Source organism: Thermobia domestica, chromosome 3 (assembly GCF_964235325.1).
Source record: "Thermobia domestica chromosome 3, izTheDome1.hap1.1, whole genome shotgun sequence".
Lineage (NCBI taxonomy): Eukaryota > Metazoa > Arthropoda > Insecta > Zygentoma > Lepismatidae > Thermobia > Thermobia domestica.
Genome location: NC_137456.1, coordinates 235289589 through 235350536, shown reverse-complemented (window position 1 = coordinate 235350536; position 60948 = coordinate 235289589). Strand labels below are relative to the sequence as shown.

The 60948-nt window shown below is 36.0% G+C and overlaps 1 protein-coding gene across 1 annotated transcript; it reads left to right on the top strand.

Moving 5' to 3' along the window:
• Positions 1 to 485: 485 nt before the first annotated feature.
• On the top strand, positions 486 to 43414 carry LOC145681595 (uncharacterized). Its single transcript, XM_081753219.1, has 6 exons — positions 486 to 614; positions 18359 to 18498; positions 24457 to 24552; positions 33292 to 33405; positions 38052 to 38168; positions 43170 to 43414. The coding sequence occupies exons 2-6, from the start codon at positions 18376 to 18378 to the stop codon at positions 43242 to 43244; spliced, it is 525 nt and encodes a 174-aa protein (XP_081609345.1). The 5' UTR covers positions 486 to 614; positions 18359 to 18375; the 3' UTR covers positions 43245 to 43414.
• Positions 43415 to 60948: the final 17534 nt, after the last annotated feature.

Sequence of the window (60948 nt, the reverse complement as noted above, 5' to 3'; positions counted from 1 at the left end):
CTCACGATGCTGCGTTGACATAAAAAATTCGGGATTCTCATTAAAAATCGAATCCAACAACGAGGTTGTGAGGAATATAAAATCACGATAGTATGCTGATTAAAATAATTGAATAATAGGATATGATACTTCATAGTTTCGCCCTTATACGCTCATTTACGTTTCCCTACTTCACACGAATCTAGTAATCGTCTGTAACATATTTGGAATCAAATTTGAGTACACATGTAACATACTTGACTTTTCCAAGTTGTTTACATTCAACGCAGTTTTCAATTAACGTTATTTTCGTAATTCAAAATTATGATTTAATGATATGATACACATATAGGCTGAACAACACCCAGTTCTTTTCTTTGATGCCATTTAAATTATTCTCTTCTGCTATTGTTGTAATAACAGAACTTTCTGTTTTAATTAGAATATAATTATGAGGGAAATGTTATAACCTTTGAGTCTTTACAAAACAATCTCAGTCTTCTCTCTTTTGTTTTCAACTTAATAAGAAATTCATTTGAAAGTTACGTAATTCGATTAACATAAAAAAAATTAGAGATGATTAGGTTTAGTTTTGTTCAGATGACTTCATATCGGACTTCATAAATACCATTCAGGTTAGAAAAGTTTATAATTTTTTATCTCTGTTTAGTTTACTAACGGTAATATACAATTATAGAATTAATGTTATGCATAAGGTTGAAATAATATAAAAATTAGCTGAAATGCTTTCAATTGATTATCTTATAATATTTAAGTTAGAAAATAAACTCTGAGGAAAATAAAGACAGTAAATGAAATGACGCGATTCTGTGTAGGTGATATGGGGCATAGCCACTTATCTACATAATTTTATGATAAGCAACCAACACTTCTTTGCTGCTGTGCATGTTGCATAGAAACTAGGAAATGTAATATACTATTTAAATGGGCTATGGATAACTATCGTTAAAGTCATTGTTACCCGTAAACATGTTAACGGATTAACTTAATTAATGAACTCAACCAAGACAATCGATCTAACTGTCAATTGCAAAAATAAATAAATAAAATTAAAAAAAAATCACTTTCATTCGAGAGTTATCATCTGGTGTAACAGTCGGAGTAAGGCTAGTTTTAGACCGAAGCATTTATTGTAGTATTTCTCGTAGCAGATGTGCTGCCAAAAATCTCATATAATATTCTATGGCAACGAAAGTATATGGTTCTTTTACATGGTAGTAGTTTGATAAGCATCTTGTCGTGACGTTCGTGTAATGAGGGACACAAGTTTGAAACAGAAGATTTGTTCCTGTATATTATTACAATCATTAGTTCTCCCATTTATTACCACTATTATGAATTACTAACACTACCATTATAGTACTAACAAGATATATTCGCGAAGTGTCCCCTCGGGATTCGTGTAAAATAGATCCAAATGGAAAGTTCTCCTCGTCCCAATGTATTGTACTAATTTTAGGGGCCCATACCGGTAATTTGGATATTTATGGGCCTTCATAAATCATACACTACTATAAAGTTCGACTACAAAATTGCTTTTAGATTCTTTAGATGTAACTCGACATGAATCTGGGCATATGCAAACAAATTGGATCAAGTACTGCTTCTCTGACACATGTTATCCACTCCGGCCGCCATCTTGGATCCGCCATATTGGATTTAGGGATGGGCACAAGCGAGTTCAAGCGAGTTTTCATTGAAACTCGACTCGACTCGAAACAGACATCTTTGAGCTCGACTCGAGAACTCGGCTCGAAAAATTTCCTCCAACTCGACACGAAACTCTACTCGAATTGGACTCGAGTTTCGAGTCGAGTCGAGCCAAAACGAGCCAAATGCTATGTGTAGTTTAGAGATGCAAAAAAGCCGGCTTTTTTGAATCGATGTTTTTTTTTCACATAAAAAGCCGGCTTTTTTGGGAAAAAAACGAGAATTTTGGAAATTTTGGCTTTTTTCAACTTCATGATTTTTCTATCTAAATAGCTTTCTTATAGTATATTCTATAGTTAGATAAGAATTCCATGATCTGAATGTGATATTTCGCTCTGAAATTCACCATCAAGATGGATGGAGCACATGTTTTACGAATTAAAGCTAACATGAAGAATGTAGTATTTGAGGGTAATTTTAGAGGCTTTTAAACTTTATTTTACTTTTGAGTTATCGACATCTTTTTTCTTCTCTAGTTTGTCATCCGTGTTTCATTTCTAAGAGCTTTTAGCACTCTAGTTTCTAGCGCAAAAGTTAAAGTTGCCCGTTTTTCTATTTATCGGTCAAAGCGTACGTTTTTCAATATATCCGTCAAACCGTACTTCCACATTTCTGTTAGGCCTATGCTGTAGCTGTGAAGTGATTTAGCAATAATTTTCCGGACACAACCTTGAATACCACTTTACACAAATAATCAGTAGCGGATTTAGAAAAGTACTTTAGGAGGGTTTTTTCTGATTATTTCGTTTCCTAAAAAGTCTTAATTTTATTTGGGAGGTGCTTAAAGTTTATGAGTACAGGCATAACTAATATTTCGTTTCGTTTATATGTTTAGCAATAATCTTACGGATACAACTTTAAAAATCATTTTATACTGAGAATCAGTGGCGGATTTAGAAAAGTATTTTGGGAAGGGCTTTTCTTACTAATGTTTAGTTTTTTTAAACATTCGTAATTTTTATTTGACGGGAGCTTAAAGTTTATGAGTAAAGGCATAAATAATAGATATTTCGTTTGTTGCAGACATTCCGTAACTTTGGGGAACGGACTTCAGTCCGAAAAACCGCCCCCCTAACTTTCGCAAAACCGTCACTGCTGGTAATTAGTAATAATAACGATTTAAAAACAATAAGAAAGGAAGTCGCCCAACTCTCAGTATACGCACTATTTCTACATTCACATATGGAATGAAGAAAAGCTTTGTCAGAATGGTCGAATGCTGGTTGAATCCCGGACTTCCCGATAGAAGCGCAAAAGCTAATCACTCAGTCATGTTTGTTGTGCAGTTGTATTTATCTTAACCTAAATATATTCCGTAGTCCTTTTTTTTGGAGGGGGGGGGGGGGAGTTCCGTAATGATATATTGAATCCCTCTTGTTAAAAATTCAGAAAACTTGAGGATTGGGTAAACTGTGATGGTGGTTCTATAAAACTTAACTGTAGAATTTCAAGAATATACAGAACCAAAAGCTCTAGATGTGCAGCCTTTAAGTGTATCATATAAATCTAAGTATTTTTCTTGTTTTATTTTAATTTTATTTTGTTTCAAAAAGAGGGTATGGAATATTTTGAAGTAAAAATACTACATACTATTTTGCTAGTTATTTGTGTATTCTTTTAAAAGAAGTGTTTACTTTTAGGGTTGGCTGGTTTACACCAACTTTTTTTTTTAATAACTGGTTTAAACCACAAAAATAAAAAGAATGAAAAATGCGAATCGTGTGAACTTCATGGTGACGTTTCCAAATATCATACCACCTGCAATAGTTTTATTTCCCTTTCACCTTTTAATCAAGGTGTCCCATGTTCAATTCTGAGTCGAACCACAAACCTTCTTTCATGCGTAACCCAAGTAGCGGTTCGGATGTCAGTTTAAGCGAAAGTCTTCTCCTTGATAACCTCGGTATTTTGTAAGGATGTTAAGCCTAAATATGCGAAACAAACCAAATTGTATATTTCTGCATGCCTAAATGCGTGTTGTTTTATAAAGAAGCCAAGATTGCTTAGACATATTGATAGAAATTGGCAAAATTTATCGATTGCCTACGTAGCTTCCAACATTAGCTTGGATTGGACTTTCAATGACATCTACGTACTAAATTTGTAATTTAATACCTCAGTTTTAGCGTACTGATTATGGTATGTTGACCTTTAAATTTTACATGCAACGCAATAACAGGATTTTCCCGTTATTGTCTTACATTTCAAGTAATGACGGGATTTTCCCAATGGCTAGGGCGGGAGATTCTCAATTTAAGAAATTTACTGACCGGACTTCTTTAACCTTATGGGAGTTCTTCCGGCATAACCCCGCTGTTGCATAATAACATCAAGGCGAAACAAACCTATTTCTGTGAATATGTAATATAAATACATAATCTAAATCAAAAAAGCCTGGTTTAAACCAAAAAAGCCTGGTTTAAACATCCTCCCCAAAACGGGTTTTTGGCATTTTCAAAAACAACCACGGTTCTTGCCAACTCTGCTTACTTTTGTATATAGGAGGTTAAAAATTTCTTATTATATATTTGGTCTAGGAATTAATTCGTGCGGTTGGTACACACACATTGAAGCTGTAGTACAAACACAAAATACATAAATACCTTAAGAAAAATATTGTCCATCGCTAGCCACCACTTTCGCCCATCTGTCAGGCAATGTACGGATTCCGTGGCGAAAGAAGTCCTCATCCTTGGAAGCGATCCAGTCAGAGACCCATGTTTCGATATCTTCTGAAGAAGTAAACCGCTGTCCAATCAAATCGTTGTTCATGCAATCGAACAAGTAGTAGTCCGAAGGAGCAACGTCTGGTGAATACGGCGGGTGGGGTAAAACTTCCCATCCGACATTTTCTAAATAGGTTTTGACCGGTTTTGCGACATGTGGGCGAGCGTTATCATGTTGAACAATAAGTTTATCACGTCTGTTCTCCCATTCTGGTCGTGTTCTGGCCAGAGCTTGCTTCAAACGCATTAATTGTCGTCGATAACGTTCTCCATTCATAGTTTCACCCGGTTGCAGCAGCTCATAGTACACCACAACTTTCATATCCCACCATATGCACAGCATAACCTTTGCACAGTGAATATCTCGTTTTGGTTGTGATGGACCTGGTTCACCTGGTTTCACCCAGGCCTTTTTTCGTTTAGGGTTCTCATAATGGATCTACTTCTCATCACCCGTAATAATTCGATGCAGAAACCCCTTTCTGCTCTGTCGTTGAAGCAGCAATTCGCAAATGGTTTTTCGTCTTTCAACGTCTCTGTCTTTCAATTCATGTGAAACCCAATGTGACATCTTTTGAATCATTCCCATGGCTTTCAAGCGTTTGGAGACTGTTGTTTGATCAACGCCTAATGCTGCTGCAAGTTGTTCCTGCGTTTGACACGAATCCTGCTCGATGTAATATGCCATTACAGTCTAATGAGATTTCAGTGAATCGAATAGTTAAATTTCCCTCTTGCCCCTCCTGAAGATCAGTGTTTCCCATCATATTTCCACCTTCCAATTTTCCTGCTAATTGAGGGTTACAAGACCTGTCCATATAGAGATTTGTTTATGTAGGTAGCGAGTGATTTTTTTTTAACATACATGGCGGTATTTAATTTTGTTGTAGTTAGAATAGTAATCACAATGTACGTGTAAATTTACAGTAAGGGCTCCTATCTGACTCCCAAATTGGGAGTACGGCTTCCAGCGGGATGAGTTGAACATTTAGTTTGTTTCCGGGTTCCTGCCCCTTCAGGGCAGGGGTCCTATTGTTAGCTAATACTCCGATATGTCCCCTCAGGGCATTGATTAAACAGGTTGAGTAAAGAATGTGATTTAGTAAATATAAGGGCCAGTTGGCCCTGTTCATTTCTTTCCTTTCGTTACTTTTCATAGAGCCGATTTGACATGGTAAAATATGAATGTTTTCTGTGTATATTTATTAGTATAACATGTATTAATGTAGTGTGTAGTATGAATGTGGCATGTATGTGTTCGTAATGTAGAAACATGTTGTAGTAGTAGTAATTGTGATAGTTAAGTGATGAAAGAGTGTGTGAGATAATGAAATATGGACAGTGTAGTATTTACTATGCGATAAATTTTTATTTTTCCGTCATTAAGTGAACGTAATATAGTACAATAATTCCGTGTACAAGGTCACATTCAGTTGTTCAAGGGTTGATTATATCGTCGCTAGCCCTAGTGTCAAAAGTCAGTACTAACCGCCATTCTTCCGTCGAGGTGCTTAGTGATTTAGTTTTCATGAAATTGACCTTTCTTTCCGAAATAAAACCTAGAAGGTATAATTCACAGCCCATATGAATGTACAGTTAGGTCAAGTGACCCAAAATTAATATATTCTGAAAATTTCAACATTCTGCCTAGTCTAGAAATCGAGATATTTAAGTAAATAAACAATACGTAAATTTTTAACGGAAGTCGGGCGATATGATGCTAGTTCTTCGCTTTGAAATTATAATAAATGTCCATTTTTCCTTCGTGGCTGCAGAAGTTCATTGTTGCTGCGGAATTTCATAAACATTAAACATTATCGCAGATAATTCTATTTTCAGTGAACATACGTAGGATTTTTTTTCGTTCTTAATAAAGCTACCAGGTATTACATAGTATTGTGTGTGTGTGAAAGAGTCTTGAGTTCGAGTGAGGTTGTCGTGCGGTGATCGGAATGGGAAATGTTTGTAGTGACTATAGATTTTAAAGTGTTATGATGAAATGTGTAAATAGGCTGGGCGTAGATAGAGGAAACAGGGTGTTTGTAGAATATAGCGTCGTGGCAAATGAATATTATATGAATATTAATAAGTATATGAATATTGTAGTAAATGAATATAGAAGATAGGACACCCTTATAGTTAAAAATATATATAGTAGCCCAGTGAATACTTCACCGCGTGTTGATATATAGATATTGAATAGATACGTGTAGCTACAAACATCTCGGGTTCTGACCCCTGCACCATGATATCACTCGGACAGGAGGGCGATATATATTCGGACTATGGTAATGCTTTGTAGTTTTATGTGTTATAATAATAATCAACCATAGTAATACCATCTGATAGAATGGGTAGCATCATATAATCGTTGACTAGACATATTGAATAATATATTATGAAAAGACAGTAGTAGTTATACAACAGGGCTGTAGTGAATTATATTTTCTGGTCGGTTTTAAAAATAGAATATCCTGCTCTGTGAGATTTTTTTTTCTTTTCTTCACGTTACCTACTCGGGCTAGCTTACAATGTTCATGGAGGCGACAGCTCTGATAGGGTTACAGAATCAAAACAATTAGATATATATATATATATATATATACATCCCGTACCCGGGCATCGACCTCCCCCCTTGAATATTTTCGTTTTCTTTTCTTAGTTTTCAAACTAGATAGTGATGGAAATTAATCGATGCCTCAGAATTTAGCGCATTCTGCGAAGGGGAGCTATCGGTGAGGTTTGGCAATAGAAATCACCGATCCAAAATTCAGTTTATTTAATTTTTTATTTTTGGCAAATCACTAATTAGGGATATCTTTGCTATTACTCTAATTTCATTACTATTCTGGAATCTTCTAGTTCCCAAGAGGTCGGATGATTTTTTTTTCTTTCGAAATCCTAAATTAACGCCGTCTCTAACCTTCCGGAGGATTTCGGAGTCTGCAAGGGTGTTGACCTGATACGGTGAGTGGTGGGATTTCCCTAAAGCCTTTGTCTTTCCGAAAATCCCATCGTGGACACAGACTTGTCTCATCTTCGCAGACAGCTTTTTCGGCTATTTATTTGGTAAGCCGAACCCCTTTTGGCATATTAAGGATATTTTGGCTATGGATTTGTTGAGAGTGAAATTCGACTTCTATCTTTGTAGCGTTAGTTATTTCTCACTTGTCTTTGGCGCCCCTATTCTTCGTCTTCCTTCTTCTCTATCTCTCTCTCTGTCTTCATTACTTCGAGATTTTTTTTTCAAATTTTCAACCTTCCCCCCCCGATTTTGAACTTGTCACTTACGATTTATTTAACGTACAACTCTGATCTGAAATTACCAGCTGAGACGTTGCAAGACACGATTCATGGATAAAGTAGATAGTGATTGGGTCCTCCATCACATTTTGACCTATCGCCGAAATGAGCAAAGACTTCGTAGTTGACGACACTTCGATTACGTTCTCTCACCGTCGTCCCTCTTAAGTTTTTTTTTAATCCGTTGGTCACTTTCCTTTCTGTTTTGGTTTTCAATTACCTTGTAGTTAACCTGGGCCCAGAAATTGTACTTTGGTTTATCTAGTTATATCTTTAGAAATGCTCTGTGTTACGTGCCTGCCTCACAAAGTTTTTTTTTCATTATTTAAGCACGAATTGAATATATAAAAGTGAAAAAATTTATAGATGCGCGGTATCAGGTAGAAAAGCGATTTTCTTTTTCATATGTAATATCGGAAGTCATTTGTTTTGGGACAATGTTTGCAACCTTGTAAAAAATTTTATTATTGGGGTGATTAATTTAAATGTGTGCGCATTTATTGAATATAAATATATATATATATAGAGAGAGAGAGAGAAATGAATACGTCGAAATGTATATGTACTTAATATGTGAATATGATTTTAAAGTAAAAGTATGATATTAAATGTATTATGAATATATGTAAGAGCGCTCGTGTCTGTCCCCCTAAACGTGTATTGGTTGCTATAGTTTGCCAGTGAGTTTTCCGACGAATTTGAGAATGTAGATTTTGTCATGAATACCGCCGTGCACTTAAGTAATTTTCCTTTTCTTTTGAATAAATGTAAATGATTATGTAATTCTGTAATGGCATGTATTGGAAAGTAACGGCAGGTCTAAACGTAACCCACATCATAACGAATATTATCCCTGAACTACCAACCAAAAACCATTGTGGAAAGTGTACCTTGAATCCTTCTCACCTTCATATGTATCCTGTGACTTGACCAGTTTTTTTTTTTTATCCTCAATTTGAACCTTTATACTCCGTACACCTGCGGGAGATCGTTTTTAAAAATCCGAATTATATACACATATATACGAAAGTGATCTTGAAGAAAGGTCTCATGACGTGTCCCTGTGTTAAATAAATAACTTAAACTATTCAAATAATAAGTTTGGAAATGGATCGTCTAAGAGGAGGAACATCCTCTAGTGAAAGTTATTTTCTCAAAATCCCTGGATGGGTATAAAGCGTCGCAGTGTGCGATTGCAGATATAAACTGTTAAAAGTTATAAACCAAGTATAGACGACGAATGGTTTTGTAAACCAATAGATATATATATACATATAGAGATATATATAAACACGAACGAAGTTAAATGGAGCGAAATGTTCTGGACACTACGAGTAGTGCGTGATTTGTGATTTGAACGCTCAAAATCATTAATATCTTATTACCCAATGTGAGGTAGAGACTCATATAAGATCTAATACACCTAAAAGTTTTTTTCTTTTCTTTCCTCTTTGTTCATATTTTTTTTTAAGTGAAATAAGTGTCTTCTTTGCGTATGTCGCAAATCATAATTTTGCTTTAGCATGTCTAAGATACAATATATGTAATTATTTTTATTTGTCAAGATGATTGAATATATAAAAATTTACTAGAATATAACACTATGTACTCTATTAATATATAACCAAGAACTTGTGCTTTTAAGATTTTCGTTGTAATTAAATTTTTTTTCTTTTCACTATGAATGTAATAAACTATTTGTATCTTTGTAGTTAGTTGGTTTAGTTGGTTTCCTTTAAACATATATACACTGTCCTGAGTGAGTGAGCGTGTGAATGCATGATAGATTTAATATAAGTAATTTTAGTGATATCATTTGTTGTATTAACATCTATAATATATGTGTCGTGTTTAAATATATGTGTTAAGGTAAATAACCTAGGTCATGAAGGACCGCTACTAATGGTTTAAATCGGCTCTAGGAGTGAAACAAAAATAGCAGGATGAGCCTAAATACATCTTTCTTCCAGGAAGTTGAAATTTTTATTGATACGATACATAAATTTATATTGAGTTCATAAGTCTGATTTTTTTTCCTCTTGGCTAATTCATATGTGTGGTCGATCCTAGAGAACAGAGTTCGGATGCTGGATGGTTATCAATCACCGGTTGGAATAACAGTACAAAGAATGATTTCACTTTTCTCATCTCCAGGTCTAGGTCTGAGCAACCCCACGATCGTGGTGCCTGGAGCTAGGTCTGGGTGGTATGAGGGAACATGTGTCTATTTCGAAGCATTCCAAAATTGATTAGTCGTTAATAACATTTAGAATGATTCATCTTTCGAGGACTTTCTCGACTTCTTACTATATTTCCGGAATTATCCAGTAATCTGTTTCTCATTAAAATACCCTATTTCTTTTCTTTTTTCTTTTCCTACCTCCTTTTTTTACCCTTCTACTTTCTTCTCTTTCTTTCCTATTTCTGAATGAAAGAAAACGGAGTCATGACAGAGTAGTCGCTATTTGCACGGTCAATAAGTTGTTTCGATGAGTTTTCTTCGGGAGTCCGATATGGAGTAATTAACGATAATAAGAAAGTTTATTGAAATTTACTGTATTGGAAAATAATCATGACTTCAATTAGTAGATGATGTTTCGTAAATCGTCCTCGTTAAAGAGAATTAATTTTAGCGACTTCTCTCCTCTACATTAGCTCTTTTATCTTCGTTTTTTTTTTCGTTTACGTTTTCTTTCATCGAGCAATGCTGTCAATTCTTCGTCTTGAAATTTTTTTGGGTGTCCAGCTCGCTCTTGGTCTGCCAAGCCGAAATCACCACTTCTAAACCGTGCAAACCACTTCTGATACGTTCGCTCAGCTAGAGCATGGTCACCATACACTTCCACCAAAATACGATGACTTTCAGTCGCACTTTTCTGCATGTTAAAGTAATGCAGCAGGACACCCCGCAAAAACACTTTATCAGGCACAAATTGCGCCATGTTCACTTAACTACAAACTGGTGTTGTTGAGGCTTTAATCCACTGCCCTATACTACGAACGATACGCGATGACAGGGGTTTGCAACACATGTGTGGATACACGGAACTGTGGGACGCTCCGTTCGTTGCGCCATCTCTTGTCCACCCGCACGAATTAATTCTTAGACCAAATACATTGGTTAATCCTGTGGAATTCATAATGTAAATATGTTGAAGAAAAATTGTTTGAAATATCTTTTCGAAATTCATAGTTTATTTTCGATGTTTTATATTATTATCAGCATCAACCACTAATTAAATGATTTTTTTGTGTTATAGAGAAGCGATACAAAGTCTGTTTTATCAATTTAAAGCAGTATTTTGAAAAAAGCCCAAAGTTTCCCAAGCAAAAAAGCGAAGCAGAAAAAACCGAGTTTTTTTCCAAAAAAGCCGGTTTTTTTCCGAGCCCTTGCATCTCTAGTGTAGTTTCAAGTACTTTCTTCAATTATCCTACATAGACAACATAATTATAATTTATCAATAATGCTTACTATTATTACAACTTCTTCTTCTTCTTCTTCTTCTTCTTCTTATTATTATTATTATTATTATTATTATTATTATTATTATTATTATTATTATTATTATTATAACACCATCACCGTGTATAAACATGAAAGATAGGCGGTTTGTATCTGAATACTAAAATCTAGTTGACTGCTGACCTCAGTAGTCATGAAGTCTAGGAGGCAAGGACATCGTTCACGATTTTCTGGGTTCGAGTTCCGGAGGAGCAAGTATCAGGACTCGAACCAAATATCGTTAAAACATAGAGGGCACCAACCAAGCATGTTCAAAAGTGCTCGATCCGGGTTTAGAGTTATCAACGGCTCTAGCGGCTCGGCTCACAGCTCATTCATTATTTAGCTTAACCAACAGCTCACCCAACCAAGCCGGCTCGAGCTGATGGCTCCCCTGAGCTGAGTCAGTGCCTCATCTCAACTGAGCCGGCTCGAGCTGTTTCTCTCAGTTGAACCGAGCTGAGCCGGTTAACATCACTACCCGGGTAGGGCTTCTGCTTCGGCTCAAAACTTCGACCGTGCAGGTCTTAGCCTTGGTAGTAAGAACTACAGTATATACTGATATTGGTGCTCACGACATTTGAGGTTGTCCCGTTATAAAAATCCATTGCCGTCTTGTTAATCAAGATGAGACGAGATGTGAGCAGTGTCCCATCTCGTAAGCAACACTAAAAATATTCCACATTACTGCTTACATTTCTCATAGCTTTCGCTTTCCAGTCTAATCAGGCCATGATTTCAAAACGACTTAAAACGAGCTAAACAAGCGAGCCATTTATCAAACTCGACTCGAATCGAAACTCGACCTGAAAACAGTCAGGCTCGAAACTCAACTCGAGAAAATTACCTTTGACTTGACTCGAAACTCGACTCAAATTCGCTCCGAGTTTCGAGTCGAGTCGAGTTTTAGCTCGATTCGTGCCCGACCCTAATTGGATTCAATTTTCGTTTTTTCAAATGAGAGTAGGTGCAAGCAGAGGCGAGGCGTAATCCCACAAGTAGGGTAGACCCGATAAACTAATAACACAAATAACATTTAATGTATCATAAACAGTTTAAAATTTTAGTCAAAATATTATTTTCCTCTTTGAGTTAAACAAAAGAGACTATCAAATTTATTTATTTTAAATAAGTTTCTTAGCTGTATTTTTAACACTGTTTAGAGTTAAAATATTTGTGCATGTATACATGGTAGTTTTTGTTTATTTTAACAAGAAAGAATAAATATTTATATTAGCAAAAATAGTCGAAAGTAGTCCATTATTATTATTATTATTATTATTATTATTATTATTATTATTATTATTATTATTATTATTATTATTATTATTATTATTATTATTATTATTATTATTATTATTCAACAAATATTTACATGAACGGAAACATGCAATGTGCACTAATAGAATATTTCCATTTCGTTCCACTACAAATATTTGGAACTGCAGTTCATATTTTCTTCTGTCTGGGATTTGCAGAGGGGAAGAGGGGAATTTCCTCCTCACTTGCAGTTTTCATTTCCTGCATATTTGAAAATGGAGGAAGAGGAAAAGTAAATACATTCTTCAGGCACGTAGCCAGGATTTCGTGAAGGAGGGGTCCGTGACATGAAATATTGTTGTCATCACACCAGGGGCTCGATCATTCTAAACTATTTCACTGGAACATATATTGGTTCGTTTAGCCAGGATTTCGGGGGGGTGGGGGTGAAATGAAATTCTGAAGGCCCAGGAGCTCGATCAATCTAAACTACTTTACTATCAACATGTATTGGTTTGTTGGGACAATAACATGAGGATATGTTGGTAAGTACTTTAATAACAAACTATGAAGAAATCTCAAGTAAAATAAAAAAAAATGTATTGAAAAAGATTTTATAATATTTACGCCCTTCCTCTGTTCATTCAAATATAACAATTTTCCTTTCATTATGATCTCAATTATTATAAAACGTACATATTCACTATTATGAAAAGTACATACACAATAATGTCTTGTAAAATATTTTACAATATCTGCGTCCCTTTCTCTGTTAATCAAATGTTAACAGAACTTTCTTTCCGCATAATTTTTTGTTTTTATTTTTCCATCAACTACTGTCTGTTCCAAATGACAGGTTAAAGGAGCAGCAGAAATTCATTTGAAATAACATGTTTGATACTGCAAGGATGCGATGACGAAAAATTATGATAAAAAATCAGAAATCAGTGTGAAATATAAGTTATTCATATGCTACATACGCACTACCCTTAGGTGTTACATTATGCCGTTGCAGGATGTGTGACTTCTAACAGTTTTCCGTATATCACATACATATACTTATGTTACATTCGTCAGCTATATGTTATATACGTCCATTTGTATGTGAGACCGGCTATATTGTTTCATACGGAAAGTATGTATAGATGGAACACTTATACGGAAAGTATTATAAAATATGCGTTTTTAGTTATACGTCTACTGTACGTTAAGTCCAAAAACTACTGGAATTACGCATGTAACCTTTTACACATGTAATCGTTTTAAGTACGCCACCTACAATTTTTTTCTCAGTGTATTAGCGATTATAGACGCCAACCTTTTTATGCATACTTTTGGATCACCTCGCTGCTGTAGCAGTTCTATTTCACTGAATACTTGTGGAAAAGTTGTTAAGGTCATTTTCAAGTTCATTGAGACACAAATTTCGGCCACCACAAGTTACGTTGACATTCTGTTTCGTAACTAGATAAAGGTAAGATACTATCCTGATTTCCCCATGTGCTCAATCATCCTATCTCGTCGCTTTCAAATACTCTTTAAAATACTTTTTTTTTTCTCCTACCATTTTCAATTCTCTGTTATTTATTTCTTTGTCCATGTATCTAATTTCCACACCACATTTCAAAGGCCTCCATTCCTCGTTTTTCCTCTTCTTCTTGTAACAATCATAATTAGGTGAAGAACGAATCATATTTATCTACTTGATAAGAGCAAACTGAGAATTTAAATAACATAAGTCCTATATCATATAAATACAATATTAGACCCTAAATATCAGAAATTTTAGTATGTAACCTATGTATATGTTACATACATACTTGATGCCATTGTTCAGAGGTTTCCTCTTAGTTTAAAGGCTATGAATAATTACGTATAATAATAATAATAATAATAATAATAATAAATAATAATAATAATAATAATAATAACAATAACACTGTTTAACATCAACACACAACATGTTACGGAAATAAGACTTTGCTAATTTTGAGCCACTGAATTCGAAAATGACAAAATTTGAAGGTTGACTCGGGTTTCCGAGTTACAGCCTTGGTCTGAAATTACGATTTTTAAAATAAGGCCTATTATTCAACATATATTATCAGTTGGCAACATTGCTAGAGCGTATCATATTTTGTATAATAGGCCTACTGTATCTTCACGTTATCGACAACTCCCGCTATCACGTGATATGTAACACTGTTGTCCGATCAGAAATTTTAGTTTCTGTAAGTGAAACGAAACTTCTATTATTCTGATATTATCATGGTGGCTCTGCGAAGTGCTTTGAAATCCTTCAATGATAATTTGTTAGTGAATGTTTCAGCTGGTATTCTTGTGTTACGAACAAGTATAAAAATATCTCGGAAGCGTGTTGATATTCCCAATAATTTGTTATATTTGCACTGAAATTCACTTCGAGAACATGTTTAGTCACACCGTCTATTAAAAAAGGCATTTTGTGTGAATCACTTTCGATTTTAGTAGAGAATATGGTTGGAGATGTTATCTTTTCTTGAGACTCTGAATTGATTCCGAAAAAACCTCTTATCGCTATCTATTACAGTTCTCGTTTTATGACGATTAACCTTAAAACCGGAAGTTGGAGAACTGAATTGATTCCAGAAAGCCGCTTTTGGTGTGGCTTACCGTTTCAGCTTTTGATGCTTGTCGACTGACAAGGAATGTTCAGATGGACATAGTCGCTTTTTAAGCTTTTCCATGCTTATGCAGAGAATAATTTGGAAGTTTAGAGACTCAAACTTAGTAGGACCAGAAGTGACAGAAGAGAATTAAATATTTTGTTCCACATATGAAGGTAATTATGAGGAATCGTCAGCTAGATGAGAGTACATTTCCGTTTCCGTTCCCGTTTCTGTATGAAAGTATGTTCTCAAATTTTACTCTGTCATACTTTAGACGTTTCACATCCCAAATTTTAGAACCACAATCGTTAAAAAATAAAGTAAGTCGAGAAAACGTATGGGTAATTGTACTATATGTTTCGTAGAAAAGAAACGAAAAATTAACCTGGTAAATCTGGAGATTAAAAAATAACCTAATGAATGGTACTTAATAGCAAATTTAGAGGTTAAGAATTATTGTGATAAACTATAAAGGTGACCAACAAAGTTCTGTCGCTTTTTCACCCATTACCTTTGATCATCAATATGTCACCTAAGACGTACCTGGAAGATCAAAAGTTGTCCCATCAGCATCGACGACCTTCTGCCAACGTTCTGGAAGGCCATGGATTCCATCGCGGTAGAACTTACAAGGAGAAGGCAGACTTTGGTAAGTGAACTTCGGGGCCATATTTTGCGATGTGGTAGTGCACATTTACAGAGTTAATATTACAAACTGGGAGAGCGGAATGCCCAAAAATAACCGAGAAAAACAGTCTCAAAGTTTTCTACTCGTCGCATATATCGCAAGACGCGCAAACTTATCAAGTGACGGTGTAGCAGAGTGAGAAGAACCTCAGGCTCAAGTGTAAAGGGTTACGGGTTCGATTTCCATTCGAGTCAAACTTTTATTTTCGTTTTTTGCTTCAAGCAATAAAGCAGCATTTGTAACTATAAGTAAAATATTAATTCACCATGTGTTTATAATGTATTAAAACAATAGAAATTTTCAATCATTTGTAAAATCTTTCAATGCTCCATGTTAACTAGCAAGAAAATTTAATCTATTCCGTAAATGTACTGATATCACGAGTTATATTATGGTTACGACAGTCGTTGTGTAACAAATATTCTTGTCGCTTCGTGTCTAAATATGTTGACAGTGTGCGATTTACAAAGGAATAGAGGGGGAAATCCTCTTTGCTAATATTGGATGTTGCTATAACCAAAGGAAATTTTCCCCTCATTCCCCTTGTAGCACACTGTCAACAGATGTAGACACGAAGCTTCAAGAACATTTTTACACAACGACTGAAGTAACAATAATATTTACGGAAGAAATTAAATTTTGTTCCTAGTTAACATGGAACGTTGAAAGATTTCACAAGTGATTGAAAATTTCTATTGTTTTAATACATTATAAACATATGGTGAATTAATATTTTACTTATAGTTGCAAATGGCTACTTTATTGGTTGAAGCTCAAAACGAAAATAAAAGTTTGACTAGAATGCGAATAAAACCGGGACTCTTTGCACTTGAGCTTCAGGTTCTTCTCACTCTGCTACGCCGTCACTTGATAAGTTTGCGCGTCTTACGATACATGCGGCAAGTAGAAAACTTTGAGACTGTTTTTCTCGGTTATTTTTGGGTATTGCGCTCCCCCACTTTGTAATATTAACTCTTTAAATGTGCACTACCACCTCGCAAAAAATGGCCCCGAAGTTCACTTACCAAAGTCTGCCTTCTCCTTGTTAGTAGGCCGTGAAGCGAAGAAAGTATCAAGTGTATTTTGTATTTCTACTAGGGATTTGAACTTGCGTCCTCTAAGGTATTGTCCAAGGAATGGGACAGGTGATAATCAGACGGTGCAATGCCCGGGGAGTATGACGGATGCAATAGTGTTTCCCATCCAAGGCGCAGAATGGTGTTCCGGGTCATCCTAGCCACGTGGGGCTTAGTGTTGTCTTGTAACAAGAGGACCCCTTTGCGATTCAGAAGTGCTGGCTCCAGAGTTTTGAGTTTTTCTTCAACATGGATCAATTGCTGACAGTACACAGTTGCATTGATGCTCTGACCAGCTGGTAGCCATTCCCGATGCACGTTGCAACGAGCAGTCCACCAGACACACAGGAGGACCTTCTTCTGGTGTGGTTCTGGTTTCGGCTGTTTTGGAACCGATTCGTGGGATGCTAACCAATGATGATGGCGCCGTGGAGCTTCGTACAAGACTAATTTCTCATCCTGTCAACATCGTGTCCAGAAATGGCTCCTTCCTCAGACGAAACAGCAAAAAAACACAGATGTCTGCTTGCGTTGCCTTCTGGCCCTGAGTTAAATCTTGTGGAACCCATCGACCCAACTTGTAGTGCTTCCCAAGTTGATAAAGGTGCAGCCGGAGGGTTTCTCCACTCACACTGAATTGTAGTCCCAGTTCCACACGTCTGGTGGGTATTCACCTCAATTGCTGCCTGAAGATCTTCATTTTGTACATGGGTTCGTCTTTCGGCTTCTGGCACGTGATGCGTCTTCGAGTGTTTGGTCACCGTCCTTAAACTTGTTAAACCACCGCTGCACTGTCCGTGTAGTCAGGACACTCTCATCAAAGGTCTGACATATCATCAGCCACGCCGCAGCGGCGTTTGACCCCAGTTTGAATTTATACAGCGCACACGCCCTTATGACGCTCTGTGGAGGTCTCATGTACAAAATGAAGACTTCAGTCTTTACGCAAGTTCATGGTGTAACTGAACTGCGACAACCAGGTAGTATGTTGGATATATCCACACTAACAATTGTGTAATGGAAATGGAAAAGGCTGAAAGTGCCACAAAGTAAAATTTCCAGTATTCAATAAAAACTTCCTAAAACTGTACTTTATCCTTTAAGGTGCTGCTCCTTGCGAGTGCTCTAGAAACTAGTAGGAATTTTTCTGGCACTTTGGACCTTCTCTAGGTTATTGGCGATGTCGTTTACAACACATTCCATGCAAAAAATCGATTTTTTTATTTTTTGGCACTTTCAGCCTTTTCCATTTCCACTACACAATTGATCTTCGCCTTATCGCCATTCGCAGTCAACTCACAGTGTGAGGGCCAATTGAACACAGATCTACACAAAAGTTACAGAACTTCCTTGGTTACCTGTATAATAGCGACTTTTTTTGTTTCATCAGGATAGAGGTTAAGAATTATTGTGGTAAGCAATAGCGACTTTTTTCCTTTTTCCAGGGCAGAATACCAAACATATGCAACAAAAAAGAATAAGTATCGGGATATTATCCCTTTGGTTCATTTTATTTCAAATAGAAAATGCAAGTGGATTTCCAGGAATAACAGAACAGATTGAAGAAAATGTAACATCTCAACTTGTGAGTATTACCTTTTTCTTTTATATTTGTAAAAAGTTGACTAAACTCCATATCTATCTATATATATAAAAGAGAACGTACAAATCCTTTGTCCGCTCATCACGCTAATACGGCTGAACCAATTTCTTTTATTTTTGGGGGGTTATTAGGATTTGGACCCTAGATGGTTTTTATCATATCACTTTAATTTTCAATTACTAGTGTCTTGAGATAATTGACCATTCAGGTGTCCATTACGTACAAATCCTTTGTTAGTTCATCATAGGTATAAAAATAAACGTATTTATATGCAACCCGCATGACCGTGTCACTCGGCGGGTTAACATAAATGACAGGCGTTATAATGGTTTTTATCATATCACTTGAAAGCGAAAAAGTAAAAATTATCTAAGTAACAAAGTTTATTGCGTTCGGGGGTGACCGCAGCGAAGCGGGGCGGGTTAACATAAATGACAGGCGATATAATGTTAACATTTACTGCAATCTTCTATGGTTTTTATCATATCACTTGAAAGCGAAAAAGTAAAAATTATCTAAGTAACAAAGTTTATTGCGTTCCGGGGTGACCGCAGCGAAGCGGGGTGAACGCTGCTAGTTTTTTAATAATTGTTTGCGAATGAAGAACGGCCAACCTGTGAATACCCACAAAGTTAACAAATGATAAAGAAGTTGCTTCCTGTTCAATACATAAATCTCCCTCATTATCAATTGTAGGTGTTGAAAGGAAATATAGTAGAACAGATGGTAAATTTTTGGTATTTACCTTGTAGTAGTAATGCACAAATAAAATGGAGATACGAATGGCGAAGAACCATTTTTTGAAGAATAAAGATCACAGAAACAAGGATTCGGAACAAGACTCACCAAACATTTTGAGTGAAGTATTGTTTCATGTGAAGTGGAAATACGAAATATTGCTATAAAATTGGCCTTTTTGGATTTGGATATGGAGAACAAGAAAGAAAGTTAACTTGGTGGAACAAGAAATCGTTGAGGAAATGTTAGTTGAAAAGTATAAACACCGACGGTAATGATGAACTTATATGGAGGAGTATAGGACAAAAAATTGGGAATAAGGACCAACGAAGAAATAGGAAACTGTAGGAAGCAACAGACAAAGGAAAGTACAATAGTGGATGTGCATTTAAGAACGCTCCATATTCACACAAAATTCGTACTACAAAATGTATCTCTGTAGTTGACAGGTGGATCCTTTGTTTGAATGTCGTAAAACAGGGATAGCCAAACTTTTTTATCCAGTGATCTACCCAAAGTGTAAAAGTCTTCGATGACGTATCACAACCCTTTTGCGACCTACATATGCGTAATTTCCATTATCACTGCATTTTCATTTCCGTTAATTCACTTTTGGGAGGAAAGTCTATTAGATTTCTTTTTATGCAAAATGGAGTAATCCCTTTACATTTCTTTATCAGAGCAACACAAACGTTTGCACAACGAATACATTTATCATTTCACTTAACAAAGGAAAAATAATAACATCCCTCATTCTTTTATCCGCAGTCATTTTACCTCTATTGAAAACTTATTTTTTAAAAAAGACAATTAGTGTGTAATATTTATTTTCGAATATCCTTTTGTATTTACAAAAAGTTTCGCGATATACCCGATGTTCAGCGTCGATCGACTATTTGGCTAGCTGTTTCAGCACACCGATCAGCGTACGCAACAGGCTAATAGTAGTATCTGTAGAGGGTATTCTGCTAGTAACTACTGGATGTAAAGGACATTCTGCTAGTAATTACTGTCTGTAAAGGGCAAGCTACTAACAATTACTATCTGTAGAGGGCATGTTGCTAGTAGTTCCTGTAGAGGGAATATTGCTAGTAATTACTGTCTGTGGAGGGCGTGCTACTAGCAGTTACTGTCTGTAGATGATATTTTGCTGGTAGTTATTGTCTGTAGAGGGCACATTGCTTGTAGTTATTGTCTGAAGAGGGCATGCAGCTAGTAGTTACTGTCTCTAGAGGGCATGCTGCTAGTGGTTTGAACACAACGAGTGTAGTTGTGAGCGAATCCATTGTGTGTATTAGATCACAGGCTGTGTTTGAAGTGCCGAGACAAAGAAGTTTGAGGTGCCGCTATCTGCCGGAAATGTGATGGCCACAGTGTTTTTGGACAGTGTCTGTGTCAAACTCGTGGAGTTTTAGGAAAGAGAACGCACAGTGACCACTGACCGCTACCGTGAGACCTTTGCACGATTCGTGAAGCAGTCAGGAGGAAATGGCCAGGACTTCTCACCGAGGACGTCATCTTCCTTCACGACAACGCGCGCCAGCATACGTTCCAGAAGACCACCACGCTGTTGAAGCAATTTCGCTCGAACATCATCGACCACCATCCCTACAGCCCTGACCTCGCTCCAAGCGACTTTCACCTGTTCCCGCACTTAAAGGAGCATCTAGGAGGCCTTCATTACTTCGCTTCCGACGAGAAGGTGAAACACTTCGTGACAATGTGGCTCAACACGCAAAAACAGGATTTTTACCAAGAGGGAATCTTCAAACTCATTTCACGATGCGACAAATACCTCAGTCGATATGAGGACTATGTTAAAAAATAACCTAATGTAATGTCTGTTGGCTGTATTGATTATATGAAATAATATATACACGATTGCATACTTTGTAACTTTACTTTCATCCCTCGTACGTAGACTACATCAAGCGTAGCTGTATAGTGGGAATACGAAGTACCTGGTTGTTTCTCATGTGACGTATCAGTGGTCTAGCTATGGTGTGCACGATAGGGGACAGGATTCCCCAAACTTGTCCCACGATACTCGCGACACATTCTGTGGGACAAAAGAATAATTCGGACCTCCCAAACTGACACGGCAAGGCAATTAGAGCCACCGTGGCCCAGAATGAGAGCACACTAACACTAAATCTTCAGAAGCTTGAGAGAGGTCTATCTTCGTGCATTTCTATCACACGATTACCCTTGATTCATGCTCACTGTCGACAATACCTTCGGTGGTTTTGGGAAAGACTGTTGTAGCAAGGTGAATGGAGGACTGATATATTCAGCGATACGAGTACCATAACCTTTGTCTTACACACAGTGACGACCTATATATATCCGCAGACATGCAGGTGAGTGGGGTTCACACTCATAATTCAGATCTACGTATGTCATTCTGCTAAGGGAGTATATACTAATACTATTCCGTTCGTTTCTAGTCTTCATTTAGGGGAGTACACCAAGTACATTGTACATTCATAATGTCAACAATTCTGTCTTCCAACCTTATCTGGATACTACGGGACACTATCTTTCACAATGACAACGCGCATTGCCATACATCAAAACATCCCTTGTTCTCTACGCGTTATTCATCTAGGCCTTTAGACCTAGGCCATATCGACCACATGTAGGACGTGGTGCGATTTCGCTTAACCCCAACTGATCTTCAACAAATACTATCGCCCAATTAGATCAAGACTTACAGCAAAAATGAGATAGGCCTACCACACTCCCAAAACACTTTCAGCACTATATGACTAGATACCTAGTTCAACAAATGATTGTGTGACCACTGGGAGTAGTTAAAAGTGTTTATGTTTTATGAATACCCGCTGAGAGATGTTTCATGTGTTTAAGTCTTCCAACAAAATAACATGCGTTGCCATGTCGCCAGTGCTATACTCGTAGTACCCTAAATCTTCGGACCTAAGCCTTATCGAACACAGATAGGACAAAGCAGTACCGCGTCTGACTGCAATCAGCTCTCAACAATCATCGCCTTTAAGTGGGATACCATACCCCAGAAATATGTTCTTCATCTGTGTGACCGGTTTCTTTCCAAACAGTGACCGGTTGTGCTACTGCTTAAATTACAAGAGTAGGGAAAAAGTAATGACAATAGTTATTACAATTTGTACCTGAAGGAACACTTCATATATTTCTTTAATGTAAATTACCTCCCATGTTTATCTACTTTCTGCCACACGCAGGGCTGGATTAACCGATCTGGAAGCCCGGGGCTAGAAAAAATATGTGCCCCTGCTGACTTCACCTGCTACATTTCTGTGAAAGTACAGTAGAAAAGTTAAGGGAATATGTTTCATATTTTTGGTCATTTTTATTTTATGGTAATGATTGTATCTTCATGACTGTTTTTAGATAGCCAGTTGAGATTTTGATAAGATTGAAGGCCCCTGTTCACCAAAGGCCCGGGGCTATAGCCAACAATCCTCCCTTTAATCCGGCCCTGTTCACACGTGTGGATGGCGTCGTACACCGAGAGCACGTTCATCTTTGTCAATGTCCCTCAGGGACCGCGGTGGCTCAGTGGTAGATCGTTCACCTCTGGTGTGTAATGTCCCTGGTTCTGTCCCAGCTCGCGCCAAGTGATCTTTGTGGTGGACAAACACCATGTACTTGGATTATTCGGGATTCTCAAGTTTCCTCCCACTTTATTCATTTTATTCATTTATCATCATCATCGTCTCCTTTAGCCTAGCCAGCATACCGTAGGACTGAAATATGTAACAAGCAAATACATTACACTCACAAATTAATTATAATGTCACTGATATATGGTGTTCATTGGGCAAAACACTCCGAACAATAAAGATTCATCTTAGACTGGAGAAATGGTTAGCCTTCGTTTTTCATTATCACTTGGTCATGAAACAGACGCCTTAAGAGATATACAACCCTAGCATACAAATATATGTGTTGGAATGTATAACACGCCGCATATGATGTTTTAATTTTTTTAAATTTCAACATTTCCAGTGTTCCTCTAAAATGTAATAAAGAAATAATGGCCATTTTTTTAAAATATTCAATTAGAACTGAACAATCTATGTAAAATTTGCGATCAGTGAAAACGGAATCTTTCTAGAGCCTGTGGTTCCCGAGAACAAAGGATTGACCACAAACATGTAAACTTTTCTAGCATTTTAATATATAGATTTTACATCGTATATTTTATCTCATTTGAGACGAGTAAAGACACAATCGTCGAGTCGAGACAGAAATCCTATTTTTGAGTCGGGACAGCATTTTCTCAAGTCAAGTCGAGGCCTTCTTATATCTCGATTAAACTCGTCTCTTCCACATTCCCAGTAAAGAGTTCTAGAGAACTTGTAAGCTCTAAGACAATAATTGTAGACTGAATATAAAATCCGTGATAAGTGCTAAAACTGGAAAAAGTTCGGTTTAATGTAAAAATATGTCCTATGTGCCTAACACTACTCAATGAAAAACTGGCTATCTAGTATTCAATGTGGAAATAGTTCAAATGACCCTCAGAACAACGCGTGTGCGTATATGTTCCATTAGTTCTGAAGTAACATCTGGGTTGTTTACTCAATATTTTCGTTTTAGCATTTAGCACGGATTTTATAGTCAATCTACAATTGTCTAAATACGAGAGGGAAGGAATTGAACCATGATTAAAAAATAAATAAATAAATAAAACCAAGTGTACATTAATACTAGTAAATGTCCACTTACAAGTATTACGAAAGTATAATTGTTTGCTTAGACCATTCTATATGGAGGAAGTTAATTCTCTTTGAATATAATACTTGCCATATAAATTAACGAGTTGATTTAAGTCTCTGGGTAAAATTTAACGATGGAAATATAATGGTTGTTTAAGTGTTGTTGAAATGAATTGAAATCTTTAATTTAACGTTCCGTAGTTATGCCTCATAGGTAAAAGAAAATGTGTGATTAATGAGAGTAAATTATTATGAAATAATTCATAGAATGAGAATGTGGGAGTAAACCCCGAAGACCATTATTCCATTAAGATTTCCATAAAAGAATGTTTTACCTTATCGAATACAGAGTAATATGTTAAAGTAGGAGATCCGCAGTATTACTGTATTATCAGGAAAGGAAACAGAAAATAGAATTGAGTAATATATTATTTTTATATACTAAGAAAGACAATAAAATTTTGATTTCTTAATTTCGTAGGATTTGACTGAAAGGTTTGATGAGAATGAAACAGTATCTGAAAGACAGAAGCGAGTAGTAAATACATTGAGTATACTCGGTCCACGGATTTTGAAGGTAAGTATCGATTTATTAGTAGTACTGCATTCCCATCGAATATTATCTGAACATTTAACTTCTATCATGGCTAAACATGACATATTGATCAAAGCACGATCTCTAACGTGTAATGAGCTTTATTGTTGTCTACTCACCTTCGGTCCGAGAGACATGGATCCGACTCCTGGTAATGGCTCATTTGGTTCGAATATCGTATTAAGTTGTAAACCCACGTCTCATATAACCTCGGTGCTGAAAGGGACGGTAAATACAAAAATAATCAATCTGACATGAATAAGAGAAAAGTAATTTTTTATTTTTAAAAAATGTTAGATTGTAAGTTCAATGCAAGATGGTTGGAATTGCCCCGTAACACTTGTCTTAAAGCTGTAAATACAAGCAAGTGATAGAAATGAAAATAATGTAAGTTTGTTCATATGAAAACCATATTGGATGAGGAATTTTTGGATACATATGTATAGTAAAATTAATTGTAAGATCTAGTAGAACTTATTACTATGCATGGAACATGAATTATCAAACTGATTAATAATACATTCTGTTTATTATTACGATATCATTTATTTACATATTTTTATCAGTAGTGATCATAGATGCTTGGGGTTATGTCGAACATAGGGGGGACAAATTAAGTACTGACATAATTTAAATTGAAGTAACAAAGCTAATTTGACCTAACCTAAAATAAACTACCTTACCTAATCAAAATTAGGCAATTTTTTTTAAAGTAACATTTTCTGTTAAAATTGCTGGCCCCCCTCAGACCAACATATGCCGATGCTTCTCTTGGGCTTAATTTTTTGTATTAAATAAAATATTATACTCTTTCTAATTTAGCGCTTGTCTTAGATGTATAATTCCTTACAATCCCACCTACGTTAAAGAAGCGTGAGAGTCTAATACAAATAGGGTAGAAGGGGGTAATTGGGAGCTATGTTTTTTCAACCTTTTTTCCTCACAGGTTGTAGGTGTTTTTCTAGTTTTTAAGAATGTTGCAGGTTCTTCTGCACCTACTGTGATAGTGATAAGCTTTCGGCATCTTTACTTTTGATGCAGCAACGTTTTTATTGTTGTTAGTCTGATTTACCAAGGGGGTAAGTGGGTGCAAAATGATTAAAAGCCAGTGGTCAAAGTGAGGCGGTATGCGGTGGTATCCCATACTGCCTCTGGTTTACCCGTGATGAAGGCATACCGCCGCCTCTGGTTTTTCAGTGATCAAGACATACCGTCACTGGAGTGTAGATGCTAAATACCTTTAATAAATCCACTTTTATACACTGTAATTGACGAATAGCTTTGCACATAAAAAGAATTTATTTCTTATGTGCGAACAAATTCTAAGTTGACTACACCGACATTTTTGTTACCTTTTCCCTATTTTTTGTTTTTAAACTGAGGTGTCTTCAAAGAAGTTAATCTAGTTTATAGTTTAATGTGCCGTATTGAATTGTCTATTTCGTATTTTGTGTATGTCTTGTCTTAATGCATATAAATGTCGTGTTTTGAGCATGAGCAGATCTTCCGAGGGTTTGGAATACCCCTTAGTCGAGTGGGGGGTCCGGTAGTTTTCCCACAGGAAATTGTTAATATAAGAACTTGGTTTTTGAGCATTAAAAGGAATAATTCTCTACAATACAACATAAGGGTATGTATTTTATTTTATTTTATTTTATTTTCAGAAAGTTGTTGGCGGGGGATCAAAGTGTCTCCATGTCCCTCCCCCGTAAATACAGAGAAACTCTTGAATTTTTTAAGTCATTATGTAAATAGAAATGCAATTTTTTAGGCAACATACCCTCACTGTATTTCAACATTTAGATAGCAGGTACGTCGAGTCAAAATCGAAATAAAACATACCGCCTCTGTTGTTTTTTTTCCCACTTCGAACACTGATTAAAGCCATTGCCGGTGCACATAAACCCATCGGGGGGGGGGGGGGGATTGGGTATAAATGAAGAAAACTCAAGCTTTCATTTGATGTATAAAACTTGTATTTCACTTAAAAACTAATAGTTTTATGTGGCCTAGAGAGAATTGTACCTTTGTTCACGCAAAATAAGGAGTAACTTATTTCCAAATCTCAAAGACATTTGAATGCCTTTTCAAGCTTTACAGTTATTGTTTATAGTATAGTATAGTATCCTGTGAACTTAATGCAAAATGTATCACATACGAAAAAAAAATTAAGCGGTCAAAACTTTGGCCTAAAACGTACAAAAAAAATTAAAAAACAACAAGAAAATAGGCACTGTAATTCAAACAAACATAGGAGGAGCTAATAAGATTAACGCTAAATAACTATAAACTATTACAATAGAACATGTATTGGAATTCTAGATTGATAAACAGGTCCTATTTATAGGACCAGCACTATTGGCATATGTAACCGCCACTAGAGGCCTAAGTTGAATAAAATAGCTTAATAAGCACAATGCACTAACACAAAAGTGTACACTGTACACCACAAAAGATAAAGATAGCACAACATTCAAATGAATTCTAAGCAAAAAATGTTCGCTTAAGGCATTCCACCCATTTACCCCCACATCATGCTCCCAAGGTACAAATTTTAACAAAATTTTAACTGCCTTATAGTGAGGACCCAAGATTGCTGCTCCTCACGGTACCATCCGTATGATGTTTTAAAGCAGCAGTAAAAAATCTGGCTCAAAACATTATCAGATGGGCGATTGATTGTGACAAACCAAAACACGCACAAATCTAAAACTCGGTTTCAAATATGTTATTTCTCAATCAAATCAGTTTTTGGTTTCTTTTGTCACTACTACATCCTCTCAAAATTCATCTAAGTTTTTTTTTTCTGATAAACATCTACCCACCCAAAATTTGGGTGTAATTAAATTCCATAAAAATGTACTGAAATGCAAAATATAAATTTTTAAAAATGTTTTCCACCCAATTACCCCCTTCTACCCTAAATATTAGTATCTGTGCTGAAAACATTCTTTCGATTTTACCAACACTTGTCAGGATCAATTCGTCTACGCCTAATATCGTAGCTGTAGAAGTCACTAAATGCAAACTTTTAACGATAACTAAGTAACATTATTTTAAATGGATAATTGTTTTAACTCTGTGTTGAATCAATTATTAAACACATAAATCCCGTTGCCATATAAGGGAATTTACAAGTATAATACCTTTTTATCAATTATCTACTAATCATTTATTGCAACCTGCATTTTCAAATAACACCTGGATTACATATTACTCGAGTAGCTGGTCGGCTGTCTATTTTGGAATTTAGCCGGATTGAGGCTACGTTGTATCTACGTTGTTAATGTTAAGTGTACGTTAAACACTTAAGTGATCTTAGAAACACTTTCAGAACGTCTTTTACTGTTATAGGTGTCAGAAGGAGGTGAGTAAATTGAAGGGAGAAAGGGAACACTGGGTTAGTGATACTCCTTATTACTTTTAAGTATATTGGCTTCTAATTCATAATGCTGTAAATTGCAAGATCGTTCTGTAGTTCAGTTCAGACAGGTTTTGATGTCCTTTGATTTGTCACATTTTCAATTTCGCTCTGGAGAGTTTGCAGGAAATTTAAAACAAGCGAGTGTCGGATCCATGTAGCGAAGTGTTAAAAAAAATAATTGGACAATTCATTTTCGTTCCTTGCTCGTCAACAACCAAAAGCAAGGCGAATTTAGCTGTTCCTTGATGCACAACAGGATCGCTTTTGGTGTTTTGCATCTTAGAGGCTAGACATGTGGGTGTTTCATTTTTATTTCTGTGGAACAGATGATATTTTCCGCATCCATCGCGATAATAGGTGGAAGGAGGAAAGAATAAAGAATATGCCTTTGTAGCTAATAAAAAATTAAGACAGATTTTTAGTTTCCGGTGTAAGGATGCGAGAGTTTATATCCGGTTGTCTAAAAAGTACTGAGCCTCCTCTGTAAGCCAAATTCAGAGTACATTTATTGTTATTTGAAAATAACATTTTAAAACCACATTTTGAAACCACAAACCGATCTGCCATCTGTGGCTGTAGTATGGTTTGTGGTAAAAAAAAAAAAAAAAATTGTGGCACGTGGTTTTCTCAGATCTCCTTTGAAACTAACTTTCTACACTTCAGAGTTCTGCAGAGAAGAAAATAAATGACGGTCCGATTGTGCCAGGTCCTGGCTAAACGGTGGATGTATTAAAACCTACCAGCGAAGTTCTCTTAATTTCTGACGGATCGTTAAATGTGTATGAGTCTGGTCTTGTCAGCGTGAAATACGACACACTTTCTGTTGACTAGTTCCAGTAATTTCTTTTGAATTGCTAGGTGTATTTGTGCCATCATTACAGGTCGGAGTATATCGTTCTGTCCAGTTCGTGACACACGTTGCCCTTCCACCCCTACCAAAGGCACACCACAATTTTTCTAACCGTCAGAGAGCTCCTCGCTTCTACCATGATTTTTCTTCGCACGTTATTGTCGTAAGTTATCCAATTTCCATCACTCGTAAGTAAGCGCTTCAGAAACGACTCGACTTCGTTATGTGTCAGTACAGATCGAGAAGAAATGCGATTGAGTAAATGTTTTTGAGCAGATCATGTGGTACCCAAACGTCGAGTTTCATTTCGTAGCCAGCTTGCTCCAAATGGATTAACACTGTTTGGTAATGGATATTTAGGTTCTTGGTGATGGCATTGACTACTTACATACATGTCTCACTCTAATTATGCCGGTATATCATCTACTTTTACTCTGATCTGTCGCTCACTGCAAGGAGCATCTTGCACGTCGAAATTTTCAAAACAAAAGTGACTGAACCATCTTTCGACTGTTTCTTTTAATAACGCATCTTCCCCATAAACAGTACAAATTTCTTTACGGAATTGAGTAGTATTTGGCCTTTACCGAAATAAAATTGTAAAATGTGACTCAATTTTGCTGAAAGTTCACTCATCTTCACGGTGCAATACCTTACGTCTGATAATAAGAATTCCAACATTTTCTGAACATCACGCCAGTTGTCAAAAATGACGTTAAGCCTATCCTTATGCGACTTATATACCCTGAGATTTGTGATACCAACGCCATTTCGTGTGCAAAAGGCTCACTACTTTTTAGACTACTTGAAAGTTTCACTCCAAAGGTGTATGTTCGTATGTCATACATTTTACGTTATTTCTAGGTAACTACTGATCGGATCTAAACGAAATTTAGTGAGCCGATATCCCATTGTACAAGGGAAAATAGTCGCTATATATATTTTTTCTATTTGTTGACCGATCTCGACGGGCTCGAGCCACCTTGAATGTGGTATTCTATTTCTCAATAACTATTAGCCGAATCTGAACGAAGTTAGGTGGGCAAGTTGCCTATTGTCTGAAGAATATAATCATTATATTTGGCAGCCCAACTCGATCAGGAAGCAAATTGCACGCCGGAAGTTTCTAAGTTCTGTTCACAGACTGTGCTCCATTTCTTATTACATACAATATTTTTATACTGCACAACTAATTGTAGTATAAAAGCTACGTATTGAAGAAAAGTAATATTTGAGGCGTTCAGAGCACAATGGACCCAAGTCCATTTTCAATAAAGTTCAGTTTTGCTCGGCAAATGAATTCTATTTTAAAATATAATATCTTCGCAGTGAAAAGTCCGAAATAAATGTAATTAAAACGACGTGAAATAGCGTGGGATAGTTTCATTTGACAGCCTGAGTCAGTGTCAGTGTCAGTGGGGCAGGAAGGCAGCCTGAATTTCAGACTTTGGGAGCAGTAAGGCAGTTTTAGAAATCTTTTGGTAAGCAAAGTCCAACAGATACAACACAAGCGTGTGGTCCTTACACTGAATAAATACAGATGATCAAAACTGCAAAGTTGCTTACGACCAACTTCCAGAATTTTAAGCATGCCCCAAACTAGAAAGTAGAGCCACCATTATAATCCTTGGGCCCAAAAATATACAAGGGAGCAACATAGGCCTATAGCTCCTCACGACAATTGGAAATCTATTATAACTGATCAAAAACCGTATTTATTTGGTGTAAGGACTTCAATTTTTTTCTGTTGGACTTTGCTCAGCAGAAGTTTCCAAAATCTGCATTACTGCTCAGGGTAGGGGCAGATGACCTCTAAACGGACGTCCCTCTCTAGCAGCAATCATATAAAAGTTTAGATTGCACCTTGTCATGCAGTTTTTCTTTCTTTCATTTCGGATTCGTGGTTGCTGTTTTCCGTCGGTGTATTCTCTTTGACACACCCTGCATTTATGTAACATAATTATGCATCATTGACTATGAAATTCGAAGCATTGTTTCTTCCAGAAAAATGTTCCGGGGTGTACACTTAGTATTCCGGGGGACACTGATGGAACTATTCTATTTATTGTTATATTATAGACGTATTATAGTCACTCGGGGGAATATGCACGCATTAAGCCTTTTGATCATGTATTATCAAGTGTAAAGGGTTCTTCAGCGTGAAAAGTTCAGACAACATACTGTAGACTTTCCTTTATTGTTGTGTACAAGTAACATAACGATAATGTTTCAAGTGACAATATTAGTGCAGCTTAAACTGAAGTCTACGAATTGGGCATTTCCCCCCAATATAGGGGTAATATCCGCAAATATGTATAATATGCACACATATAGCAAATTATACATTGAAAGAGAGATATATATACCTATAATATTTGGTAGAAGTAACTTGAAGAAAAGAAGAAGGATTAGAAATACAGTAACATTTCAAACTTTAAAGATAACCAAAAATGTTCTGTCGCTTTTTCATCTACCACCTTCGAACATCGATATGTCACCTAAGACGTGTCTGGAACATCAAAAATAGTCCCCATCAGCATTGACGACCTTCTGCCAACGTTCTGGAAGGCCATGAAATTCATCGCGCTAGAGCTTAATGCACTGTGAAGCGAAGAAGGTATCACGTGCATTTTCCACCTCTACTAGGAAGAACTGGCGTCCTCTAAGATGGTAGTCAAAAGAATGTAATAGATAATAATCGGACGGTACAATGTCCGTGAAGTATGACGGATGCAATAGTGTTTCCCATCCAAGGCGTAGAATGGTGTCCCGGGTGATCCTAGCCAAGTGGGGCTTAGCGTTGTTCTGTAACAGGAAGACCTTTTTCGATTCAAAAGTGCTGGCTCCAGAGTTTTTACTTTTTCTTGAACATGGCTCAACTGCTGACAGTACACAGTTGATGCTCTGACTAACTGGTAGCAGTTCCCGATGCACAATGCCACTAGCAGTCGACCAAACGGACGGCGCCGTGGAGCTTCGTATAGGACCCACTTCTCATCACATGTCAACACCCTGTCCAGAAATGGCTCCTTCTTCAGACGAGGCAGCAAATAAACGCAGGTGTCTGTTCGCGTTGCCTTCTGGCCCGGAGTTGAATCATGAGGGACCCATCGACCCAACTTGTAGTGCTTCCCAAGTTGATGTAAGTGCTGCCGAATGGTTTGTCCACTCTCACTGAATTCTAGGCACTGTTCGCCTCAATTGCTGAATGAAGATCTTCCTTTTATACATATTAATCTTCCGGCACATGTGTCTTCGGGTGTTTCGTCACAGCATAGTCACAACATTCTCACCAAAGGCCTAGGTCAAACGCCACTGCAGCGGGTCGGAAGATATGCTAGGCCTTTGGTGAGGGAGTAGTCCATATAACCAGTCATATCCTGCACTACTTCTCCTTGAACTGAACGGATTCCATCTGTTTCGGTTTCCAGTATTTTTATATATATATATATATATGTACAGAAAATTGAATTTTTCATATTGATTCTTTAGACTTTGAACTAAACCAATTACGTTACATGTTTTGCAACGACCTCGTATGGTCGTTTTCTTAATTGATGAAGTTTGAGTTACTTTAATAAATTTGCTCCAAATGATGTCCTTTTTTTTCTTCCCGTAAAACTCACGTTAAACGATTCCAAGTTGTACGGAGACTGAGAACCAACATGTACTGTACGAACGATATTTTACTTTCAGATCCACAAATTAGCAAAGAACCCTTTGTTTGCTTTCTGAATACAACACAAAAACTTGTTTCAATGATAATTAATTATTTTATTTATTTTTGAAGATCGGTTCTACAAGTAGTTCAACCTTCGACTACGACACTTTCTCGCAAGTTATGTGATAAGCATTTAAACAATACAATAAACGTTAAAAACAAGGGGGGAAAAGGAGACAAAATGAATTGTAGATCATCACATTGTCCTGCTGTAGCCAAGAGAAATCAAAACATTCACACGGGAAGAAAGTATTCTTCTGAATGGGGAGCACATTTTGGCAATTTTCTTTCTCCGGCAGATATTTTTTTTTTTTACAAAAATAAAATAAAATAAAAAATAAATATATGGTTAAGACATGTCTTAAATATACACGTGTTTAAAACAAAATGTTTAAAACGTATACAAAATTTGTTTTAAACAATACCAATTGTTCAAAACAAGTTTTAATAATTTGTTTTAAACAAAACAACCCCGATTAATAGCTACATTAAAAGTGTTTAATGCAATCTATAATTGTTCTAGCTCTAAAATACATTTATATTCTGTAAGTTGGTGACTTGTCGGTGGAACCGATACTGACTAACATAGGTGAGTTAACCAGTATATTTAAATAAGATGATACTTGTAGTTATGGTAAGGAATTTGAAAAGCTATAAATTTCCTATATGATATCATTGGTATTTACATTTACTTAAATTTAATAACTTTTCTCGTGTAATTTTCAGTTCTTTGGAATAGGAATAAATTACGCCAGGTACTTGCTTCGAGGGCTTCATACAATGGCCAGAATATTCATTCTCATGAATAAACTGGACGAAGAAATAGAAGATACTATGACGGTAAATCTGTTATATTTAATTAATTATAGTGAATCAGAGTATTTTGTGAGTTGGAAACATTAGTTGAAATCTCCAACTGAATGAATATCTATGTAATCTATTTGCAGGGTGGACCACTTATGTTGACACGCCTCTTGAAGTTTATAAACTAATAAATAAATAAATAAAATAGAAATTTTGCAAGAAGCAAATATCGATGTAAATATTTGTATGATGTAACAACTACAAGGTATGTTCAAAAATAAACCGAACTATAGAAATAGCGCGTCAACCATCGAAGGGAGCGTGCTGTGGTTACTGAATGCACCTAGCGGCAGGTTTAGACAACAAACTGCCATTCTCCTCGCTTCGCTATGAATGTTAGTTGCCGAGATACAGTCGCTGAAGTGAGCACATGCACAAGCTGTTCGTCGGATTAATGATTCAGTGACAATGAAAGAGTTTGAAGAACAACGTGCGTGCGCGAGATTTTGCTACAAGTTTGGCAAAACATTCACAGAGAGATTTCAATCGCTTTTCAATTCATTGAGGTCTTCTTGTTAAAAAAAAAAAAAAGCAACGTATGAATCGGTCAAAGATTAAGGTGATGTTGGTTGTTTCTTGTTTGGAAAGGTATTGTCCATCTTCGTCAGATAGTAAACACAGGACATTTTAGCGTGGTTGGGAGACGTTAGGTGCAGAAAGAGGCCTGAATTTTGGGAAATCTTCACATTTCACTCCTCATCTGCAGTTATCTGGCAAAACATCAGACTCCTGTTGTGCCCCATCCACCTTATTATCTGGAACTAGCCCCAGAAGGGTTTTCCTGTTTCCAAAACTTAAAATCACTTTGAAAGGACGACGTTTCCAAACCATAGAAGAGATTCAAGACAATGCGACAAGAGACCTACACACCATCCCAGAAAGTACAACCCAGGAGACTTTCCAGTTGGGAAAGGTATATTTCCAGCAGAGGGGGCTGCTTTAACGGGGATAGTACTTAAAATGTTGTACAACGAGCAATGATGTTATAGCCAAAGTTCGGTTTCGTTTTGAACACACCTCGTATGTATATATAAATAGATCAGTATTGCGTTTATATAAATAGATAGGTATGAAGTTAGTTGATTATTGTTTTAATCGTGCAAGGTCGAAGCTAAATATAATTAAAAATAAAAACTAAAATTAAGAATTAGAAGCATATGAAAATATAAAATAACTTTAATATAGCTTTCAACCTTTAGTTGTCTCTGCCGTAAATTGCATCCTTCTCTTTGATTAATCTTCATCACGTTTAGACTTTCTTAAATGTATTCACCTTTAGTGAGTTTTGTTTACCAGAGATAGAATGGGTTAGTGGGTCGTGGTTGATCAGGACGCAACCCACCACCCACCGTGATCCAGTGACCTACTCTACTCAGTGCGTTGTAGAGAGCATTTTCTGAACACTGGTGAATTTGTCTACGATTTACTTTCAAAACCTCCATTTTTCTTCCTTTTTGATTTGTTTCTATTTACTTACCTGAGATGAGTATATCTAAGTGAAAAAAAAAATTCAGGTACTTTTGGATATTGGTATTTGTAATGATAATAGTAGCAATAGAACGTACTACTTGGCTTTCGAGAAGTCGAATTTAACAGTTTTTCTTTATGTGGGCCTACTCTACCTTCATTTGAAACTTTCAAATTTCATTCTATTTTCCACTGAAAAGTATCTGTAATTCAACAAGGAAATCATTATGTATGATAAATGAATTGAAATTCATCGTAATATGGCTCGTGACAGTTTACCATTTTATATTATGAAGGTCAGATCCACCGGTATTATATCGGAACGATTAATCGTAGAAATTCAAACTCCGATTAGTGATAATTTTACAGCCTTTTTTATTACAAGTGTAAACTCTTTACTTGGTTGAGAGGAGGGAGTAGATCATGGGTCAGAGTTGAAGATGGTTTTTGATGGGTTAGAGTGTGTCATGGGTCAAGTTTTCATTGGCCGACGCCACACATATGAGGGACGACGCCCTCTGCGATAACACTGCCCGGGGCATTGGAGAGGAAGAAAGAAATGGGGAAGAAAAAAGCGGCCTGAGACTGTTATGTTAGGTACCATCCCGGCATTTGCCTGGTGTGAATGAGGAAAACCCAGCAAAAATCTGACTCAGGATAGCTAGACTGAAGAAACTGTTAGACCTTTTCGACCGCTGTCGCCGCTGGGAGTCTATACAAAAGTTATAGATAACATCCATAAACTGGCTTGTGCAAATGCCCGACAGTGAACAGTTTGGCACAAAAAAACCTGTAAAAGTAGAACGAAAATTATGACAGTATGATAGTATTTCTGCAAGACTTCGTATTAACGTATTTGGATGTGTTTTGATATCTTAACTAGGAGAACAGAGGGGTAAAGGCAAAGTGGAAAACATCTGATGTATCTTGGTTACATTGATGTAATCGTACTCCGTAAGAACAAAGAACTGCAAGATGTTACAGGGAAGTTTAACTTGAGGAGCAAGGAATTCGGGTCAAGAGTGAATGTGGTAAACATGAAAGTGATGTTCGACGAAAAAAAAAAAAAAAAAAAACGATTATAGTTAAAAATACGTAATTAGAAGCAATAAATACCTACATTTACCCCCGAGTTCTATTATTCATTTTATTCCATTTCACAAGCGTGCTGTTTGAATTAGGGATGAGCTACACCAGTTTTTTTAATATACAGTGTATATATATATATATATATATATATATATATATCAGAAGAGCTTCGTCATGGTTAAGTTGTTAGATTACTAGCCTTCAGCATAGGAAATTGAGTTCGATTCCCGGCAGGAGCTTATGTGGTTCGGATCCCACCTTAAGTTATAGGTCAACATCTCATATAGCCTCGTTGCCGAAAGGGGGGGGGGCTAAAGATCCAATCCAATCCAAGGAGATATCCATTATTATAGGATTAAGAGAGAAATAATAATAATAAAAAAAACGCATTACACTAGGCTGGAGTGTATTCAGAAGGAACAGTTCTATATTGAAAGTAAAATTTCAATGTGTCCAAACTATCAAAAAAAATATTGAATTACCCTACGTGCTTTGACATTTTTTCTATATGGATAAGAGGCGTGGATACAGTACATAAAAAATCAAAATCCATCATCTGCAGCATAGAGAGATATATGGGAGGAATCACAATTCCCTACAATAAATTCCCAGACCACCCAAAATATACAGGGTGTTTGAAAACAACACCGACAACATTCGGGAGGTGATTCCTGACACCAAGATAAGACAATAAGTATAGACCAACTTGGGTGCATAAATGCTTCCTTTCGAAGATATAGGCTGCCGAAAACATGAAAAATTGAACTTTAAAGGTCCATAACTCCAATAATATGTTACCTACCGTAGGCGGGTAAAGACTTTACTTAGGAACTAATATGTGCCCTATACAAAAATCCATGTTTCAGAATCCTCGGTACTCACACAATAATTTTTATAGAGGGAGTTTGGCTGCGGGCACACGATTTGAAGTACTCACCAACTACCTCTATAAAAAATGTTGCGGAATTACCGCAGGATTCTGAAACGTGGATATTTCGATAGGGCACATAGTAGATTCTAAGTGGTCTTGACCCGACTACGGTAAGTCCCATAGTTTTGAAGCTATGGACCTTTAAAGTTCATTTTTTCATGTTTTCTTCAGCGAATAACTCCAAAAGGGAGCATTTGTGCACCCAGGTTGGTCTATACTTTTTGTCTTGTCTTGATGTCAGGAATCACCTCCCAAACGTTGTCGGTGTTGTTTTGAAACACCCTATATATATGTGTGTTGGTATTATATATATATATATAATACCATCGGAGAGATCTGGTAACCCTGCGCAAAGCAAGTAAAAAAAAAAGGGAAAAGAATGTACGAGGGTGATTCATACAGTAATGACTTAAAGGTGATATCTTTATTTGTGTTTCACAGAGATTACCGAGTGGAAAGCTTACAATGTCAGCTACAAATGGTGGCATCATTTTTCAACATAATCCCATTACGGGCAACACATTGGCGCCAACGTGAAACAACGTTTTTCATGCTGTTGACGAAGAATTGTGGTAGCTGCTAACGATATTATTGCCCAACTGCTGCTTCAACCTACGCGTCACAACTGTAGCGTTGGTCATTAAGGTGATCTTTAAGTTTGAGGAAGATCCAAAAGTAACAGAACGCAAGATCCGGCCTATAGGCAGGATGAAGCAGAAAGTGACTAATACTTTGCTAGCAGATGGGACAACTTTGATTTTTTCTTTCGGAGTAGAGGACGTGTGGCGGTACTCCATTGACTAACGCTTCGTTTCGGAGTCGTAATGGTGTATCCACGACTCGTCGCCGGTGATGAATGTTCCTGGGCGTAAACCTTCCGCAGCCAGAAATTCAACCGAACGTCCCACTAGATGCCATGGATTGCTCTATTACTCTGGAACAAGAAGAGATCGGAAAGTGAAAGAAGGTGAAATGCTATAGCTTAATATCAGTGCACAAACAGTTCAGAATGTTCGGAGCACTATTGTCAAAGTAGTGAGCGTGGAGGCATTACTTTCTGTATCACCCTCGTCAAACACTAATGTTTGTTGTTCTCTATTTTTATTATTGTTATTGTTATTATGATTATTTTCAGCCTGATGAAAAGCTGAATCATTACACAGAACGCCTAGTGAGGGAACTACAATACTACAAGAAAACTTTTTTTGAAACTGGGAGGATTTTTGGTACTGGACTAGGATCCTTTATGCAGGTAAGAATTTAAGGCAAAATGAAAGGGGTTTATTCGTTTTTTTTTCTTACTTAACACTTTTTCTTACTAGAAGCAAGGCAAAGACCTTGTTGTTTCCTTTTAAGGTTTTGTTGCTAAACCCATTGTATGCTTGTTTTCAATATTTAAGTATCAAATCGATTTTAAATGGCTTCGATTTTAAATGTCAGTATGAGAAAGGTTCTTACGCTGATTTTTGAATAATTGACCGCAGCATTGAGAAATGATAGTCGCAAGTCTGTTCCAAATACGTATTTTATCATTGGCTCCGGGGCTCCAGTACCCACACAAATAATCTTATATATATATATATATATATATATATATATATATATATATATATATATATATATATATATAGATTTGAAACATTGAGATGGAAGTTAAAATTTCTAACCTCTAAAACATACTTTTTTTTGGTTTTGTTTTAAATGTGTTTGTGCAAAGGCAATCAAGTAACATACTTAAGTTAGTCACTTTAAGTTAGTCACAAAATCTTTGTAATTTCTTTCTGCAATAGTCTACTACTAAAATTATTTGCTTCTATGAGGATATTTTCATATTAATTTGTATGAATGTTGAATGAATTTGCGTTTAACGTCCCGTTCAGGAGCGAGGCTATATGAGACGTGGACCTACTGATTAACGTGGAATCCGAACCACATGAGCTCCCACCGGGAATCGAACCTGGGTCTTCCACGCCAAAGGCGTGCGCTAACCGCTTGTATCAATGTGGTATTTTCTTTTAGTAACGTGTTCACAATATCATTGGCTCTTGTAATCATTGTGCATCATGTACATTGTTTAAAGTATACACTTAATGTTACGATTACATATGTTGAGAATATTCATACGGTAACTTAACCTTGGATCCAGGTTTGAACCCGTTTCTCCTGTGTTTAACTCAGCCGTGTTACTGACTGAGCTAGGGAAGCCCCAACTTATAATTACAATACTAGTATATTTTACTTTATCACAGCACATCCCTTTATGTCAGTGTTCATAGAAAATTCTTAACTAAAAGAAAATCAATAAAAAAAAAATATCGAAGCTGCTGCCCTGAAAATATACATGGCCCGCCATTGATATGCACCCACATACATTTTGGAAAGTTGGCGCCGTTGATTGGAAAGTATGTATTCTAACCTTTGTCATCATCCTTGTTTATTAATTCCAATTATGACACAACAGAGGCATACTTTTAGCAACTTGTTTGCGCCACCCAATTACTCAATTACGGACATCATGCATAACACTAGTGTTGCCACGGGATGAGATAAAGAGACGAGACAGAACTCTTTGAGGCAAGACAAGAGACGAGACAGATTTCTTGTCTCGTCTCGTTTTCGAGACGATACGTCTCGTGAAATGTCTCGTGTTTCTAAAATGCAAACAGTTTTTGAATTTATTTAAAAATTTATTAACTCGGAATAAATTTATTTCCCTTCGAAATGTACACTAGCATTTATTATTTCAAATGAGGACTATCTTACAAAGAATAACCTAAAGCTATAATTTTTAAAATGACACTTACAAACAGCTTTCATTTACTGATGTAAAAATTCCAAGTCAATTCTCCCGACAAAATACTTATAGACTTGAGAGATTACTTACTGCAATGGATAAGAGCAAGACTGAGCCACGCAATAACGACGCAGTCGGCGCTTTTTTAGCACGCGTCATCGTGCCGCTCATTGTTGCCACATAGAAACTATTTTTAAACCGGTTTCAGTGGTCTAAAAGCAAATAAAGGAGGGGTAGGAACACAGGTGTCAAGCATTTCAATCATTCCCGTCCTCTCGGTATTCATTGTTATATATATATATATATATATATATATATATATATATATATATATATATATATATAGAGAGAGAGAGAGAGAGAGAGAGACTATATATAAGTAGAGCGTCGATTATCCGAAGTAATTGGGGGACATGGGTGTTCGGAAAACTGGTTTGTTCGGATAATCGAACTGTACATGTTTATTTGCCAAAAAGAAGTACTGTACAGTAAATTTATTCATAAAAAGAAGTGTGCTGATTGTTGAAACACAGCGACTGGCGGCTTGGCCGGTCAGCAGCGCCTTATGAAGGCCCCATTATAAGCAATGTTCCGCCAGCGGTGGCTCAGTGCGGCGACTACTATGGTAAACTTGGTTTGGAAGTGAGTGGGATGATGGACGGTAGGGTGGGAGAGTAACAGGTGCGAGCGAGTACACAGTTCGGTTAAGCGGTCGTTCGGTTGACCGACGTTCGGATAATCGACGCTCTACTGTATATATATGCCAACAACAAGGGGGTCCTATCTGTCGCCAACTGAGTGAAATCTAATTTATTTCTTACTCAAATAGCATTGTCAGACCAGTTACTTCGATGACAACTGAAGCCATCCTTATAAAATGGCAAAATTGGCTGGAGCAAATAATAAAAATAAAACATGGAGCTTCAGGATGGAGCAAATAATATATTTATAAAACAAATTTGTGATAACTTATACCAGTCCCTACTGCACTTTGACTCTTCTGACTACAGAAACTTGATTGATTTCACTGTCGCAAAAAATCAACACCGGAAAAAATGTGACTTTTTATTTATATGTATTTGTTCTGTTTTGAGAATGAAATCGCTGTTATGAAACTAAAACTCAAGGAAGAAGAAACGGGAAGTGTAAGACGACACACTAAAAAAAAGAAAAATAAAGATTATCTTAAATGTTTTTGAAAGAGACCATTACGTTATCTGGATTGCTGTTCTGCAGTCCATCTTACAATGCACGCAAACGTGCAGTTGGATAATTCGGTAAGCTTTCAAAGTCAAATGATAATGTTGCTGTTTTTGAACTTCACTGACAGTGAGAAGCATTCGAGGGAGTGTAATAGGTCAAAATACAACAATTACACGATATTTCCTTCCGTTTGTGCGATCTTAGACAACATAATTACAGAAGTTCTCTTGTAATTTTGGAACTAAAATTTACGGCGCTTTTCATCATCACTTTTAAATTCAATTTTATTTTCAAGGGAGATAAAATTGCATTTATAAGTGAAGATAAAATTGAATTTATATACAATATATGCTGGGGTTGCGGAAAGGATAGCAGAGATTCCCTCAGCAGTGTGTCTGCATTCCATTAGACTACCTAACGACGTCTCTGGTTAAATGCAGTATGCAGTATTCTCAGTTTTATTCGTGAGATTGGGATAGTTAATATTCTGTGAAATTGTTATTTTTATTTTCTTTTCTGCCATGTTCAACGAACTTAAAAAGTACGTTACTGAATTTTCTATGTCTGTATCTGTGTGTGTGTCTGTTATTTGCGAATTTTTCAATTTTGAGCCACCCATTCGAAGGAACGTCAAAAACTAACTAAAGAAGTGATGTAATTTTTCTTGTTACTCTTATCGTTTCCGAGATATTGGCCAAAAAAAAAAAAAATAGTTCCAATTTCGGGAGATTTAAGGAGCCATATCTCAGGAACCGTAAGTCAGAGAGAGAGAGGTTATATTGGTGTTGATCTGTTGAAAACAAAAATACTTCTTTTTAAGATTGTTCTGGCAATGCTCTTCAAGCATTCTCAACTGGTTTTATTATTGCTATGATTTGAGCTGTTTTCTTATTTACTTTATATTTTGTTGTTTATATAATAGTTTAAGCTTTTCCGCGATCCCTGTTGTAATATTTACAGAGTTTTTGTTTTAATATTTTATTTTGTCAATTTTTATACTTGAACTTTATTTTTTTTAGGAATTATATTTTGAATTTTTAATATAAAGAAAGTGTCGGCGGTTGGCCTAATTGTGAGGAGGAAAAATGGATAAATCTCTTCAATATTACATTAATAAATTCTCTGATGATAACAATCGATGTAATTTGGATTTAATGAAAGTTAAGTTATAAACCATTTTATAGATCAGATGAAAGAAATCAAATTAGGGGTCTAGAGAAATTTTGACTACACTTCAGGCGGTTTATAGATTATGTAAAGAAAAATCCCAAACTTCGTTCTTCTGACAAAAGAAGTAAATAAGTTCAGCTGCAATCATTTTATAGCTGTTTTATGTGATAACCAGGGATAAAAGTGAAGGGGAATGTAAGGGGACGCCATCCCTCCACCTCCAAAAAATATGTACGGCGTTCCCCCAGTTCCTAAGAAATTACAATGGTCAAAGATATGCAGGGGGACGGCGTGACGTCATGCCGCTAACTACCGTCCCCCTACCTTTTCGGATCCACTTTCACCCCTGGTGACAACATGTTTTAAACCACATAGCATTTTAAAATACATTCATAAAAGCCATATGGCCGTAACAACATCTCTTTTATTTGTGCCAACAAATAAAGAAATAAATAAATTCAACATGTTAGGTATCATGTGACAAAGAAAAAACACATCAACTGTTGATGAAGTGTCAAAATTTTCTCTGTATAAATAGATAGGACATGCGTATCTCTACAATGCTGTCGGAGTGAAGGTGTAAACTTTGGAGAATAGAGAATTGTAGCAAATTCCGCCATTTTGATATCATGAAATTAATTTACCTGTCTGTCGAAGTGTTGAGAATATTTTTCAATACGCATACCAGTAAAGCTATCCATGAACATCGAATATGTTTTAATTTTGTAAGTGATGTATGCCATACAATATAACATTAAATTGCTCCTGTCGTTGTAAAGCAATCCAAGATGACGGAAATTCTCACTACTTTACGTTTCATCTTGAGTACGCTGTACCATTATAGACTTTATTGTAATTCTCTCCAAAAATGTCATGCATCACTTCAAAAGAATGGAATTGGATGGATTGTCATACAAGAGTATGAGACATATCTGTCTAAATAATTTAGAAAATTATTTCCAGTTCTTGCCAGAAACTTTCAGTATCTTCAAGATTGTATACCTTGCCACTTGTTGCTTATTTATTTATTTATTTGTAACAGAGATTCCGTAAAATTAATATGATGGTTTTCTTGTATTTTTTCAGCTGGTGACTTCAGTTCCTGACTATGTCGTGGACGAATTTGTGACGGTTGCTACTAAGGCTTTTTCTTTTTTATAATGTGGTTTAAAGCATATATCATTAGAATCATTCATTTTAAACTTTTTTTTTTTTAAGTGAAGAAAGTAACCAAACGAGGAAATCAGACAAAAATAAACTTACATTAACCATGGAAAACTGACACATTTTGGATTGAGTTCTTTTTTTTTTTTTTTTTTTTTTTTTTTTACTTCGTAAGTTGTAAATAAACAAAAACTGTGTGTACTTCTTTCAATAAATCAGAATAAACATGCTTCCATATTTATGTATATACTTAGTATATTTTTGTTCGTAGAGTCACTTCTGCAGTTGCGCATACTGGTTTGATGGCTTGGTTACCACTGATCTTGATAATACAATGATAATGAACAAAATATAATTAACAATGAACATGTAGTGTTGCACATGTTTCTGTTGAACCTGCAGGTAAGCTGTAGTAGGAAGAAAATGCTATTTTGTTTACCGATACCCTTCTCTCAAGAGACTCCTGTTTTTGACGCTGTATCGTGCAACCAATACGCAGTTATTTGAGATTTCTCCCCGGGAAAACTTTCAATACGTTGGGAATGAGAATAGTACTACCAAACTACTGATAATCCATGTTGAGCATGATCGAGATATTTCCCCGGGGCAAATTTAGTAGCTCCTGGGGAAATACTTCCCAGAGAAATCCCAACAAATCAACATTGCAGGCAATATGTTATTAGTGATGAAACAAGTCAGCTTCAGTTTATTCTTCATGAGTTTCTAGCACTAAAAAAATACTTTGAATCTACAGTACTGCAAAGAACTGCTTACGAACAAACTTTCGATAACCACTCTACTCTGTAACGAAATTGTTCACAAAAATACAAAGTGACACTTTTCTCCGTAGTATTTCATTTTCCCGCTAGTTATTAGTCCAATATCGTTGCTCACACCCACAGAAACTGGTAAGATAGCTACACTGAACTATCCTGTCAACTCATTTGTACACTTCCGCTGAAAGGACGGAGCGTGAATACGTAAAAATTATGCGATTCATTCTGGTTGATATCACTGGGTTTTTCTACCCCTAGAAATCTTCACCCATGCAAAATATTACCGCCTGGAAATCTTTATACCTTTGTTGGCTTTTCGGTATTTTGAAGGAAAGTCAGAAGTCACATCAAAAATTGAAATAATTGAATGTGATCTCTCAGAATATGCAAGATGAATTTATAATCGAAAATTTAAATGGGGGTAGAATTTTCCTAGGAAATAAATACCCCTGACGGTTTCTGGTTACTTCAAAGACAAAGTAGGCTAAAATATTACATTATAAATTGATATCAATCCGTGTTATCTCTTAACAGGCGAACTAATATTGGATAAGATGACTTTATACCTGAAAATTTGACAGGGGGTAATATTTTCCTATAGGAAGTTAATACCCGTCGTCGGTTTCTGGTTACTGCAAAGACAAAGTAAAATGTTACATTATATCATTCCGGAATAAATTAATATTATTCCGTGTTATCTCTTAACACACTCATCTTGGGCAAAATGGGCTCATATCAGAAAATTTGTTTGGAGGAGATAAATTTTCCTAGGAAACTATTAATCCCCTTATCGGTTTCTTGATATTTTAAAGACAAAATCAGACGTTGTTATATTAATTAACTAGCAGCGTTCACCCCGCTTCGCTGCGGTCACCCCGGAACGCAATAAACTTTGTTACTTAGATAATTTTTACTTTTTCGCTTTCAAATTGCAGTAAATGTTAACATTATAGCGCCTGTCATTTATGTTAACCCGCCGAGTGACACGGTCATGCGGGTTGCATATAAATACGTTTATTTTTACCTATGATGAACTAATAACAAAGGATTTGTACGTATGGACACTTGAATGGTCAATTATCTCAAGACACTGGTAATTAAAAATTAAAGTGATATGATAAAAACCATCTAGGGTCCAAATCCTAATAACCCCCCAAAAATAAAAGAAATTGGTTCAGCCGTATTAGCGTGATGAGCTAACAAAGGATTTGTGCGTTCTCTTTTATAATATAGATATCATTTTCCATTATTTCTTAGAAGACACATTTATTTTCTCCCATTCGTATTTTTATCCAAAAGTATAACTTCATGTTTGTTACTGAATACATCAAAGATACGGTCAGATTTTACATTGCAAATTGGTATCATTACATGTTATCTCTTTGAATACGCAGTCATTTTAGACAAGATGGCTTTGTGTCCTTATATTTGCTTGGGGAAAGTAAAATTTTCCTACGAAATTACTCTTTCAGTTTCTGGTAGTTTCGAAGACAAGGTCAGATGTTACGAAGGGAAGACACATTTATTTTGTCCCCTACTTTCTATCCAAAAATATGGCATCTTATTAGCTGTCGGTGTTACGATATGTTTACTATTATGTCTTAGGACACGTACTCAATTCGTGCTGTCGTGTTTTATATCCATCAATTTTTGGAGGTAAATTTCCTACTAAAGTGTTACTCCCCCTGTTTTGTTTCTGGTTATTGAGAACACGAAAATATAAACCTCTGTCTGCTTTTATTTATTTCAAAGTCAATATCAGGTGCCATGTTAACAATTAATGTCATTAAATGTTAACTGTTAGGAGTCACACTCAATTTAGGCTTTCTTGGGGGCCGCAGTGGTAGGGCGTTCACCTCTGGTGCATGGGGTCCTTGGTTTGATCCCAGCTCGCGTCAAGTGAATTTTGTGGTGAACACTGTGCGCGTGGGTTTTCTCGGGGTTCTCCCGTTTCCACCCACTTTCTTCATTCCATCATTTCGTTCATTTCTCATCATCACCGTCTTCTTTAGCTTAACCGGCATATTCGTGGAACGTAAAACTCAAAGATTTAATTTAATTTCAATTTAGGGTCTCATGGTTTCTAACACACAAAATTGATGGGTGTAAAAATTTGTTTGGAAATTATTACTACTTTCGTGTCGGTTTCTGGTTATTTAAAAGACAATGTCGGCCTATTCCATTTCAACTCAGGCAAATTTTAAAAAATCTGTCGAGTGATTCTCTCCGAGTTTCATGAAATTTAAATATGTTATACTAGGTACAAAAATAAGGGACCCACATTTTTGCGTTTTACTCAAAAATTTTTTTGACCAAGTTATGCCCACTTGAAATTTTGCGTCAAATCTCCCACGCTTTTGGGGTCAAAATCTTTAAATACATATATCTTGAGAACTGTTCGAGATATTTTCATTCTGTTTTGTTCCTCTGAAAACTCTCTGAAAGCTCTACAAAATGAGACTAAATTTAGCTCTGTAAGTTATATACATACTGACAAGGGACATCACCCAATTGTCCGGATCCGATTTCAATGAAATTTTTATTGTTGATAGAGGACATGTATTCGTTACTTGTGATGACAGAAATTTTTGCCATGGTGCATGTTTTCTATTTTTTAATAATTTTTAAAGGTTGTGATGTGGTTAATAGAGATTACTGCAGAAGTCCCTTACTACCCTTTGTAAACGGAGTGTTAATGAAGGAACAACCATGTAGATACGTATAGGGCATAGGGGGAAGTCGTATGGTACGTATGACCTTGACGGCAGCCATCTTGAAATCCGCCATTTTGAATTAAGGCCAAGTTTTTAAAATGGGAATAGGGTAATATGATACATAATTTCGGGCTAGAATTTAATCAGGAAGACAATGGTGAACTTAGTTTTAAGATGCACCCATTTGGGGAAAAGTTACAGACATTTATTTGTTTATACTTACTATGTGCGTAAGTCCTTTACCTCCGCTTCTAACCCACGTATTAATGATAATAAGTGGATAAAGGTTTCGTTAATACATATTATGGCTAGAGGGAAGTGATACGATAAAGGTATCATCAACGGCAGCCATCTTGAAATCCGCCATTTTGAATTAAAGTGAAGTTTTGAAAAATGAAAACCATAGCATGTGGCACCTAATTTTAATAGTAAATCTTCCCCAAAAGCCAATGGTATCATTAATTTTGTTCTATAGTTAACTAGTATGAATTTATTACTTTTCTAATGTGCACGAAACTCCATTATTCGATCCTTCAGATTGGCAACACTCCTATTTTTCACCGCATGTTTTAAGATTCCAACTGGCACTTTGCAATTGTTGCCATCACTCATGTTTTCTCAGTTTATTACAGTTTTTAAGAGTTGCGATTTGTCAGTTCATGAATAGTGTTGGGATAAGCATCCAGCAATCTTTCTGAATTTTGAAGACTTGCCATGTAATTATTAATTTCCTAGGCAGTGTAATCATTTATTTTAACTCAGAGTACATGAGGAACCTATGGACCTATGTGACGTAAAGAAATACAAATAAAATTATAACAAATTGGTGTTACACGAACTCAAAATTAACATGAAATGTAGCCTACATATTGCGCAAACGTAAACAGTATTTTTCTTTAAAATAAATACAACTTTACAACTTTAAAGGAACAGCAGCAATGATAGAAAATATCAAAGAGACATAATATGACTGTTCCCAACACACTGTTTGTACCATGAACAAAATATGAAAACAGGTAACTTGTTTATAAAGAGATGTAATTTAATCGAGTTCTCGATCAATACTAATTATAAATCTTACAAACATGAACCATCGTCGACAACAATCGCTAGAAAACGAATGACTTTTTTGTCTGACTACCTAAAATATTGCCACAGAAAATAAATAAATAAATATAAAATAAACAAATAAATATAAAACAAAACAAAAGACCATTTACACAACAATCATATTTCGTTTTCTTTTTTGAAGTGAATTTTCATTTGATTTCTCGTATCATCTACTATCCATTACAAGCTACGTCTTCGGTATTACCTGAATGCAAAGTTGGAGTTCTTTCGTTGTGTGATGATTCATGATAGTAAACGAGTTTTTGAAGGGCAGGTATGGGAAATAAATAATTACATTGTCTAGGAAATTAATAATTACATGGCAAGTCTTTAAAATTCAGAAAGATTGCTGGATGCTTATTCATGAACTGACAAATTGCAACTCTTTAAAAAAAATTAATAAATTGAGAAAACATGAGCTATGGTAAGAATTCCAAAGTGCCAGTTGGAATCTTAAAACATGCGGTGAAAATTAGGAGTGTTGTCAATTTGAAGGATTGAATAATGGAGTTTCGTTCACATTAGAAGAGTCATAAATTCATACTAGTTAACTATAGAACAAAATTAATGATACCATTGGCTTTTGGGGAAAATTAACTATTAAAATTAGGTGCCACATGCTATGGTTTTCATTTCTCAAAACTTCACTTTAATTCAAAATGGCGGATTTCAAGATGGCTGCCGTTGATGATACCTTTATCGTATCACTTCCCTCTAGCCATAATATGTATTACCGAAACCTTTATCCACTTATTATCATTAATACGCGGGTTAGAAGCGGAGGTAAAGGACTTACGCACATAGTAAGTATAAACAAATAATATGCCTGTAACTTTTCCCCAAATGGGCGCATCTTAAAACTAAGTTCACCATTGTCTTTCTGATTAAATTCTAGCCCGAAATTATGTATCATATTACCCTATTCCCATTTTAAAAACTTGGCCTTAATTCAAAATGGCGGATTTCAAGATGGCTGCCGTCAAGGTCATACGTACCATACGACTTCCCACTATGCCTTATACGTATCTACATGGTTGTTCCTTCATTAACACTCCGTTTACAAAGGGTAGTAAGGGACTTCTGCAGTAATCTCTATTAACCACATCACAACCTTTAAAAATTATTAAAAAATAGAAAACATGCATCATGGCAAAAATTTCTGTCATCACAAGTAACGAATACATGTCCTCTATCAACAATAAAAATTTTATTGAAATCGGAGCCGGACAATTGGGTGATGTCCCTTGTGAGCTATTATTGCTGAAAGGAATAAAATAGACCCATTTTTGGGTCAGTATATATTAGAGTATTGATTAATGTCATTTAATAATATCTCGTGTATGACGCACTCACTTTGAAAACATGTAATTTCTGTCCGGTGGGTGTAGCACGCTGAGAGTTTTTGGTTACTTCAAATACAAAATAAGTTTTTAGGATATTAATTAATATACTTTAATATTTTCTTTTTACAGTCGCACTCATTCTGTACACTTCTGGTTTCTACTTGACACATTCCTATTCCAGGAAATTTTATCTCATGTTTTGATTTCTCATTACTTCAAATATACTGTCACACATTAAAATACTAATTAGTAACATTGGATGATATTTCTTACGGAATGTATACATTTCGACTACAGTTTCTGACAGGGAGGAAAAATTTCTTAGGAAATTATTGCTTCATATGTGTCAGTTACCAAAAAGAATAAATCAGGTCAAATGGTTTTAATTGCTACCGATTGACATCGAGTCTAAGGAGACTCATTTACTTTCATATTTTGTTTAAGTTTTGATTTGATTGTGGTAAATATTTTCTAGTTAATCATTTATTCAATGTTGTTCTGGTTACTTAAAAGACAAAGTAGGATGTTAGAATATTAATTGAAACGAATGTTTAACAGGGTTTCTACCATTAGACTAGATTGGAATTTTATGTACTCCTATGCGCAAAAAAAATTGCGCGTATACTGTAATTGAAGATTTTTCGTATTTATTCCATTTTCCTTACGTTTATAAGTAAAATTCAGTTATTAGTATGTGGAGATAATAGAAAGCAATCCATCTAAGGAGATATTTCCAAAAAATATAATAAAATAATAAAAATATAAGCAAAAAACAAAATTATGCTCGGTTTTGTGTATACTGGCAACGATGATTTCTAGGGATTTTTTCAGTAGCAGAGCATGATTGCGGAGGGAATTCAGTAGGGGAGTCGAGGAGTTGGATAGTGGACTAAAATGTTGCATTTATTGGTTAAAACCTAGTGTGTAGATTGCCTGCCAAATATAAATTAGCTTCTGTAACTAAGATGTCGTACGAAAATATAGAATTAAACAGAAAAACTCTTATCTTAAGGTTCGAAGCGATACGGACCATGGTTATGAAGATTATTTCTTTTAAAAAAAAAAGAGCCATCACCACGTAACCTCCGTGGTTAGGTGGATAGAGTGGCGGACTTGTAGTTATTTCATTATTTTGACACCACATCGAATCCCATCCCATCCCATCCCATCCCATTTTTTTTTACAAAACATTATAGGAAGTGTATAATTTTGATGTTAATAAGAACCGAAACAATATAATAAGGAACTAATTTATTGATAGTATCCTTTAATCGACGTATTTACTCTGTATTAGAATACGTGTACTATTGGAAACAGTTATTGTTTTCAGTTTATAGTCTTGTATGCTACTTCCCGTTCTTGAACAGCAGACAAATCACTTCGGGTTTGTGTGTCTGGAACAGGAAAAAGAACATACGCGACCTTGACAGCCTATCCAGTCTTACCCCTTGTTACATCGACCTGATGTTAAATTATCGTTTATGTGTGTGTGTGCTTGTGTTTTTTTGCTTTTTAGAGTATTGACTTTCTCTATCTCTTTTTTTGTTTCATATCCACAAGTGCAAGAATGCTTTCGTTGAACGTAACTAAATTATACAGATCTATGTATGCCGAACACGAATATTTCCAAAAGATAGCATGAATATGAACGATAATCATACCATATTTCTACATTATATAGTAGCGTGAAAAACTGATATTAAAATGATATAACAAACAGGCATAAGCTTTTTTTCTAGCATGGCAACACATTAAACGTAACTCATTAAATTTTGGGAATTACAAATTATCACCTTACGTGTCGTTGTATTCCTATTCTTTTTCACGTTCAAGCGACGAAAGAAGAAATTGTAGTAATAGTGATAAAAATCGAATTCGAGATTTCAATGACTTCAAGTTTCACGTCCCCACATATCGAAAAAGTTATTTTGATGTCTGTCCATCTGTTCGTTTGTCGGTTCGTCACGCTTTTACATGCATTCAAATAGAGGCCATACTGTTCGACGTATCTGGACCGAATTCTAGACGAATTTTTTATAACACTCTATCGTTTCGAATTCTATATCCTGCGACACCTAAAAATAAGGGTAGTTTACTGATGAATGAAAATTTAAAATAATTAAATTGTTTCAAAAACAGCTGTAAAGATTTTGGTTATTTTTTTTTTACAAGTATAGTATGAATCATTGCTCTGAAAAAAAATACATAAGGTGTAATTTACTGTATGGGATGCGTTTTTTCGAACAATTTTCTCAATCACATTTCATAAATAATTGTATCATTAATAACCTAACAATATGACACAACTCGTTCGTCCTGTAAACATTCAGAAGAGGTAGTTTACTCTTCTCCGACGATTTTCCCATTAACGCCTGACGCAATTTTGTTCATATTTCATAAATAAATGTTACATAAATAACCTAACGATATGGTATAATTCCATCATCCTAAAAAGCTAGAAGTGGTATATTACTTTTCGGAGCAAGTAATTACCCTACGATTACCCTCACGATTTTGTCGAGAATGACTCTGGCAATTTTGTTCGTATTTCATAAATAGCATAACTCGTTTGTCCTGAAAAGATACACAAGGGATATTTTATTCTTCGGGATGACTTTTTTGACGATTTCGCAGAAAGTACTCAGACGCTTTTGGTCATAGTTCACATACAATTATTTCCTTAATAATTCTAATATATGGCATATGTTATTTCTAACAGAAATATGACCAATGGGTATTTTACTTTTGGACATAAATTGCTTTGAACAAAGTTTTCCAAAACACATTATTTTATTCGCATTTCCCAAATAAATGTTTCAGTAATAGCTGCAGCCTAACACGAGTCAGTTTAAGAAATTCGAGCGAGAAAAATCAGTGCGTTTCATCTGTACCCATTCTTAAATATGGGGGGCGCGGTGGCTCAGTGGTAGCCGGTGGGTGTAGCCGAACGTTCTGAGGCGTTAGGCTGATGATCGTAAGATGAAGCCCATTGGGGGTTCGAGTCCCTCTGAAGAGCAAGGGTGGAATTTTAACTGTCCTCGATGTTTCTGTGTTCGTGTCCCTGTCGTGTCCAGTAGTCCTGAGAAGTGGTGTAAATAGAAAAAAAATGTCAGGAAGTTTTTAAAAAAAGTGGTAGAGTGTTCACCTCTGGTGCTTGGGGTCCCGGGTTCGATCCCAGCCCCCGCCAAGTGAACTTTGTGGTGGACAAACACCGTGCTCGTGGGTTTTCTCGGGGTTCTCCCACTTTCTTCATTCCACCATTTCACTCATCTCTCATTATCACCGTCTCCTTTAGCCTAATCGGCATAACCGTGGGACGTAAAACTCAAAGATTTCATTTCATCTTCATTCTTAAATATATTTTTAAATGTTACACCTAATCACAATTTTCCTAACAAAATCGAAACTTCTATTTAAATGTGCCTTGTTGTGGCCAAATGGTTCAAGTGCATTGGTTCTGGATTTGATTCCCGGTGAGAGTTAGCGTATTTTTATACAACGTTAAGGTATAGGTAATAAGTAGGTGCAAAGAGAAAAGTGTTTAAACAAGCTTAACCAAGCTAATGAATAATACAAAGAAATAATACAATATTACGAAATTATAGAAGAAACGTTGTTAATATTAGATATTTGCGTGTGAGATATCCAAACGATGACTGTCAACTCCAAAGGTAAAAAAGTGAAACATCCAATACCAGGTTAATCAGTGGTCTCTAGGTAAAGCTATCCTACTAGGAAGTGATTGAGATACCAAAAAATGTTGTAATCGCTGAGAGACATGTTAGGAGCATACATTGGGTGAGAGACTTTAACTCATGAATAGTCTGCACCTTTTGTTGGTGTATTGAAGTGCGTAGGTGGTGTGTGTTTGGCACATCGGGTTCCTTTGTTGTTAGTCGCAGCTTTCTAGACCGGATGCAGTTATTCCCGGTAGAAAATACAAGAAAATATACATTTCTATTACTATTAAAGTAAAAAATTACACTCATTCCCTCAATGTGACACTTGTTTGTTTAACTGTATACAGACAGCTGATCCGTGGAAGAATCGTTCATAATAATAAATAAAATAAACTCGACAAATATTCTTGTAAATAATAGGTAAAAGTTTGCGTCACACTGTTCATTTTGCTGGGCACGCCAGTGTGCCCCGTTATCCGGTTGTGACACACTGGAATATAGGGTATGGCTTTCTAATTTTTCCCAACTATTTTAACTGCTTCAATTGAAATGAATTTATAATAATAAGAGAGTGAATTTAATCTTCTTACCCTTCGATTTAGAAATAAGGTCCGCTAGAATTGTATATATAAAAAATAATAATACTCAGAAGTTTATAGAGTAGTTTGTTTTATTCGAAATGACATACTTCCTGCAACTGTTTGGGTTGGAATTATTTGAAGTCAAATCTTTAAGTTTTACGACCCACGGTTATACCGGCTAGGCTAAAGGACACGGTGATGAGAAATGAATGCAATGGTGGAATGAAAAAAGTGGGAGAAAACGGGAGAACCTCGAGAAAACCCATGCACATGGTGTTTCTCCACCACAAAATTCACTTGGTGCGAGCTGGGGTCGAACCAAGGATCCCATGCACCAAAGGTGAACGCTTTATCACTGAGCTACCGCGGCCCCTCTGAAATTATTTATAGGAGAGAGTGACTACTTTATGAAAACTTGATATCGAACACATTTGTTTAAAAATACCAGCTTTTTGAGAAATATTGCTTAATATTCAGAAAAACCTGTCAATAAAATAATAATAATAATAATAATAATAATAATAATAATAATAATAATAATAATAATAATAATAATAATAATAATAATATTATTATTATTATTATTATTATTATTATTATTATTATTATTATTATTATTATTATTATTATTATTATTATTATTATTATTATTAATTAGCTTAAATTAAAAACTCTCTGGACCTAGTGCATTGGCACAATTCCACGAATTAAAAAGAATGTGTTTACTTCTCATGTAAGTGTAGAAGGACTTAATCCCTGTTGCTTTCAATATACGAAGAAAGTGTCCAACTTTCAAATGATATGCTACATAAAATGCCCTATGCAACATAATGTAGTATAGAGTCATCATTTCAGGTTGCCTAAAGAACACTTTCGTTTTAGCAAGAAAGGAAGAAAATAAAAAATACTGAGTTTTAACCTAATAGAAAGTTTGCAGATTTAAGGGAAAATGCACAGAGTTGTTGGGTATAAAATGTAGTTCGGATTAATGGAGTAAGACACCGTAACTAGTTTATTGTTTGAAATACTATACTGGGAGTAACCAAGCCATTACATATGGAAATACCGAAAGAGATACGTTAATGGTGTTAGTTGCAAACTGTTTTAGAAATGAAAAATTTAAGGAAAATGAAATGAAATCTTTACGTTTAACGTCCCACGGTTATGCCGGTTAGGCTAAAGGAGACGGTGATAATGAGAAATGAGTCAAATGGTGGAATGAAGAAAGTGGGAGGAAACGGGAGAACCCCGAGAAAACCCACGAGCACGGTGTTTGTCCACCACAAAGTCCACACGGCGCGAGCTGGGATCGAACCAGGGTCCCCAAGCACCGGAGGTGAACGCTCTACCACTGAGCCACCGCGCCCCCCAAAAATTTAAGGAAATCTCTAAAACTCTGATATCACAGATCCAAGTTGACTGACTGTTAAGTAAAACTGCTAAATCTGAGTAAAGCAAAAAAAAAAAAAAGTATTAATGACCTGTGTTACAGTTTCAGACATATCATTCTCATATCAAAACTACGATAGAAATAAATTATGAATAAAGGTGAATTCACAGTTCAGGAATACCAACAAATGATTTTGCTAGATGTAAATTTTCGGAAAACTTTTTTTATAAGGCTTTAGATTTATTATTTTGTTTGTTTATTAGCTTCCCCATGCCGTAAACGTCGCCAACTCCTAGTGGCCCACACGCCGGTAAATGGCGATCGTCGATATAGCGACGCGTCGAAGGATTGCCGCTAGTGTGCCACTAGTGGCAGGGTTTCGTCGAGTCAAAGCAGATATCTAGAATCGGAGGTATCGGGAAGAAACTATTTGCAACCCATCGCATTGACAGCAGAGGAAGATATCGAAGTAACGGACAACGAGGAAGTTGAAACAATAATTAAGAAACTAAAAACTAAAAAAAGCTCCAGGATTGGATGGTATAGTAAATGAGATCTACAAAAATAAAAAGGATATTTGGACTCCATATCTAACAAAATTGTTCAACACCCTACTTAAGAAGCAGATATTTCCCTCGTTGTGGAAAGAATCGAAATTGCTAATTTTGTTAAAAAGTCAGGATAAAGATTTAACAGAAGTGAGTTCTTACCGTCCAATCTGCCTTTTGAGAAACATCTCAAAATTATTAGAAAGGATAATAGCAAATAGAATTCGACGAAAGCATAGAAATATCGAAGATGATAGTTTACAATATGGTTTCAGAAAGGGCAAATCTACGGAAGATGCCTTAAATGCATTTGTGTATCAAGTTAAGGAAAGTAGCATGGAAAGAAAATATGCACTGGCCCTGTTTTTTGACATAGAGGGAGCGTTTGATAACTTATGGACACCATATCTCATTGAAAAGTTAAAAGAGCTAAATTTATCACAATATTTAGTAAATATAGTTAGGGATTACTTCTTGAATAGACAGATCATCATCCATGAAAACCTGGCAAATATCGAAGTTACTGCACAAAAGGGATGTCCGCAAGGATCGATCTTAGGACCATTGATGTGGGATTTGGAATACCAGCCGTGTTTAGAAAGACTAAACCAATTAGAGGAAACTGAACGAGTAATTGCTTTTGCTGATGATTTGGCTGTAATAATCTCAGCAAACTCTAGAATAGAATTGGAAAGAAAATCAGCACGAATTATAAACGAATTACTTGATTGGTGTGGAAAGTCTAAGCTAAAAATCTCTGAGAGGAAAACGAAATACATGATTTTTGGAAGTAAATTATTAAGAGGACCAATAATTAAAATAGGCAACAGTAAGATCGAGAGGGTATCAGTATTTAAATATTTAGGGATTATGATAGACGATAAACTGAATTTTGGAGAGCATATTAATTATGTTACTCAAAAGGGTCATAAAGTAACTAATAAACTCATTTCATTGGCTCAAACAAATTATAGGCTACCGAGAAAATTAATTAAGACTTATCAGGAGGTAATCCTAGGCGCCTCGATGAACTATGCTTCCAGCGTATGGGCACATTGATTATTAGAGAATAACTCCTTAAAAGCAAAAATAAATCGCCCACAAATAAACCTTTTAATTCGGCTCATTGGTGCCTTCAGCACGACACCGCACAGCGCGTTGTGTATTTTTATGGGTTTCAAACCAATGTATTTAACAGTAATCGAGAGAGCGGCAACATATTGGTATAAAAAAGGAAATTTAAATAAGACGAAAGAACTTTTAGGGACCAAAGCACAAAAACTCGATGAAATAGAAAGACAAATTCAACAAAAATGGATACAGGACTGGCAAGTAGACAAAACATCAAGAAGATTATTCACGTTTATTCCAGACGTTGGAACGCGACTCAAATGGAATTACTTCAATCCCAACAAAGGACTAATTCATTTCCTAACAGGACATGGTCCCTTTCCAACCCATCTTTATAGAATCAACAAAACAGAACATGATAGCTGTGAATGTGGAGAACAAGGGACACCTGAACACAGTGTTCTGTGGTGCCCGTTCCTGGAGGAGTACTTGCGAATTCGTGACCAAATTAGACAGAAAGATATAAAAGCTATCTTGGAAGATGAAGAGGATTATAGAATCCTGGCACATGTAGCAGAGGAATACTCAGAACTATGCAGAAAACATTTTACAGAGAAAACACAAACTAAATGAACATAAAATATGGAAAACAGAATGAATGAGGATTCCTCCCTCCTGGACCGAAGGAAACTTCTGGAAGCGCTGGATCTCCGCGCCCCCAGGAAGGAGGTTGAGTGATGGTGTGTGAGTGCCTAGAGCATTCTCGGTCTTTGACTGGTAAGGAACTCCGGATGCTCTGGGAGCGTATGTGTGATGCGATGGTGACGGAATGAGTGTTAAATCTAGAGCCGTGGAAATAAATATACACTAATACGTAATAGAAATAATCATATAAAATTATCCCAATTTTGACATGAAGACTCGGAAATAGAGCATCATCTCGAAGCCGCTTCGCGATTCGGTTACGATAGCGTGCGACTTTCGGTCCGTGGGTACGCGGCGGCGGGACACAACTGACCAGGGCCCGCACTAAGTGCTCCGAGTGTGTCCTGGGCCTCATGTCGATACTCACGGTCCGTTTCTGATGTGTAGGATGAACCGAGATCAATGAATAATACAGCTACATCAACAAATACAGCCATAATCAAAATTTTTAAAAAATCAGTGAACCAACTTTATCGATATGACACTTAAATGCATTATATAAAAGTGGTGTGTTAGTGAAGTGATGTGTAGTGTAGTGTTTAGTGAAGTGATGTGTATATAGTGATTATTAACCACACAGGGGAAACCGTGACACAGGAGAGGAACGCACATACAGGTGAAAATCATTTAGGTGAGAAACCAAGATTAGGAAGAGTATCAGCAGTCAGCAGTAAGCAGACACCGAAGTTATCAGAGTGTGATAACAGGAATTTTTCGTGTTATTTAATAAACTCTTAAAATCAATAAGACGAAAATAGAAAATGTACGGTATGTTTTGGAAATATTAAACAATTGTCAACTTACTATATATGACAATTTAGGTAGTAGCTAGATAGCAATCAAATTTGTTACGTAATACGATAATAAAATTAGGTAGGAATTAGATAGTAATTTAATTCTTGTTTAGTTAGTTAATATTGATTAGATAGCTCAAGTCCTTTTGTTTTTCTTTTCGTTTTTCTTTTTGTTTTTAAAATTTTGTTTTGTTTTATTTGTTGTTCATTGTTGTTGGATGTTGAGTGTTGTGGTCTCGTCCTTCCCACCGTTTTCCTTGTTCCCTGTCTTCTTTCCAATTATTGCAAATAAAGGATGATGAAAAAGGCTAAAGAAAAACAAAATGCGATGATGATAGCCCGTTTCGGTTAAAGTCTTCAGATGCCGAAACTAAAGAGGCACATCTGAGCATTAAAAAAAAAAAAGTGGGGTATTGAAGTTACCACCACGTAAGAACGAGGACTTCATTTTGGTCCGCGCTCGTTTGATTTGTCACGGAGAATCGTAAAGGGGCCAACATGAACTATCACCAGTCATGTGCATGCGGTTATTATTATATACTAGCAGCGTTCACCCCGCTTCGCTGCGGTCACCCCGGAACGCAATAAACTTTGTTACTTAGATAATTTTTACTTTTTCGCTTTCAAGTGATATGATAAAAACCATAGAAGATTGCAGTAAATGTTAACATTATATCGCCTGTCATTTATGTTAACCCGCCCCGCTTCGCTGCGGTTACCCCCGAACGCAATAAACTTTGTTACTTAGATAATTTTTACTTTTTCGCTTTCAAGTGATATGATAAAAACCATTATAACGCCTGTCATGTATGTTAACCCGCCGAGTGACACGGTCATGCGGGTTGCATATAAATACGTTTATTTTTATACCTATGATGAACTAACAAAGGATTTGTACGCAATGGACACCTGAATGGTCAATTATCTCAAGACACTGGTAATTGAAAATTAAAGTGATATGATAAAAACCATCTAGGGTCCAAATCCTAATAACCCCCCAAAAATAAAAGAAATTGGTTCAGCCGTATTAGCGTGATGAGCGGACAAAGGATTTGTACGTTCTCTTTTATATATATAGATTACTTTTCGCTGACGAATTGTTATTATAAGGAGAATACTTGAACTCCGGGGGTCAAGAGTAACTCCTGCCTTTACATCATGAAGTGAAAAATCTTGAGATGGGTGCGTATAATTGTATGAATTTAGTTGGCAACTGTCGCCGATCACTAGCTAGTGAATATGGGAGAACTATGAAAAAAGTAAATAGACGCTTGCCATTTTGTTATAAAATTACATGACGAGTGCATTTAATCTGATTCCAAACAGTTATCTTCAAATATACACGGTTAAAGGAGCACTCTGATTAGAAATATTAAAAAGACTTCAACGATTTATCACTCTACAAGCTGTGTCTTCATAATCGCCTCCGTGACGAATTCGGAAGAACACGCAATTAGTAACCCTAAGGTTGATGGTTCACGCCCAGCACACGGCACTTTTGCTTTATTTTTTAAAAAATGTTTTTAGACACCTTGATGCAAAGAAATTACGCATATAGGCGATTTAACGTATTTTAGGGGAATAATTTTGTGGTTCGTTGGCGTCCCGTCGCTTCTCTGCCGGTGGTGGTATAATTTTCAAAACGGAAGTGTTACCAATTTTTGGCTGCGGGACCGCCAATTTTTGGGGACATGTCACTAGTTGCCTATCGGTGGTCCACCGACGCTTACGGCATGGGATTTTCCCCTCACGAGTGAGGCAGATTGTAATCGACCAAGAATGTTTTGGAAAAATGGGAAACATCTTCCGACTTCGACTTCTGAATAATACGTTTAGGATCAAGTCGAATCAAGGCTGCGCCACGGGAAGGTAGAACAAGTGAGGCAATCGTTCCAAGCACTACGCTCGAGAGCTTCCGTCTCATTCAAGACTTAGACTCTTCAGGAAAAGTAACAAGTTTATTACTTGTAATTCATTCTTTGAGTCAAAGTATTTTACAATAAACCATCGTTTTGTAAGATATTTTTACGATTGTATACTATTAATTTCGAAAATTGTACTCATAATATAATTTCCCATCATGGATTTGAAAAAATCAAAGTTGGAACAAAGAAAGATCTTCGATCCACATGTCTCTTCATGTTTGATATAGAAGTCTCATCTTCATTATTGACCCTTAATTTATTTTAGTACTAGGCAACGCGAATCGACGGGATGGCTCTAAGTGAAAACATTCATTTAGATGGTTAAGTAATGAGGAAATTCCTGCTGTTATTTCACGAAACACAACAGATCTTGAGGGTAAAAAAAAAAAAAAAAAAAAAAAGCCTACCAGGGGGAGGGAGTAAATCATCTGCATACGTTTTCTTAACTAGGAAGAAGGCAAGGGCGCCGATCCTGGGGGGCTGGGCCCGCCCAAAGCTCATGTAGGCCACCTTTGTATTTATGAATATACAATATTTGGCATGATTTGAGTGTAATTTGTCTTAAAATCCTCATATATATATATATATATATATATCTTCTGCATTTGAATGCCCCCCCCCCAAAATTTACAGAGAAATTGGCGTCCTTGGAAGGTCTAGTGAAATGAATAAAAATGTGATAACGTAATACTTGAATAACTCTATCTAATGGAGGAAAGTAAATTAGTATTCAACACTTCTTTCAATTTTAAGCATTTCAAAGATTCTCGTAATTTAGTAGCGTCCCGGATTTGCATTTTTGAAGTACGGGAACTTTATCTATACCTTAACGTGGGAATCGGTTTCGGACCATGCACTTAAGCCGCTTTGCCATAGATGCACATAGGAATTTTTCTTTCGATTTCCTTAGGAATATTGCGAATGGTATGACTTAAAACAATGTTTAAAAAAGAATACACATCGACACAATAAGATGATAATCTGATACCTAGGAAATATATTCAATTGTTTTTAATTTGTTCTCACGCTACCAAAACAGTACTTACGCTTTTTTTATTGCAGCC

What these genes read in the sequence shown, in the direction of transcription:
- LOC145681595 (XM_081753219.1), top strand. Translation starts at nt 18,376, where the DNA reads ATGCAACAAAAAAGAATAAGTATCGGGATATTATCCCTTTGGTTCATT. An exon ending in AAAATGTAACATCTCAACTT is followed by an intron (nt 18,499 to 24,456) that starts GTGAGTATTACC and finishes TTAATTTCGTAG; the next exon opens with GATTTGACTGAAAGGTTTGA. An exon ending in GACTAGGATCCTTTATGCAG is followed by an intron (nt 38,169 to 43,169) that starts GTAAGAATTTAA and finishes GTATTTTTTCAG; the next exon opens with CTGGTGACTTCAGTTCCTGA.